The sequence below is a fragment of the Coffea arabica genome, chromosome 4c (genome assembly GCF_036785885.1).
Source record: "Coffea arabica cultivar ET-39 chromosome 4c, Coffea Arabica ET-39 HiFi, whole genome shotgun sequence".
Taxonomy (NCBI): Eukaryota; Viridiplantae; Streptophyta; class Magnoliopsida; order Gentianales; family Rubiaceae; genus Coffea; species Coffea arabica.
In genome coordinates, this window is record NC_092316.1 from 17,829,377 (window position 1) to 17,901,465 (window position 72,089).

At 36.0% G+C, this 72,089-nt stretch overlaps 1 protein-coding gene and 2 long non-coding RNA genes across 8 annotated transcripts; 1 reads left to right on the top strand and 2 right to left on the bottom strand.

Annotated features, from left to right (window-relative positions):
* Positions 1–37,267: 37,267 nt before the first annotated feature.
* LOC113739971 (uncharacterized) lies at positions 37,268–48,840 on the bottom strand. 5 transcript variants are annotated; one of them, XM_027267418.2, is made up of 8 exons: positions 48,668–48,840; positions 48,302–48,503; positions 46,346–46,575; positions 44,118–44,784; positions 43,404–43,773; positions 41,386–41,480; positions 39,219–39,413; positions 37,268–38,056 (listed from the first exon to the last, which is right to left on the bottom strand). In XM_027267418.2, exons 2-8 carry the CDS (start codon positions 48,488–48,490, stop codon positions 37,433–37,435), a joined length of 2,370 nt encoding a protein of 789 aa, XP_027123219.1. In that variant the 5' UTR covers positions 48,491–48,503; positions 48,668–48,840; the 3' UTR covers positions 37,268–37,432. The 5 variants fall into 5 exon arrangements, with proteins under 5 accessions (XP_027123219.1, XP_027123218.1, XP_027123216.1 ...); XM_027267417.2 differs by having other exon boundaries at positions 48,302–48,511; XM_027267415.2 differs by having other exon boundaries at positions 48,302–48,840.
* A 44-nt stretch (positions 48,841–48,884) lies between these two features.
* Positions 48,885–53,343, bottom strand: LOC140005316 (uncharacterized). Of its 2 annotated transcripts, XR_011813128.1 has the most exons (4): positions 53,122–53,343; positions 52,245–52,318; positions 50,257–50,358; positions 48,885–49,617 (listed from the first exon to the last, which is right to left on the bottom strand). It is a non-coding gene; the product is annotated as an uncharacterized lncRNA (long non-coding RNA). The 2 variants fall into 2 exon arrangements; XR_011813127.1 differs by having other exon boundaries at positions 48,885–50,358.
* Positions 53,344–55,226: 1,883 nt separating this feature from the next.
* LOC140004936 (uncharacterized) lies at positions 55,227–58,234 on the top strand. The gene is made up of 3 exons (XR_011812755.1): positions 55,227–55,452; positions 57,246–57,322; positions 57,995–58,234. It is a non-coding gene; the product is annotated as an uncharacterized lncRNA (long non-coding RNA).
* Positions 58,235–72,089: the final 13,855 nt, after the last annotated feature.

A 72,089-nucleotide genomic window follows, 5' to 3' on the forward strand; every position in this document is an offset into this window, starting at 1 on the left:
CAACCTAAAGTTTAAAGCGGAAGATCGAGTGACCCCTCGGATCATGCTACGCACACGTCGTGATACGATCACAAGTCCAAGTGGGTCGCCTAAAATCCTAATAGGGTGGAGTGGCGTGACAAGCCACTAAAAGAAAAATAAATGAGGGGTAAAATAATTAAAGCGTATGCGCGTATGCTAGTGCTCGTTTGGAGGGGAGGGATCAAGAACCAACGCGAGGCTCTAAGGTGACACACCCCCCCAAATGCAATGCGAGCGCGAGGTAAGCAAGTAAACATACATCCAATCAACCAATCATACATTCGTGAGCGAGGGAGTAGTTGGATACGCGTGAAATGCAAAAATCCTAATAAAAGGAAAAATGCAATCCTAAACACCCAAATGTGATATATGAAAAGATTAAAAGAAGAAAAAGATTGATTAAATCAAATGTGCTCGGACTCTCGAATGTCCCCAGTGGAGTCGCCAACTGTCGCGCCCCATTTTTTGATAAATAAATAAATTGTTTGAGGAAGATGTTTTTTGATTCAATTTTGATTGGAAAATGATTTTTTGTGAATTGAAAAAGATATGGGTCTAATATGGGATTTTGAAAAAGCGACGATTTGACCCAAAAAATAGTTTTTTAAAAAGGGTTTTGAATGAGAAATTGGAGTCGCCACTTGGTAATGATTAAGGTGTACCAAGTCACCTAAAAAATAAATTTTTAAAGACAAAGTAGTAAAACCCTTTTAAAAAAACGACTCCTAGTCCACGTAAGCCAAAGAAAAAGGTTCGGGAGTCACGTTTGACAAAGGGGAAGGCAAGGATAGAATCCAAGGCACCCCTTTGACCTAGCCAAGGCTAGTGGCGTGATTTAATCAAAGATTTTCTTGTTTTAACCAAAGAATTTATTACATTTGGATGTGCTACATGAAATGCAAAACCCTAGATTCTAAGATGTCTCTTGTAAGGTTTTTGGTCCCCACCACATGAATTGTGGTGGCCAATGAAAGAAAACCTTATAGAGGTCGATTAATGCAAATGAGAGTTCAAATTCAAGTGTGCAAGTGTATAAAAAGGTGCATGTGTGCAATTGTATGGAAATCCAAGTGTTTGTGTGCAAGTGTATGAAATATAGTGATAAGTGTATATAGATCGTAATTAAGTGCAATTTTTGTGAAGTAGAAACCAAAATTGAACAATAAGGAAAGGAAAAGTAATGAGGAAATGTGAATTGAAAAAGTGAGTAAGTGAAAAATTGAGAATGAATGAATCTAAAGGAATGCATCAGGTCGGGTATGGGAATGACTCCTAACTTTTTCGACTTCGATTTTCCCTTTGATTAGAAGGCAAAACTAGCGTGCTAAGGTTATCGAGTAGCCACACTCGCTCGTTTCCCTTATCGAAGGGGGACACTCAAGCAAAATGAACCCTATAGCTAGCATTAGATGCAAAACCTAAAGTGAGGGGGAAAGGGATTCGAGGAACATGCCCAAATGATAAAACTAAAGAAAAATGCGTGATATGTGGTGATCATGCACTTAATGAAAAAGGGAAAAAAGAACCTATTGGGTCTAGCATTGGACTAGCCCATTCTATGAATTCCGACTAGCGTTGGACTAGTGGAAACGATAAAAGAAGCCACAACTAGCGTTGGACTAGTGTGGTGACGTACATTCATCCATTCCATTCATCTATACTACAAAAAGCAAGTAGACATGCAAATCACCTAAATCATGTAGCACTTATCATGCTCGACTAGATGCAAGATCCTAATAAAGCATTTAACATATAACACATAGGCATGCAACCATTACATTTGCTAACTAAAACAAAGGGGAAAGGGAAAATGGACCAAATTACTTGCTACGCCCTATCTATTACAAGCCAAGAGGTGTACACATACCCCATTAATAAAAATCAAAAGTAAATGAAATAAATGAAAGGAAATAAGGAAAGGCTAGGAAAGCAAGTAGACATGCAAATTTCAATTAGCACATTAGTCCACATAGGAGAGAAACAAAAGGGGTAAAAGAGATTATACCTCCCCGTTGGTGATACTAAGGAAGTAAACAAACTCAACTTGGCTAGAGTCACCCAAGAAAAGACTAACTTAGGCTAAAATCACCAAAAACAAAAGGTTAGTGCACCAATTTAGTGAGAAGATATAAACTAAACAATTTGAATCCACCAAAACATCAAACTTTCCCTCAATTGCAACTCAATGAAGTCAAAACTACTTAAAGACCAAAGCAAAAGGCATGATCATCCAATCCCCAAGCATAACATCTACTAAAGACCCAAAAGCAAGCACTACTCAATCATTTGAACCTAATTGAGGCATTTAAGAACTCAAAGGTCCCCAAGTAAATAATAAAGTCCAAGCAAACATCATATCTCAAGAATCCAAGAGTGAATGAAGGTCCATGAATGGTTCAAACTTGCATTTCTAGGACCCAATAATGACCACTAATCAATCACAATCAACGTCAAAATGAATCATCAAAGAGTTTCAAAGGTCCCAAAAATAATAAAGATCAATTAATGATTCAAATGCAAACACCTTAGAACCTAATTGCAAGAACATGGAATGTAATTGGGCCATAATGCATTGCTGCAAAAATACAAGGGATCCAATTGATTAAATTTCCAAAGTTTTTGGGCCTTAGTGGCTTAAGGGGAGACTTGGGGGGCCAAAAGTAATTTTTATAACATTTACTTCATGCATGCATACGAGAGAAATTTCTGCAACAAGAATTACTATTGAAAAACTTTCTGCAACTAAGAAAACATAGCCGCAAGTCATATTTGCACACCCACCTTCCATCTCAAACACAACTTTTGATCCAAAAGCTTTCAACCAAAACATTTAAACCTTAATCAGATAAACACAATTATCCCAAGCCAAACAAACAAAGAAACTTGAAAAGGCATCATGCAAATCTGAAGAAAAACATAAACTTTGCTGCAATTTTCAGCCACGACATTTCTGTCCATTCCACTATAGCAAATATCAAAGCCTCACACTATCGGCTAAATGAAAAGCATGCTCTTGTTGCCGAATTGAAGTTACACATTTAGATTGTCCGATCAGCAAGGGAAAAGGGAATGCGAGAGTTTTTTTTTTTTGTTTTTACTGCTCCAAAACAAATGCAGCTCATAGTTGTGCAATGAAGACATAGACACAAGTTCCTACAATTCTAATTTTCCTGAGATTCACGCCGCATTTCATGACAAATGGCTGGCAACAAGACTAAATTTCAGGCCCTCATTCAATGTTACAAACTCATGTCATGCAAAGGAAAGGAAAATCTGGGCAGAGAGGGGTCGTATGATCATAAATCTGCTGCAAATTCAAATTCCAAACATAAAGTTCAATCCACAAGCTTAATTTTTGAGGAGAACTTCACCCACCAAACATCAAGACTCTAGGCTAAACAACCAAGTATAGAACCTTATCACTTAAACAAAACAAAACATAGAAGAACCTCACTCAAAAAATGCAAAGAAACTCATGCATTCTGCAATTTTCCAGCCGCAACTTTCTTCACTATCCATCATACAAAACCAGATTTTGATTCAAACAATAGGAGCCGGCATCGCAACAACATTTCAACATTTCTAACAAGACTCTTGTAATCTACGGACAGGGAAATAAAATGAAAGGTACTACCTTTAATCTTCTAAAAGGCGGACTGAAGTGTGCGATGATCAGAAGACAAATTCTTGCCCAGCTTCACTTAATCTTCAGTTTCACGTAGCCAAGCCCCCTGATGCTCTCCTTCTTTCTGTCCAGTTCCTCGGTCCCTCCAGGCTTAGACGCTGCCAAATCCTTCGCTCTCAAACCCCGTAGACCTCCACCCTCTCAGTCTCTTCTTCTTGGATTCTCCTAACTCTCCCCCCAGAAACCCAGGTGCTACCTCCTTCCTTTTAGCCTCTCACTCGTTCTGTCTGCCGCTCCTTTTTTCCTTTTTTTTTTCTTTGTCCCTTAGCCGTCACTCTCCTTTGCCGTTTCTTTCTTCTCTCTTTTTCCCGTCACTCTCTCTTGCGGCTGAATCCTCTTTTTCTATTTATATGGGAGCCCCCCTCCTAAACCCTTAACAACTTCCTCTGTATTTGCAGCTAAGGAGCTGCCTCAAAGTTCCTTTGCAAGCTGCAAAAATGCAGCTTGCATGCACGCAGCTTTTTTTTTTTTTTTTCAAAAGATATTTAACAAAACCAAAATGATAATAATAATAACAATAATAATAACAAAACCCACTTAATTAACATTGGATAAAATAAACAAACTAGAAACAACAAAATGCAATTTTTTTTCATTTTCCATTTTCATCATTTTTTCTTTTTTTCTTTTTCCTTTTTTTTTCTAAATGAACCAAACAAAAACAAAATTTAAATTAAGTAGAAATGACTAAAATAGATAAATAAAAACAAAAATGCTATTTTTCTTTTCCTTTTTCCTCTTTTTTCATGATTTTTCCTTTTTTCATTTTTCATGATTTTCTACGCTAAAACTTAAAAAACTAAAACTAAAAAACTAAAAAGTAAATAAAACTAAAAATAAAATAAAATAACATCTAAAGGGGCAAAACAAAAATGCAAACCATTTAAAACAAAAATCATGAGATAAACAAAAATCAATAGACAAGACTTATCACTAAAACGAAGCATATAAATCAATTCAAAATTTGGTGTCTACACTATAGTTGAAGGAAAAAATTTTGAGGTTTTTCCTAACAAGAAAGGAATCCATGACGAATCTGCTAATAGCTCAAACGATTCAACTACTTCTGTGATAATGCCCATTATGATAACTAACACCACAACTGTGGAAAATCAAATTTCAAATCTTACCAAAATTGTCGAAGGGCTAGCAGGGCACGTGCAAAGTCAAGATACTAAAATAGCCAAACTAATTATTATGGTGAAAAATATGGATGAAAATAGCCTTAGCATGTCCAAACATAAATTCAAAGTGCAAGATGAAGGTGACTCATCATCAAGGGAGAAGGAGAAAAAGAATACCAAGTCACAAACAATGAAAGAGTTTTCAACCTCTCCTGATGGCACTATTTATGTCGATAATCTAAAGGAGTTTATCGAAGGTACGATCAAGGACAAGATTGGTGGAAGTACCAAGTTGTATAACAGTTATACCAAACCTTACACCGCAAGAGTGGAAGATTGTTCCTAGAACTACCAAGAGAGAAGACAAGAAAACCAGTATGCGTCAAGAGCAAAAAAAGAGAAAACCAACTCTCATGAAGATGCAAGACAAGGAGTATCATTTCCTAGATTCTGATGTTTCTAGTATGTTTGATGATTTGTTAAGCATGAACTTGATCATGCTTCCTAAAATGAAACGACCTGATGAGGTTGGGAATATTGATGACCCAAATCATTGCAAGTATCACCACTTTGTTTGGTATCCCATTCAAAAATACTTTGTCTTTAAAGACAAAATGATGGATTTGGCAAGATAAGAAAAAATTCTTCTTGAAAAAGACAAAGTAAGTGTGAATCAAATGTGCATTGATTCACCACAGTCCATGAACATTGAAGAACTTGCCAAGGAAGTTGAAAAGGGCATGATGCCTGTATTGCCAATCATTCAATTTGGATCATATAGAAATTGAGCAAAAAAATCCATCCTTCAACTTTCTAAGAACACAAATGTGAAGATGTGAAGTTATTACAACTAGATGTAGATGATGAAGGATGGACTTTAGTCACGCAAAGAAGAAGGCGAAGCTCTCGTTCATCTGATAAGGCAAAGAAGGCCTTAACAAGAAATAGGATGGCCAGGAAGAGGAAAGAGAAGAACATGAAGAAAAGTAATAACAATCACAATTTTCACGAAAATCAAGTCTTGAAGCAAAAGCCATAAGCTCCTATCACTTTAAAAGAATTCATACCTAAAGAATTCTTTAATGTTGATGTAGTCTCATGTCACACAACGCAAGTTGATGACATTGATTAATAAAAGGATGATGTTCACGAATCTCCTTGTGACAAAACTCACGTATCTATTGGTAATGAATAGGTAAATATCATAAGCATCACCTTCACAAATAAAGACTTGTTACTTGGATCAACGTCACATAACTGTTCTTTGTTTGTGACTGGTTATGCAAAAAAACAAAACGTGAATAGAATTTTGATAGACAGGGGGGTTCTGCTGTCAATATCCTTCCTTTAAAAACTCTAAAGGAACTTGACATCTCTATTGATAAACTCTTCAATAGCGGACTGATGATTCAAAACTTCAATCAAGAGGGCCAAAGAGTTATTGGATCGATAAATTTGAAGATAATTATTGATGATATACCATCCAAAGTACTACCGTATGTAATAGATGCTAAAACTATATATAATATGCTATTGGAGAGGCCCTGGATTCATGAATATAGGGTCGTACCTTCAACTTTTCACCAATGTTTCAAATATTGTCGAAATAGAATAGCAAGAAGTGTGAAAACTGATGATAATCCTTTCACCAAAGCAGAAGTGCATATTGCCAATGCTAAATTTTACATCCAGAAACATAACATAAAGAATGAATCTGAGCAACTTCCATCTGTGGTTAAAATCCAATATCCCGAATCATCAAGTACAAAAGGGAAGAAAATGGTGATTTCAAAATCAAAAGATGTTGCTCACAAAAAAACTGATCTTTCATTGTCAAATAATGAATCAGTTATCTTTCAATACCTTCCCAAGTCAAGATTGGAGCAAGGACAATCATCTCGAGTTTCACATGAAATTTTGAAAGAATTAACTCGTCATATGGCTAACTTGATGCTATGAAGATACCATCACCTTTAATTAAAGGGTCTGATCATCCAAATAAGGGGTTTGAAATCAAGCAAGATGCACTATCGATGTCAAGAACCAATGAAGGTTTCGATCCCGTTACTTATAAGCTTCTTGCTAAAGTTAGGTATAACTTCAAAGAATCTATGGTATTGAATACTCTGCCTTCTCAAGCCACTAGCAACGTGACTCATGGATTGAATTCTACTCAAAAGATGCTGAAGGAGAAAGGATATGTCATCAAGAATTTCAAACCTGGTTTTCGCTATTCTTCACTTGCACCAATTCACATCAAGATCAATAGATCTAATAGCCAATATATTATTATCAGATATAAATCTTCTGAAATAGTCAATAAATTGCAAGTTTTTCATAAAAATAGGGATAAGACTCCACAAGTATCTGTCTTCAAGATACTAGGACTACAAAGGAGACAAAAATCTCAAAATTTTTATAAGAATAAATGGAGAATGGCAAAACCACTGAAAGAATTTAAAAAGTCTTCTGATTGTCCCTAAAACATTTATAGGTTTGGCAACATTATTTCCTCAAGAATGACGAGATTTACAAATTTTATAATAAATTGTGATATTGAATTAAAGGTTAGAGAGTATACCATGGTGAATACAAGATCAAAGGAAGATGATGAAGAAAGTGTTGTTTCATGCAACCATATAACCACATTTGATAACAATTCCCTTGGAGAAGAAGAAGATGTTGAGGATACTCCACCTAAATTTGAAGAAGGAGTTAAGGCCACTGTGGATGATCTAAAAGAAATCAATTTTGATATTTCAAAGGATCCACATCTGATATATGTAAGTTTTATTAAATCCTGATAAAGAAAAGACATATGTTGAACTCTTACAAGAGTATCAAGATATTTTTGTATGAACTTACAAAAAAATTCAGGTCTGAATCTAAAAGTAGCAGTCCACCATTTAGGCCCAATTTGGTTCTTTTGATCGAAACTAAAGTCAATAAACTCATTGAAACTAGGTTTATTCATGAAGTTAAGTATCCCACGAGAATTTCGAGTATTGTGCCTATACAAAAGGTGAATTAACAAATTCGTATCTGCATCGATTTCAGAGATCTTAACAATACTTGTCCCAAAAATGATTTCTCTTTACTTATCACCGACCTCATGGTTGATGCAACTATTAGGCATGAGATTTTATCGTTTATGGATGGCTCTTCTAACTACAATCAAATTTGAATGGCACCTGAGGATGAAGGTCTCATTGCATTTCGTACTCCTAAGGGTATTTATTGTTATAAAGTAATGCCCTTTTGGTCTTAAAAGTGCCAGACCTACATATCAAAGAGTAATACAAAATATTTTTGACAACATGTTTCATAAAAATATTGAATGTTATATGGAAGACTTGGTTGTTAAATCAAAGAAAAAAAATCACTTAGAGAATTTGAGACAAGTCTTTGATCGATTGAAAATGTATCAAATCAAAATGAATCCTCACAAATGTGCATTTGAAGTTACGTTAGGAAAGTTTCTTGACGTCGTGGTCCGTCATCAAGGTAATCAAATTGATCGAACCAAAATTGATGCTTTATTGAGGATGCCTAAATCTCGTAATATTCATGAATTAAAAAACCTTCAAGAGTAGTTATCCTATTTGTGGAGGTTTATCTCAAATTTGATCGAAAGGTATCAACTGTTTAGTCACCTTATGAAGAAAGGTGTTCCATTGCAATGGGATAAGGCATGTAATAATACAGTCAATAGCATTAAATCTTATCTGATGAAGGCGCCTGTCTTGATTGCACCTATTCATAGAAGACCATTAATTTTTTACATTGCTATTTCAGAACGTTCAATGAGGGCATTGTTTTGCACTAGAAAATAATAAAAAGAAAGAAACTGCCCTTTATTATTTAAGCAGAATGATGAGCTATAATGAATTAAACTATTCACTAATTGAAAAATTGTATGTAGCTCTTATTTTTGTAATACAGAAGTCAAAACACTACTTTCAAGCACACAGTGTGTGACTCACCTTTAGGGCGAATCCCATAAAATATGTGATTAGTGGACTAGTATTATCCGATCATCTAACAAGATGGTATTTTCAATTACAACAATTTGAAATTATTTATGTGCCTCATAAGGCCGTGAACGGTCAAGTACTAGCAGATCTTCTTGTTGATCACCCGATACCTATTGAATGGGAGTTGAGTGATGATCTATCAAATGAAGATGTACTCCTTATTAAAATTTGACCATCATGGAAGATGTATTTTGATGGTACTGCTTTTGATACTTAGGGTTTAGATGTTGTGAGGCCATTGTTAAAGTCATCCAATCAACATCTATATATATTGATTGTGACCGACTACTTTTTTAAGTGGAATGAAACTATACCACTCAAACAAGTGAGAAGAAAGATGTGGTGAATTTCATTTTTTTTGTATAAATATTATCTATCATTATGGAGTTCCTCGATACATTATCACTGACAATGAAAAACCCTTCTCCAATAACTTAATGGATCTATGTGAAAAATTCAAATTCAAGTAATGCAAGTCCTCTATGTATAATGCCCCCACCAACTGTTTTGTTGAGACATTCAACAAAATTTTGTGCAACTTTGTTGAAGAAAGTGATAGCTAAATCAAAAAAGGACTGGCATGAAAAGATAGGTGAAACTCTTTGGTCTTATCTTACCACATATCGAATTCCAATGCAAGCCATGCCTTATGCCTCCGTTTATGGTGTAGAAGCTGTCTTGCCTCTTCAGTAGCAAATTCCTTCCCTGAGGATTGCCATCCAAGAAGGGTCCATGGAAGAAGAAATGTATGCTTGCAACTTGAAGAATTAAAAACTTTAGATGAAAAGAGGTTGAATGTTCAACAAAATCTTGAATACTATCAGACTCACCTATCTAAAACTTTCAATAAGAAAGTCGTCGTTGTTCCTTTCAAGTTGGTGACATGGTGCATGTTGTTCAAAGGGTAATAGTTATGACTCATCGTATCAAAGACAAATTGATCTCCAAATGGGATGGGCCATATATTGTGCGAAATGTTTATACAAATGGCGCATATAAGATAATTGACTAAGATGACGTAAATATTGGTCCCATAAATGAAAAATTTTTGAAGTTGTACATGTCATTAAAAAAAATGAAGGGCTTCATGACGCATGAGCCTAAATTCCATGGTACTCTTGGCCCGCATAAACTAAAACTGTGAACGGTAACTACCAATAATGTAGTATGTAGTTAAATTGTTGAAACATTGTACCAAATCTAAGGTGGTAAACAATTAGATATTCCTAACATGCAAGAGGTTAAACTATGTATGGTAGAAATTATGTGTGACTTAATTTCCTTTTGGGATACGTAGGTAGTTTAGAGGGCAGTTTCTAAATTTAGTTACAACCCCATAAAATCAAACTCCTTCCCTAATGATTCAATCTTTGTACAAATGTCATGTAATAAAGGATAAAAAAATTTCTCGTTAGAGCAATTCAAATTATTTTGCAGCATACACATGAAAGTATGCTGTTCAAATTATCAAATTATTTGGACAATTATCCATTCAAATGTGATCAAAATTATGCAAAAATTGAATTGTTTGTTTTGCAGTTGATAGTCTAAAATGTTGGCTACTGAAAGCAACAAAGAAAAATAAGGACTATTTACAAGAGTGTCATGAAATAAAAAAAATCAAGTTGCATTATAAAATAAAAAAATAGTTATGCTTGTGTCTACACACTTTAGGTAATTCACAATAAATGAAATTTGAAACAAAGTAAAAAATTGCAATTAATCATAAAGTGTGACGACCCCACCTCCTCCAACGGCGTTCCCTAGGGTTTAGCGGACTGCCTGTCCAATTCTCGCCAGGTCTCACTCACGCGCAACACGAGAAAGATGCCGCGTCCATAGAGAAGAAATAAAACAACTATCTCAAACTTAACATATACATTGATGTTCAAATCCAGTTACAAGATTTATACACGCCTAAAACGTTAAAGTATTTACAATCCAAGTAAAATCAACCCTAGTCGGGTGTTAGCGCGAGTACAATAACAAAATAAAAAAAAAACTAGACTACGCTAGTCTGTACAAGTCTCACGCCTCGCTCGTACCCCCTGTAAAAAAAATAAATTGAGTGGAATGAGTTAAAAGCCCAGTGAGGCTCCAAATATCAAGTTGACCATTATTCAAAAGTGCAAGTATCAACGTAGTAAAAGAACGAGCATAACACGTTCATAAAAGTGAACAATACACTTGAAGAAGCATATTTCAAAATGAACGAGTGAAAAATTCTTTTCTAAAAGAAACAATAACACTACGAATAACAATCCAGATGTAAGGATACCGATGGCTCTCAGGAGCCACATTTCCATTGCTTCACCAGAGTTTGATCAAGTATTAGTTGACACTCCGTCAACTTTTAAGGAAAGTAACCAGTCCAGTAGTACTTCGTTTAACTCCAACCCGTCCACCATTCAACCCCCTTACCGGGCCCGAACACCAACTAAACACTGGTGGTAATGTTCGAGTATACCGATTAGTTGAGGAGATAACACTCTACTCGACATCACTAACTACCCATGGTTCGTTATCTAATCGACCAAGCCCTTGCCAGCTCAACTCGATTAACTAGCTAGTGGGGTTTGGGTCCCCAAGATGTCAATGAGATAACATCTCCAATCGACTGAATCAAAAGAAAAGTACGGAGACAGGAATGAGAGGCACCTCCCACTCGGATTGAATGTGGTACATACTGCCGCTCCACACTTACAACTCAAGTACAAGTATATCAAGTTAATTGCAACAATAAACAAGTATATACCATATTAGGACAAGTGCGATAAAGTACACTCTTGCCCGATCAAACAAATCACATATCATGTATTTACATTGATCAAGTATTGACAACAAGTGTCCAGTTCAACCAGGTATTTGGAAGCACTCACCAAAATGTAGTGTTTTTCAAAAATCAGATTCAGGTCCAACTCCTTGGTTGGAATCCAAATTTGCAATAAAATATCATTGACGAATGTAAAACTCTCTAGAGTTTAAACATAGGAGTTTCACTTCAAGAAAATCAAGTAAATGCAACTCGTTTAAATAGTATTCAAGATACTTATCAAATCCCGAAAAATTTATGTTCGCTCGTTTAGTTTCGGTAAGGAAGCGTTTAAAACTTTAGAACTCCCGTTGGAGTCGAAAAAAGGAGTAAAATGTATTTCTATTGAGTATTACTTTCATTTTTCAAGGGTACGAGTTTTCGGCAAAATTTTAGCTTATATACCCTAACTAAAGAAAACTCGAATACCATAGACGATCCAAGGCCAACTTGACCTCAAATCCCTATTTAAGTCGCGAGTATATCTACCTAACCCTCAACTGCAAATTTGGGCAGAACGCCCTTTGTATTTACCTATTTTCTAGCCATTTATGGCTTCATTATTTTCCTCAATCAGCCCCCAAAATCACACACAAATAATCTCATTCCAATAGCTGTTCAATAGGCTAAAAGTCATTCAATTACAAAATCAAGCTAGAAAAGTGAGCGGAAATAAGGTTTAAGGCAAAGAACAAAATGACAGGTTTGACATCTTTTAGCGTATTGGTCACAACCGAAGCTACGCTTATCGGATTGCATTACATTTTATACCTCTATGAAGCTAAGACAAAGGGCAACAACTTTCATGAAGACCACTTAATCCTGTTCACAATTTATCTAGGTCAAAAGTACAGATTACAGAACCAAAATGTCCTTGTCAGTACGGTTGTCAGTACTGAATTCAAATGATGATAACTCAGGCTCCAAAAGTCTGATCGAGGCATTTTAGGGGTGTTGGAAAGCTAAAATATAGCACTACAACTTCCATGTTTTGGTCAAATGCTAATTCATTACGAATCAGGGCGAAAAAAATACGGTCAGATTGGCAAAATGTCAAAACTGTCCACAGAGCTCTACCTACGGCAGTCAGGGGTATTTTTATCTTTTCATGTGCTACTGTACTTGGATTGAGCTGAAATTTTATAGAAGCTATAAAACATCATTACCTAAAACTTTTATGTTTTGTGATAAACCTAATTTGGCCCCCATCATGGTCAAACAGAACCGGTCAGAATAGGGTTACATGAATACTCCAATCTAGAATTTCGTGAATTCAAAGGGTAAACTTCACATTTCTAACTTAAACCACTACCACAACCTCCTATACAAGATTATATACACCATATACCATCCAAACAACAAGAATTATAAGTGAACCATTCAAAACCCTAACTCAAAATTCACCACTACAATCATCAAAATCACTTATATTAGGCATCACAAAGCAAGAATACAAGTTATTACGTAACTTAAACAAGGCCAAGGGAAAGGAGGAAGATGAACAGCCATAATACCTCAATAAAAGGATTGCAAGAGATATCCTTCACATCTCCTTGAAAAATTTAGCTCCTCAAGCTTCCTAAGCTCCTAATTGAGAAGTTAATCGGTTTGGTTTCTTGATTTTCTCTCAAACTAGGCTAAAACTCAAGATGGAATTGCAGCTTTCTTCTCTTGTTTTCCTCCCTCAAGGTTCGGCCACCATGCTGGAAAAATAAAGAAGAATGAAGGCCAAAAAAGGTTAAGAAGCTTAGTTTTGCATTTGGTTAAAGATGGTTGGATTGCTTCCACTTGTCACCACAAGGTTTCATCTTGAATTTTTCTTTTTTTCCTTGGTTTTATTGGTCAAAAATTTCGGCCATAGTGAGCTGATAAGGGGCTAATATTTTGCACTAATATCAATGACATTTTATGGTAAGAAAGTAGTGGTCAAGTGGTGTGTTCAATCGGTAGTAAACGATATCCGTCGGTTCAAGCCGATTTTCCTTAAATCGCGTATACTAGGGTTTTAACTTATAATTCACTAACTTATTATTATCACTTCTAATCACACACTTAATATCATCTAAAACTCACTCTTAATCACCAAATTGGATCCATACTCCGTACGGATTAGCCACACTATGAAAAGGTGTAAAAACCCTAATTTATGGTAACAATGAAAGTAAAAAGGAAATCCTTGTTTCTATGATTATTTGTAACTATTGGGGAAGTGAATGTGTATTAAACTTATTGTAAAGTAATAAATTTCAAATTAAAGGGAAATGTAAGAAAAATATAAGGAATTTTATGAGTCGTCACACTCTCTCCCCTTAAAAGAATTTCGCCCTCGAAATTCATGCAGATATCCGTAAATAGCTCATGGTATTTTTCTTGCATGTCATTCTTTAGCTCCCAAATCTCACCATTAACCAAACATGTAGCCAAACAAGGGAAAACATGAATTGTACCTTGGTGGTCTAAAGCATATACTCTAGCTGGCACTCTGGATTTATCCTCTCCTCTATTCGGTTGTTTAGGGTTTGATGTGTCGGTTGGTTGGGTATCACTGATTAGTGGACAAGTGGTGATCTGGTGCTCTATACTTCCACACCGTAAACACCTTCCAGCCTTTCGCCAGCAATTATCTTCTGTGTGGTTGGATTTCCCACAGTATCCACAAGATACTCGTGGGGCTGGGGTCTTACCTCCTTGCGAGGCACCTCTTGAAGTAATTCCCTTAGGTGTCCCCGAAATTTCCTCACCACCATCTTCTCGACCCATCTTAGAGGGTGGCCTATCTAGGTCACCTTGGTCTTGCCCCTGACTTCCACCAGGTGCACCTCTCCTTTTTGCATGAAAAACCCTTACTTGTGCCCTAACAATTTTTATCTTCTGGGCTTTCTCCAAAACCTCCGTAAAAGTATTAATTTGAGTCGCCGCCAAGGCTTCCTGTATCTCTACATTCAGCCCTTGCACAAACCTCCGTACCCTCCTTTTCTCCGTAGCTATCAGTTCGGGAGCAAATTTGGATAGTTTCGTAAACTACGTCTCATACTTGGCTACACTTAAAGTTCCCTGACAGAGCTTTATAAAATCGTCCTTTCTCTTCTCCTGGACGATAGGTGGGAGGTATTTTTCGTTAAACTCCCTCACGAAGTTCAACCAGATCCATATGGTTCCCTCTCTCTCCCACTTAACTCTAACTACATTCCACCAAGTCCTGGCCGGACCTTCAAACTGAAAAACGGCAAATTGCACTTGTCTATCCTCCGCATAGTTTAGAGCGGCAAATATATTAATCATGGTCTCTAACCATCTCTCCGCTCCCTCAGGATCCGGTCCTCCCAAGAACTTAGGAGGAGAGAACTTTTGAAATCTCTCCAAGGCCCTATCTTGTCCCATTTCAGGGTCCCTAGGTTGATTAATAGGGGTTTGACCCTGCTGCTCTACTAGTCGAGCAAGAATATTAGTCATCTGTTAAATCGCCGTTGCTACCTGATCCCCTCCTATGGCCTAGGGTCCAGGTTGCGGTTCAACTGTTTTACCTCTTTCCTCTCTCGGTTCCCGTACTGGTTTTTGTGCTTGTCTAGTCTCACGGCCATGGCTAGAACCGCGTCCTCGAGTAGTTCCACGTCCTTGACTCCGCCTACCCTCCATACTTCTTTTGAACAATAGCCGATATAAGTATAAGAAAAATAAAGTATCTGTAAAGTTCGATAAAAGTATTTTCAAATCATAAACTGGAAAATAATAGAACACATGAAAAATAACATACTTTCTTTCTATACATGTCATAGCAATTCACATTTCCTATGGAACATTAACCCAAGTATTGCTCAAGCACAACACTTAAGCAAAACTCGAAGAAGTATAACCAGGTCTATACACTTGCATACTAAGGGTCCCAATTCTCCCTAATATCATCAATCTATCCCAAGTTCAGACTATTCGCATTCCCTGTGCCTTGGCTTTCGCCATCCTATGACTCGAGATATCGACTTATCATAACGGTATCACTTTATGGTACTCAAGTACAAGAAACCAAAATAAGATAATTCACAACTCGAGTTGGCCAGTCCCCAAGAGTAAATCATTTACTTTTGAGATTCCTACCCAACGTACATATCTAATAGCTCAAACAATGGACATTTCTTCCACACTTAACAAGCCAATCCCCGCAGTCCGGGAACCCTCTCCTAGCACAAGCTCGATAAGAGCTCTAATACCATCTGTGACGACCCCACCTCTTCCTAGGGCGTACCCCAGGATTTAATGGACCGCCTGTCCAACTCTCGTCAGGACTCATTCACACGTAACTCGAGAAAAATACCGCGTCCATAGAGAAGAAATGAAATAACAATCTCAAACTTAACATATACATTGATATTCAAATCCAACTACAAGATTTATACACACCCAAAACGTTAAAGTATTTACAACCCAAGTAAAATCAACCCTAGTCGGGTGTTAGCACGAGTACAATAACAAAATCCAAAAAAAACTAGACTACGCTAGTCTGTACAAATCTCACGCCTCACTCGTACCCCCTGTAAGGAAAACAAATGGAGTGGAATGAGCTAAAAGTCCAGTGAGGTTCCAAATAGCAAGTTGACCATTATTCAAAAGTACAAGTATCAACGTAGTAAAAGAACGAGCATAACACGTTCATAAAAGTGAACAATACACTTCAAGTAGCAAATTTCAAAATGAACGAGTGAAAAATTCTTTTCTAAAAGAAATAATAACACTACGAATAACAATCCAGATGTAAGAATACCGATGACTCTCAGGAACCACATTTCCATTACTTCACCAGAGCTTGATCAAGTATTAGTTGACACTCCGTCAACTTTCAAGGAAAGTAACCAGTCCAGTAGTACTTCGCTTAACTCCAACCCGTCCACCATTCAACCCCCTTACCGGCCCCGAACACCAACTAAACACTGGTGGTTATACTCGAGTATACCGATTAGTCGAGAAGATAACACTCCACTCGATATCACTAACTACCCATGGTTCGTTATCTAATCGACCAAACTCTTGCCGGCTCGACTCGATTAACTAGCGAGTGTGGTTTGGGTCCCCAAGATGTCGATGAGATAACATTTCCAATCGACTGAATAAAAAAAAAAGTACGGAGACGAGAATAAGAGGCACCTCCCACTCGGATTGAGTGTGGTACATACTGCCACTCCACACTTACAACTCAAGTATAAGTATATCAAATTAATTACAACAATAAACAAGCATATACCATATTAGGACAAGTGTGATAAAGTACACTCTTACCCGATCAAACAAATCACATATCATGTATTTACATTGATCAAGTATTGACAACAAGTGTCCAATTCAACCAGGTATTTGGAAGCACTCACCAAAATGTAGTATTTTTCAAAAATCAGGTTCAGGTCCAACTCCTTGATTGGAATCCAAATCTGTAATAAAATATCATTGACGAATGTAAAACTCTCTAGAGTTTAAACATAGGAGTTTCGTTTCAAGAAAATCAAGTAAATACAACTCGTTTAAATAGTATTCAAGATACTTATCAAATCCCGAAAAATTTATGCTCGCTCGTTTGGTTTTGGTAAGGAAGCGGTTAAAACTTTAGAACTCCCATTGGAGTCGAAAGAACGAAAAAAACGTATTTCTATTGAGTATTACTTTCATTTTCCAAGGGTACGAATTTCCGGCAAAATTTTAGCTTATATACCCTGACTAAAGAAAACTCGAATACCATAGGCAATCCAAGGCCAACTTGACCTCAAATCCCTATTTAAGTCGCGAGTATATCTACCTAACTCTCGAGCGCAAATTTGGGCAGCACGCCCTTTGTATTTACATATTTTTCAGCCATTTATGGTTTCATTATTTTCCTCAATCAGCCCCCAAAATCACACACAAATAATTTCATTATAATAGCCGTTCAATTGGCTAAGAGTCATTCAATTACAAAATCAAGCTAGAAAAGTGAGCGGAAATAAGGTTTAAGGCAAAGAACAAAATGACAGGTTTGACATCTTTTAGCGTATTGGTTACAACTGAAGCTACGCTTATCGGATTGCATTACATTTTATACCTCTGCAAAGCTAAGACAAAGGGCAACAACTTTCATGAAGACCATTCAATCTGGTTCACAATTATCTAGGTCAAAAGTACAGATTACAGAACCAGAATGTCCTTGTCAGTATGGTTGTCAGTACTGAATTCAAATGATGATAACTCAGGCTACAAAAGTCCGATCGAGGTGTTTTCAGGGGCGTTGGAAAGTAAAACATAGCACTACAACTTTCATGTTTTGGTCAAATGCTAATTCATTACGGATCAGGGTGAAAAAAACGCGGTCAGATTGGTGAAATGTCAAAACTGTCCACAGAGCTCTACCTTTGGCAGTCAGGGGTATTTTTGTCTTTTCATGTGCTACTATGCTTGGATTGAGTTGAAATTTTACAGGCAACTATAAAACCGCATTACCTACAACTTTCATGTTTTATGCTAAGCCTAATTTGGCCCTCATCATGGTCAAATAGAACCAGTTAGAGCAGGGTCACATGAATACTCCAATCTGGAATTTGGTGAATTCAAAGGGTAAACTTCACATTTCTAGCTTCAACCACTACCACAACCTCCTATACAAGATTATATACACCATATACCATCCAAACAACAAGAATTATAAGTGAACCATTCAAAACCCTAACTCAAAATTCACCACTACAATCATCAAAATCACTTAGATTAGGCATCGCAAAGGAAGAATACAAGTTATTACGTAACTTAAACAAGGCCAAGGGAAAGGAGGAGATGAACAGCCATAATACCTCAATAAAAGGATTGCAAGAGATATCCTTTACGAGTCGTCACATAAAGTTCAAATGATGACAATTCTTTGCGGTTGCTTTCAAGTAGTGCTTGCATCTTGCTCAATGTTTGGCTCTCCTCAGCAAGCAAAGGTGGGGAATCCTCCATTTTTTGAATTTCATTTCATAAGTCGACCATCCTCCCTTGTACTTGGACAAGTTTGTTTTGCTTCTTTCGTAGCAATGAAAGTATTTCTTTCCTGCGAGTATCAAAAAATTCAACCCATTTTTTGAGCTTTACTTCCTCACGGTCAACCTCCTTAAGTTTCAGTATGTGCATTGAGATCTTTTCTATTTGTTATTTCTCCTTGCTTTAAGCATCCCTAAGATGTTGGGTGGTTGTAAAAAGCAACTCATTATATGATTCAATTGAAATTTTATTTGAGAAGAAAGACTTCACTGCTACGTAACGAGTTGCATTTGTTAAAAAAAACCTTTAAAATGTCTTCCAAGTTTGAGATATCTATGGCATTGAAACTTTGCATTTCCTCTATGTTTTCATTTTCTTTTGTCTCAAGAGTAGGCATGTGTTCCAATGCTATTTGGGATATCATCACCTTCAAATTATTTTACAGCATTTGAATGTAGTCTCAGCGACACGTTGAAATCACAGTTTGGAGGCAAAACTCAAACATTTGAGGTTTCTTTAGCCAATGCTGGTGGATAAAAAATTTCAAACTTTTTTTTCTCTGGTGGAGTCACATGTAATTCTGTCTGTAGCACGATTTGTTGAACCGGATTTTCATCTTCTAGAACCTTTTTGAAATTCTCAATGGTATACTTTTGTTTGATAGAATTGACCACTTGTTCTGTCAAAAGTTCGAATATAGTGGGTCCCTCAACGGATTCTTGTCTTGATTCCCCATCATCAATAAATCAAGTTTTGATCATTCAACTACAAGAAAAAAAAATATGAAACAAATCATGAACATGAATTTAGTAAGTAAACTTCAAATGCCAAACTAAAGAAGGTAAGAAGAGTTTTTATAATACTGGCATGACTTATATCAAAAACAGATATGTCCAGAATGTTTTTAAAGAATTCTTTAAGGTCTAAAGTAATATCATCCAAAGGAAGAATCATTACCTTGAATTTCTTGCACTTCCAGTGCTGGTCCGTGCTAGTAGATTGGCCGTCCTCCTCATCAAAAGTGTTGCTCCTCTTCTTCCCATTGAAATTGCGACACTCATGATCGGTGGCATTTACAATTACTGAAGGAAGGTGAAATGAAGTACCCTTTGGAGATTCTTCATTGGAAGCTAGGCTTTCAAGAGTAGCAGCCGTATTGCTTGAACTTTTCAAAATTTTCCCCATACTTCTCACAATCTTGGTGATTTTCTACTTTGTGTTAGGATTATTGCCAACCTTGGAAGGATTATTCAGATTTATAAGTTTCTTTTCTTTTCATTTCTTCTACTCCAAACTTGATTGGACACTCTTAATCAAAACATCATGTTCTTTGGGGGCCCACCATATTTGAAACTCTGGAGATGTATGCTTGTTAGCATTCAAGGGATATTTAGAAAAGAGTACTTTTGACTCTGTTTTATTACGAATGGCAGTGCGCTAAAGTATTCGACTCAAGTTATAATTTGTGGAACGAATATCTGCTCTAAATTCCTGTGGGGTGTCTTGATAAAATTCGAATTGCCATGCAAACCTATATGAATAGTATGACTCAACAAGAAAATTTCCTTCAACATGCAAGACTAAGTAATTTGAGCAGGTGTTGACAAAATAACTCAGTTCTGGGTTCACTAACTTGTCATCATCAACAAAAAATTTATTTTGATTCTTCACAAGAGAAGTGGTCCCCCAAGTTACTTTGTCTTCCTGATGAATGAGGTCAGGAGCATTACTTTCATCAAAATATCGTGTGCCGCCCTCTCTAGAATAATTGGTCATTATCGGTCCAGACATGGTATTCAGAGTTGAGTAATGGGTAGAGAAATAACTCACCAACCAAGCATACACGTAGTGCATTGAAAAATATGCACACGCACACCTTGGGGTAGATGAATTTGAAATTTTGTTAAATCCGTGATAGATACTCAGCAAGATTGGAATAATAAGGCAAGTCTTATGTCCGACGGTCATCATACTAGCCATCTTGAAAGTAGACATTTTAATATAATGAAGGTCCTCATCTGGTAAAGCAAAGACGTAGAGTCAATAAAATATAAATGCTGCAAGATACGTTTCTTCTCACAAGTGAGGTTTCACTCTGATGGTATCAAATATGCCATTATCTTGACTTGACAAATTGCGGGGTTGTCCAATCTCCCCATCGGGGTTTAGGTCGCTTGAGCATGAAATGCCTCTTTATCCTTCTCTGCTTTAGTTTTGAATACCTCATTTTACCTTTAAACCAGAAGTTAATCGATTGGCTAGCAAAAACTCCATATTTGTTGGTCTCTCTATGTTGAAGGCGATATAGGGCCGTGAACAAATACTCACAGTTTTGCGGAAAATGCCTTGATTTCTTTTCATTAACTCCAATTAACTCATCTACACATGGAATCACCTCTTCATAGATGCCTCCAATTATTGGGAGTCCTCTTAACTTGCGCAAATCTCAAAGTGAAAGAAACAATTCTCCTATGGTTCTATGCACGGTATTAGTGTCTGAGCACTATGCCTCGCAACATGCCTTAAATACATGAGGATTCTTGTCGTATATAAAAAGTGAAGCATATAAGGCATTGAACAAGTAATTTTTACAAAGCACTTGTTTGCTTCTTCCAATGATATCTTCCAACCACTCCCAATAATTCTCGATATACCCAAATTCACCTCTAAGTTTGATTCGCCTACCAAGGGTTTGAAAAGTTGTCCTTGCCTCCTTATTACGCATAAGGGACTTCAACGAATGAACTTTCGTGTCATCATCTTCAAAAAGTTCTAATGACTAGTCCTTTAATTCGGGATACTTATGAGAAGGCTATTCACTGGAGTAAGTTCCTTGTATATGGGGATGCACCAATAATTTTTTTCCTTTGTCAGCAGAGTTATCGTGGCTATTGGTGATAAGGAGGTACCTTTTGTTTGGAGATGTAACTTCCATGAACTTCACCATTTTGTTAGGATCAATCTACAATAAAAGCAAGAAAAAAAGAAAATCTAATTACAATGGGGTGATCGAAGACAATGAGAGGGGTATTAAATCGTCAATGAAGTTAAATGAAAGGACTTCTCAATCTTTGGTAAGCTCTCATTGAAGTGGCTATTTGTGCCTCCTTCATTGTACTCCTCAAACCATAATAAAGCTATCATGGGAGTTTGCGGTTGCACCTTCTTCAACTTCTTGATGGCACCTTCTTCATTGTATTCCTCAAACCATGATAAGGCTCTCATGGGAGTTTGTGATTGCACTTTCTTCAACTTCTTGATTACACCTTCATTGTACTCCTTAAGCCATGATATGGCTCTCGTAGGAGTTGGTGGTTTCACTTTCTTCATTATACTCCTCAAGCTATGGTATGGCTCTCGTGAGAGTTGGTGGTTGTACCTTCTTAAAATTGAGTATTCACCATATATGTTGTAACGAGGGATCTTCCTTTCATGTCTTGCAAAAAAAAAAAAAAAGGAAGAGATTGGCATTGACAAGTAAAAACCATGGAGTAGGTGGGTTACCTAAGAACTCCAAGTGATAAAATCCTCGATTATAGAATCATGGGCACGATTGAGTCAAAGATGCAGCTTTGTTTGCAAACTAAAAAATAATTAAAAAATATGAGATATCAATTTGCCTCAAATAATGGATGCCAACACAAGGTGCAACTTGGAAAAAAAATTCGTCAATAACAAAATTTTGTCTTGCTTAGTAAGGAGGGGCATTCAAGAGAAAGATGCAGTGTGTAGCATGTGTTGCTCCAAGCAATTAGCATCAGTGTGAGGACCCGAAAATTATTTCATATTTTATTTTATTTCATTGAATACATTTTCTTTACTTTACTTTATTGCCTTAATTTCCTAGATATTTTTATAAGTGAGTCAAGTTTTTAAATCATTTTTCTTCTATAAGTTAGTACATGTTAAGTTCATAGTACATTATGGAAGTGCGACCCACTAGAGAGGTGTGTGTAATAAATTTTGAAGATTAGGAGAAGTTTTGTGCAAAGAAATATTATTTTATAAGGTGTTAAGGGATAATTAAAGGTTAGTTAGATATTTTAACGTTTGGAAGACAATAGGATGAGGATAAACCCTTGGAAGTCATTTGTCACCAAAGCCTTGGAGCTTTGACTTTGACCAAGACCATTCTTAGCCTTTAATAAAAACAAAATTTGATAAAAAAACCTATCATCTTTCCTTCTCCTTTGGTCGACTCTTTGAGCAAGAAAAAGAGAGAAAAACTTCATCTTCAACCTTCCATTCTTGCTTGAATTCTTGAATTTTCATCTTAAGCTTGCAAACTACTCCATAAAAGGTGACATTTAGGAAGGATTAAGGACTTTAGTGGAGAGATTGGGAGAAAGAAGCTCTTGAGTTCCATTTCTTCATAGGGTTTCAAGGTAACCATATCAAGAAACCATCCTTTCTTTTATTACTTGCATATGAGTAGATTTAAGGCTTGATTTTGGTAAATTTCATAGAAAATTTCATGGTTTGTGTGGTGATTGGAAAATTCCAACTTTGAGTGAGAAATTTCAGCTTTGATATGTTGATTTGAGCTTGGGTTTGATCTAGTAGCTTTGCCATGTGAATTTTCTAGCTTTTATATGCAATTTTGGCTTCATTATAGAAAATTTCAGCTTGTAGTAGTAAATTTCAGCTTAGAGTTACATTTTTCCAGCTTTATTATGGTTGCTTTTGAACTAGATTATTGGCTAATTTGGGTGGCTTTGTGGCCTTAAACAAGTGTCCTTTATAGCCTATAACTTGTGGTTGGAATTGAAGTTGGATTGCTAGGAAGATAAGCATTGAGTTTGGAAGGAAACTTAGAGGAAAACAAGGGGAAATGCTGTCGAATTGGGAATCATCTTGGTTTCCTTTGATTCTAGAGTGATTGTGTGGTATATTTGCCTAAGATACTTGGTAAACTTTTAAACTTTACTTATGTGTTGAATTCTAGATGAAATGGAGGGCTTTCATTGGTAATTTTCTCTAATTTGCTAGCTGCAATTGTTGCTTGTTGGCCGAATGGATAGTGAAGCCTTTTACCTTGTTTTTCTCCAAACTTTTCATGATGAGTTTTAGCCAAAACTTATTCCAAACATTGGTTAGGACTTTTGTGTGGTGAACTTGAGCGAAAACCATAAGTTTTGGAAGGTGAAATCCTCATGTTGTGCATGTTTCTTTTCTAAAAAAATTCTGGTTGGATGGCAGTTTAGTTGCCCTACTATTTTAGCCTTAAAGTCCCCTTATTTGGTGGCCTTTTTAGATTCAATCTTGCTCATATCACTTGCTAAAACCTTGAACTACAAAGGTGTGTTGAATTGGAGTGAATCCAATAACTTTAAAAGGGTGAACAGCCTTGATTTCTTCATTGTTTTGCTACTGGAAATTTCCAGCAATGAAATGAAATGTGGAACTCTTTGGTTGCTCATGTTTCTTGGGTTTAGATGCTCTCTATTCACTCCCAAAACCATACTTGAATCTTTGCCCTAGTAGCTACTTGGATTTTCCTTGACTTGCACTTTCAAATTTGTCTTTGAACTTTGTGTTTTGAGAGGCTAACTTGGATAGGCGTATGGCTCCTAGTTGAGTCTAACATGTGAACTTCGTTCACCAAAGTTTTGGATGGTTGGTCCATGATATTTTATCTTAGTTGCTCTTAGGGTTTGACGGTGAATACGCAAATACCCTGGAGATGAACGTTTAACGTTGCTCTGTTTGAACTGGTGAATGTTCCAACTACATGTTCCATGCTCATTGTTGCTAGAAATTGCTAGACACTTGATTTGTCATTTCATAGGCGAGTGTGTACTTTATCGCACTTGACCTAACTTGACTAAACACTTGATATCTCATTCATGTATGTACAAGCAACTTGATTTACATGTGACTCGTATCTTGACTTGAAATGCTTGAAATGCTTGAAAAAGTGACGTGCTGATCTTACTTGTGACTTGATCATGGCTAGGCAGGTCCTCATGTGCACTCGACCTCTATGAACTTGAAATACTTGATCTTGTATGCAGACTTACATGTACAGGTGCATGATTGTAGATCGGCTGTATATCTTCTTGCAATGGTTGAATTGGGCCCTTGAACTCTTATTCGAGATGTTGGGTAAGTGGAAACTTGGGTTACTCATGTGTATGCGTGAATGTAGGTCAGTAACGGCTGAACTGAGCCCTCGTTGGATCTCTTGCTTGAGACCAGTTTTAGAGCGGTCGGGTAAGTTGGGCAACCTTGGGTAAAGGATGAAGTTCCTAACCTGTTTACTCGTGACTTGGATTCCTGGCTTGAACTCGTGACATGTTTGAATACGGAGCGTTAGGTGACAGCCAACGTCTCCAATCATTACCTGCGTGAGTGTTGGGTCACAGCCAACGACTCCACTCGTGAATACTTGAATACTTGGGGCTTTAAACCCAAATCATGAATATTTGAATACTTGGGGCCCAGATCATGAATATTTGAATACTTAGGGCCATAAGCCCAACCCATGACTAGTTGGTCGAATTGAGCCGACAAGGGCTTGGTCGAGGAGATTGACGAACCCTGGGTACTTGATTGGCGTTCGGACCCGGTAGAGGGATGACCGGTGGATGAAGATTGACGTTTAGTGGGGATCTACGGACATTATAATTCCATGGTTGATGGAGAGTCAACGAACCCCGAATACGCTACTGTGGAACCTGCTACTGAGAGTAGACTACATCCTTTGACATGAACGTGTTCTTTACCGTACACTATTGCATGATCTATCTGGTTACTTGCTTAACTACACACTAGGTCATGATCCATTTGAGTTTGACTTGTTTCTTGATATCCTATGCATGGTATCTTGCCTGCTAATTTACCTGCCTGTTTGCCTAAAAGCTCACTAGATTTTTAGATCATTCCATGAAATTTGTTTTTCTTACAGGGGTAAGAACGTGAGAGTGGGAATTGGAGAAGACGTAGACTTTATTTAAGTTTTGTTAGTTGCTCGCGTAGGCACTCCTTATCTCTCTAGTGGGCTTGTTTGGTTTTATTTTGTAAGTTTAACTCCTTGACTGTATTTAGACATTGTTTGGTCATTTAATGCCCATAATTTTATACATATCTAAGGTTGTAATTGTTATTGCTCTCATTGTTGAGGTTTGTATTTGCTAAATTTCGATTACATGAGTGAGTCCTGGCGAGAGTTGGACAGACAGTCCGCTAAACCCTTGGGTACGCCCTGGGGAGAGGTGGGGTCATTACAATCAGTATGAAATTGCATGCAAATAACTACACTTACAATTTAAATAAAGAAACACTATGAACTTTGCATGAATCGAGAGGGTTATGGTATGAAGCAATGAAATGCAATGAACAGGCGTCACATGCAAAATAACAATCGAAGCTTAAAGTGGTCTTGGCGCTAGGTTCAATAATTAATCTATACCAACTAAGTTTCATTGGAGCTATTTGGCAAGTAATTGAAATACTTGAAGTATGCATGCAATTTTTCAGCAGTAACAAAGTGCACGGGAATCGAATTTGCAGCGACAATGAGAACAAAAGAAGTTAACAAAAGATTTTGACATGCAATATGTCTTTGGAGCTAAAAAGAAAACTTTAGATTCCTTTGTAGTATGTGGTGAAAAACACAGCAAATCTGGCAAGCATTGTGCAAGTGTTAATCTAGAAAAGATTGAAATCAAAACTAAAAGAAGGCTCGACGATTACCTTTGTGGTATATAGAATTTTTCTTGTTCGTTCTTTCCCCATGATGCTGCGATTTGTTCAGCAGTACTTGGAGCTGTAAAGGATCTTATTGGCTTCTTTTATAGAGCTCAAACCGTGCAATAGAAAGAAAAAAAAAGGAATCAATGTTCTTTCAGAAATTGCCGGAATTGGGTATAACGAAATTAGTTTCAAAAGCTGTTAAGTTGATAGTTTCCAGTTGTTCACAAGTTGGTTTTAGCAGATGCCAATTTGCTACAATGGTGCCCGATTGAATGTTCATTGTAGGCAGTGAGCTAATTTTGATTGCCACGTGGTCTTAGAAGTAATTAAAGGTCAGAAGGAAAGTGTGCATATAACCTTTCGTTCTTAGTTATGCTTCAAACCTTCCATTAGATTATTGAGGGTTGGTCATCAATGTCTTATTCGCTAACAAAACTAGTTCAATGTCTAAGGAAATTGCCTACATTCTACACCATCTAGTGGTTGGTTTTGGCAATTATCAATTCATTGCAAGTGCTCGATTTGGGTACCTGCCGAATTGACGCATCATGGAAATGGTTGAAAGTTTCTAATTCTTTTGGAATCAATTGCAAACAAAAAGGAAAGTGGTCTCGAGACTCTTTAAAGAATTGAAACCACTAAAGAATTGAGGCCACAGGCACTACGATCCTATGCATGAATCAATTCGGCTCAGCAACATTATAAGTCTGCAATGCAAAGTTTGGGCTCTCTTATGGATCAAGTATTCTACAAAATCGTGATTTTCATGCATTTCAGTGGATAAAAGTCTTGCAAATTAAGAGTAATACTTCAAGACTCATCTTTGGCAATTGTCAAGCAATGCCTCACCAAGTCTTGAAGTGGGGGTATTTGTAGACAAAGAAAATTTATTTAATTTATTTAGTCAAGATTTATTTAAATTAAATTACATTATAGAATTCCATTATGTTTTGGACTAACAAGTTGGACCAATGTTATATGGGCTATTAAATTAAATCAAATTTGTTATGTTCATTTAAATTGAAGTGAATTAATTGATTTATTAATTTACAATGGACTATTTGGACCGACCTGCTATTTAAGCCTAAATTAAATGGATTCTTGAGTTACAAGTCACCTAAAATACAGAAAGGTTTTGAGGATTTTCTTGAAGACTTAGCCTACAAATTTTAGCTATAAATAGATGTCTTCTCTCAAGGCAAAAGACAAATTAAAATCCCTAAATTTCGTAAAAACTCTATCAAATTCTCAAGAGCTTTTTCCCTCATGTCCAAATCCAATTCAAGTTAAACAAATCCTCCTTCCATTCGTGTTGAAAACTTAAATATTCGAGTATTCAATGCCATCATCAAATCATCTATTTTCTAGGCCTAAATCATAGGAAACACCCTCTTGATCGGAGAACAAACCTTTTTGGCCCTTCAATTGAAGTCATTTGAAGAGAAAAATCAGGGAATTAATTTCTTTGATTCAAGAATTTTCAGATGTTGTAACATTCTTATTATTTGATTTAATATATTTGATCTTTTGTACAAGTTTTCTTATCTTTTATTTTAGCCAACGAAATTTGTGCTTACAGCTAGTCAATAACCTTTGTGTGTCTTTTAATGCTCTTAATCTTGAAGCCAGGGACTAGCCTATAATTTCACTATTGGAGGCTATTAGAGAATATATTATGGGCAAGATTCAACAAAGAAAGTCAGTCACAAAGAAGTGTAAAGGCCCTATTGGACCACTGCCTAGTGAAATTGTTGATGAAAGGGTGAAGCATTCAACTCAATAGAATCCTATATAGAATTATAATGTTGGTTATCAAGTGAAAGGCCCAAGAGGTCACCAATATGCTGTAAACCTAAAGAAAAGGCAGTGTACATATAACTTGTGGGCTATGAGTGGAATTCCTTGCTGTCATGCACTAGCTGCAATGTCTAGGAATAATGGAAACCCTTACAATGAACTTGAAGGTTGCTACAGTAAAGATCTATTCCTGAAGATATATTGTAATATCCTCGAGTCAATTAGTGGTGAAATTCTATGGCCCCCATCCACCATGCATCTATTGGACCCACTAGTCATAGTTGCTCAATCTAGGACAGGAAGAAAGGCTCAAAAATTAGACATCACAGAAGGGAAAAATCATGGAAAAAACTGGGAAGAGGAATTGTTATATATTGTAGAAAGTGTGGGAAGGCAGGTAACAATGCAGCTACATGCAAAGAAGGATCCAGCCAATCTAATCAAGCAGAATAGGCTACTAATGATGGTGTATATACTTCACAGGGTGCATTACCTCCTGAAATTCAAGGGTCCTCTACAAGGCCATCTAAAAAACAGCAAGTGTTTAGAAATTGTGCTACACTTGCAAATGAAGTTTAAAATCTTACTTTTTTAAGTTCGCTGCCTTTGACAGGTTAGAAAGGACCAGCAAAGTAAGCAAAGGAGAAATGTGCAGCAGCAATCTCCTCGAGTCCAGGATCATAATGAGCATCAATAGTCTCTATTTGAATCTATACACCAGCATGACCATAAGAATGAGCACCGCCAACAGCAAGTGTCACAGCAGTAGGACCACCGGTCTTCATTCCAGCATGTTAATCTTCAAGAACAATAGGCCTCTACTAGCACTCCCCCAACACAGCAACCAGCTCCTAAGAGGTAGAACTGGAAAAGTACTTCAAAACATCCTTTGACAGATGCTAATAAAGGGTTTATCAATTTGAACTATAAATATTTGGGCAAGCAATCTCCTTTCTGTGAGGCCTCGAAATTTTAAAAATTTTACTTGCCTTTATCGTTCTTATTTAAACTTACTTGCATTGAATCCTTGGTTGCTTTAATGGCTCAATTTGGACCAACCTATGAGCTGAATCTCTTTGAGATGTCTTCTAAAGATTATTTATGTTTCAAGTCTAGTTTTTAACAAGCTAATTTGTATGAATTTTTGACATTTATAACTCAAGTTATGATTTTTCTAAGGGAATGGTGTAACTTAGGGTTTTTGAGCATTTTGGTAATGTGACCAACTATTGGGGTGTGTAGTATAAATTGTGAGAAAATTTGGGAGTTATGTGCAAAGGATTTTTTGTAAAAACAAATATCTATTAGGAGATATTTGAGGAAAGGAAAGAAATTTTGGTGAAAATACTTATGATTTTGCCATTTGTTCAACATCTATGGAAGGCTTTGACCAAGGTCAAATTTTTCAAGCCAACCAAGTGTTATTTCACTAGAATCTTCCACTTGCTTCTTTAGGTCTCTTCTTGAACGAAATTTAGAGAGAAAAAAAGTGATCAAAACACAACTCCTAGTCTTAAGTCTCTTGTCTAACTTAGTGAAAAACAAGAGAGAGAGAGAGAGAGAAACATCTTGCACTCCATAAATCCTTGAATCAAGTTTGGAGGGTTTCCTTCAATTTTCAGGTTGGTTGTTAAATCTCTAGTTTGTGTTGCTAATTTCCAGCTTTGTATTATATTTTCAGCCATGATATGTTGGTATCTAACCTTGATATGGACTTGTATGAAGATTTATAGCTTTAATTATGACTTTTAGCTTCCAATAAGGATTTCCAGTCTTGTTTCCTAAATTCCAGCCTAGGTAGTGAAAATTTCAGCTAGGGTTTCTATTTTCCAGCCTTGCTTATTGTTGTCTAACTAGTAAATGATGTCTCTAATCTTGTATAGGAAGTTGAAGTAGTGGTTTAAGCTAGAAATGTGAAGATTAGCACTTGAATGCATGAATTCCAGTTTTTCGGTTTTGTATTACCCTGTTCTGCCCAGTTTCATTCGGCCATTATGGAGGATGAATTAGACTTAGCTCAAAACATAAAAGTTGTAGGAAATGATGTTTTATAGCTGCCTGTAAAATTTCAGCTCAATCAGAGTACTGTATCATGTGAAATGACTGAAATACCCTTGACTGCCCATGAGCCCTGTTTCGTGAACAGATTTCTATTTTCGTGGAGATTTCCATTTTTTACCATGAAAATGCATGATTTGGTTTTGGAGGTCTTCATAAGAAATGTAGGTATATGTTTTGGCGTCAAAACCCCATAAGATTTGTTTCAATCTGATAAGTATAGCTTCAGCTGTGGTTGTTATGCTGAAAGGTGTATTTTATCGCCTATGTGAAATTGTGGTTGATTGTTATGTGATTTGGTGTTTGATTGTAGGATGGAAAGTGAAGAAATTAAGAGGAAATGCTGTCTGTTTATTTTCTTGAAGTTTGAATAAGTAAAAGTGATATTTGAAATATGATTTGGGGATGCGTTGGACTTACTTTGCTTAGACATACTTAGGTCCACTTTAATGGTGTTATTTGAGCTACATTTCATTTGACCTTTTCGCCTGGTGTATGAGACAACCATTTTAAGCATGATACTTAGATACAAATGTCAAGTTTTGAACTTCAAATATTTACTCATTTTCTTTTCGAAACAAAGAAGAATTGCCTAGGGTTTCTCGGCCGCAAAACCTATTTTATCAAGCGAGGCTTTAGGTGTGAATTTAGGGTTTATTTATTTTCCTTTTCTCGGCCGTAAAATCTAAATGTAGACTTTTTACTTTAAAACTCACATTTATATATTGTACTAGTAAGTATTCGGATTTTCTTTGAATCACTTAAACCTTTGATGGTTGAAGTATAATGTGTTCTTTTGATTATATTAGGTTTTCTTGGTGATTGAGGGTGTTATCCGGAAGGATACTTTGGACATTATTTTGCGTAAATAGGTGAGTGTTCCTTGTTTGTTATATTTTCCTTGACTATATGGCTTGTTGTGAATGTTGGATAATGTGTTAAGTGCTCTCAATGATTGCCAAAATGAGTTTTATTCGGCGAGTGTATACTTTATCGCACTTAGCCTAAAGAAATGTGAAATTTTCAACGATTCAATGATTTAAACGCTACTTGTGCATGAATGTAAGCCTTTTGGCTGAACTGGGCCCTGCCCTTCGTTACTGATCGACTCGAACCAGAAGCGGATTCGGTCGGGCGATTTGGTGACCCTGGGTGAATGTTTGGTATACTCGAGTATTACCTTGTTGTCGGGTGGAGTCCGGCCAACGTTCGGAAGGGGGTGAAATGAAATGAATGAACGAGTGGTATTGGAAATGAAGGGTTTTTACTTACGAAAGAAAAATACATTTTCAAATGATTGGAGGAATAAGGAAATGAAAGGAGAATGAATGAATGAATGGCTCCATGTGAGCACGTATCCTTTTAATGAAAGTGTTATTATCACTGTGTATTGTAAATGTTTCTTGCATTATTGGTTCTCTATGGTTAATGCATTGGACTTATTGTTTAATTATATGTTTGGAACCTCACTGAGTTTTTAACTCATTCCTTTAGTTTTGTTTTCCTTAACAGGGGAAGGCGAGCAAGGACGAGAGCTCTGTATAGACTAGCCTAGTCTAGTTCTTTGAATTTTTGTAATGGTTCTCGGCCTAGCGTTTGACATGGGTTGGATGTATGAAGAATTGAGAACCTTCGTATATATTGAGTTTATACTCTCTTTTGAGATAGAAATGTATATAAGTTTTGCTTTAAGTTTGGAATTGTTGTTATGCTTGTTCTTGTGGGTTTATTCCGGTTTTACTTGAGGTATGTCTGAATCCCGGCGAGAGTTGGGCAGGCAATTCGCCGAACCCTTTGGTTCGCCTTAGGGGAAGGTGGGGCTATCACACTTTCACTATCGGGAATTGGAAGGGAAAATGGAATGGGAGAGGCAGAGGAAGATCAGGTAGAGAAAGGGGAACTGTAGGTAGAAGAGAATAGGGTGTAGCTTAAAAGTCCAGACAAGGCCACTAAATCAGTCTCCTTTTGCCATACTCAGCAGTACTTTATTGAACCATGGTTGGATCTCTTTTGACTAGGAAACATCTTTTGTAATTCTGAATAGACAGCTTTTGACCAAATAATTAGCTTTTCGTTTGGCTAATTAGCATTTTGTCTAAGTGATTAGTTTTTTTTTTCTATTGATGGTTAATTGGTCAAGCTTGATTGTTGTATCCCTTTTACTGCCATGTTCGCTTTTATCCACTTGTGAGTAAATGAATATAACAAGGCCTTTTGGTTACATGTTTCTGCTGTTTTTAACATTTATTAAATTGTTCCCATTCTACTGTCTTCATGTGGTTGCCAAACAATTTCAAAGCCAAACAAGTTGCAAGTTAAATTTCATCCCATTATTTCCATTCTTCCACAAGTACGGTGTACAATTCAACTTCATATTGGTTAGTCTAGCCAACACTAAAAAAGGCCTACACAATACGGCAGGATTACAACACAATAAACCAAATTACTCCATCATCATCTCGATGGACACATTTTTCACATGAACACAATTTTTATAAGGCTCCTTCGATCTACAGCATTCCAGAAGTCCATCTTTCAACTCGATGCCAAACCATCATTAATAAGAATAAACCCCAAGAGAGTTCCAATAGCCTTACAAGCCACTTCCTAGTATGCTTTTGCCTCGACAATTCTTGTTCCATCTCCTTCACGTTCACCTTCAACTTTGTAGCTTTTGACTCCAATTTTGTTAATAAATCTTGCAATCATCCCTTTGTTGCTCAGTTGCATTTACCCTTCTTAGAAGACTAGATATCACCTCAGTTGATCAACGACGCATCTCCCCATCGATCCAATCCCAAAACTCGCAACCCCCATCAATGCATACCTCCGGCTAGGATTTCGAAATGTCCACGAAGTCACCATCTTCGTCAATTTACGGCAAGGGCACATGGTGAGAGTTGGACTATTGAATCTTCTCATTTTTAATTCAATTGAGGGCCTCTCGATCTGCTGCTACCAGTCTTCAAAGCTTCTTTCCCAATTGGAGTGAAGAAGGAGATTTGAGGAAAGCCCCTCTGCTGTGCTGACAAAAGTTCCGCCTAAAAATATCATGTGAGTAGTTCGTGACATGTTTCCCGTCCATCTTAACATTAGAATTGGACGGAAGAACTACGACTACACATTTTTTATTAATTAGAGAACTACATTTATGCACTTATTAGTTGGAGGACTAAAAGTGTGCCAAGTTGAAAGTTTAGGGACCACTGCGGTTTTTTGCCCTTAAAAAGAAGGTTCAAAGTAATTTCCTTCTTATCATAAAACCTAATCGGAGATTCGGAAGGCTATCTTGTATCTTCCAATTGGGTTTAATAACAAGGTAGGAAGTTACTTGTAACAGTTTTGGCATAGTTTGCAGCAGAAAAATTTGTGCCAAAGTTTTAAGGAATGTTTTGCTTCTAGAAACTTAAGCATGCTAGTCAAGTATATTGAATCAGACAAATAACCATAAAAATTGCACTCTTACGAGTTCAATAATCTTTTCAGTAAAAAAATATATATATATAGTTTGATAACCAAAAGATAAATTTTAGAAACTTTAATGACTTTCCATGCCATACAGTTTTACTTTTATTCTAAAAGTACATACATTTTTTGCACACATACCCACACATACACACACACAGAGACATATATATATATATATATATATATATATATTAAATGGTGAAAGTTAGGATAGTTAATTGCATATGCCCGAATCTGAAAAAAAAAAAGTACCAGTAAGCTATGCTAAAAAAAAGGTAAAATACAATAAACCCTCTATGGTTTATCTATTGTACACAAAACTTCATTATTTTTAAAAATCCCCACATAACTTCCCTATACTTTGGACTTGCTTGGAACTTGGATGAAGAGCATCCAAAATAATGGAGTTTGAGTTACACTCGCATATTAGGCGAGTTTCAACTGAAATTGTCAAGGACAATTCAGTATTTTCCAGTTTCTTTGTCCTTTGCCTTTTTATTTCCTTTCCTTTTCTTTTTTGTTTTTTTTGTTTTTTTCCTTCTCTGTTTCTTCCCTGCTCACAACCAAACTCGTCAATAACACCAGAATGGTCAACAACACCAGTGAACACCTACCACCACTGATCACCAGTGGCTCCACCATTGCCACCAATCACCAGTAAGTAGCTCCACTACCAATCATCACTAATTTCAATGCTCAATGATCCCGAAATAACACCAAAAAATTTCCAATCAGATAGAGCGCAAAATAACAACAAAATTTCTCAATCTAATAGTCTCAAAATATTAGCAAAAAATCCTCAATCAATGATCCGATCGTAACACCAAAAGCCTCCAATATATCAATCACATAGTGGCTTTATTTTCAACTTCAAATTAATCCCAAATTGAATAGAAACATGGATAGCAAAATTATATCTGATGATGGCCATTTGTTGGTGGTATCAGTTGAAGGACGGATGGGAGGAAAGGAGAAAAGAAGCAAAAAACAAAAAAAGAAAAAGAAAAATCAACCATTGGATAAGGAGGAGAAATCGATGTCCACTGCCTTCATGTAATTGGAGACCCTCTTAGCTTGCTTGGAGTACTGAGAGGATAGACCCTCCTAATCAACTGAGACGAGGCCAAACTTCGAACGACTGGTGATGAAGATGTAGGTGTAAGAGGCGGTTCTATTGCCTAAGAAAACAATGATTAGAGGAGAAAGAGACTAAGCAGCTCAAGTCTCCGAAGAAAGTTGCTGCTTAGATTTGGGTTCTTAATTTTATGAACACATGAAAAAATCATGAATTTAGACTGACGGTGATAGAGATGCCATTGAAAATGAAGACGGTGATAGCGAGATAATGGCAGCAGTGAAAGGGTGGTGTTAGCTGGATTGATGGGGAAAGAAAAAGAAAGGAAAATCAAAGGGGAAAGGAAAATCAGAAAAAAATGTTAAAAAAAAAGGAAGAAACAAGAAGCTCGGAACGTTTTGATGTTTTACCTTGAGTGAAGAAGATGATACATCTTATAAAATTTCAAATGAGCCTCCTTAGTTTTACCTTCATTTTAAATGAAGGAAGAAAGTTTTTAAAACTTTAATTGAATCCTGAGTTAACTTTTGATTCAATTTGGAAAAATAATTAATATAGGAAATTTACATCTTCCATCAATTTGGATGATTTCTATCCATTTTTCAAATTAGTCCAAAGCACAAGGGGGTAATGTAAGAGTTTTTAAACAATGATGAAAAAGTTTTATTTATAATAGGCAAACCACATGGGGTTTTATGTATTTTATCCAAAAAAATTATCACCCATAGTTTTCTCTTTCTTTTTTCACTCCATATCCAATGGAAAGTAATGAGAAAATGTTATACGAAACGCTAGTAAGAGTGATAGGGTAAAATTCGTTAATTATATTGATTCTACAAAATTACAAATAGCGATTGCCAATATATTTAATGACCTTTGTCAAGTCATGTTTGCATTCTCTTTTTTTTTCGGTGGAAAGCAATGCTTGCATTCTCTGAGATGCTGGGAGTCATGCAGCAGAAATTATTCATTATATTTACTCCTAGAAAATTACCAAAAGTTAGATTCAATATACCTTAGGGATTTAATACACTTTAGGGCTTTGTCAAGTGATTTTTCGCATTTGCAAATGGAGGTTCTCCATATTTTGTTTATCCCATATACTATTAGGAAACATTAAGGTAAAACACACTGGGCAAATTTGAAAAACTCATAATTTAAACTCAGTTTGCATCTTTAGAATGACCAGAAACTCCACTAAATGAGCAAAAATAAGAGAATGATAGTTACCACCAGAACTCTATATAACACACTTATTTGAATCCTAATTCAATTTGCAGCCAAAGGGTTGAAGCTAGAGCTGTTAAACGAACCGAGCTGTTCGTTAGCTCGGTTCGTTTCGACTCGTTCGTGTTCGTGAAAGGCTCGTTCAAAATTTTAAACGAACCGAATTCGAACGAATTTTTTTGTTCGATTAATAATCGAGCGAACACGAACATGTTCGCGAGTTTTAACGAACGTTCGCGAGCATGCTAAACGAACGTTCGCGAACACGAGTATGTTCGCGAGTTTTAACGAACGTTCGTGAACATAGACATAATTATCATTTGACAAATTTTAGGGTTAATTTTATGGCTGGACTTTTATATTTGGAGAGCAAATTTCTTTGTTTTATTTGTTGTTTTTATGTTAATGTTAGTTATATAGTTAATGAATAATAGAATTTAGTCACTTAGTGCTTTAATTATTTTTAAGAATGATTAATAATTTGCATGGCATATTTAAAGCATAAAATAATTTGGATTCGAGCATTTCGAACATGTTTGCGAACGGCTCGTTTATGTTAAACTAGGCGAACACGAACTCGAACTCGAACACGAATTTTACTTAACGAACCGAACACGAACACAAGTTTGGAGTTCGAAAATTAACGAACGAACACGAACGTTGTTCGAACTGCTTAACGAACAGAGCTCAAACATGAGATACTCGGTTCGATTCGGTTCGTTTACAGCTCTAGTTGAAGCAAGTAATCTACTTCCCAGATAGCGAAGTATACGACACTTTGAACCTTGGTTCAATGTACAACCAAACCACACAAGTTCAGCAGAAATAAGAGAATGATAGTTACCACCAGAACTCTATATAGCACACTTATTTGAATCCTAATTCAATTTGCAGCCAAAAGTTTCGAAGCAAATAATCTGCTTCCCAGACAGCGAAGTATACGACACTTTGAACCCTGGTTCAATGTACAACCAAACCACACAAGTAAAGATTTTTCTGTGTTCGTTTTTTATTGATTATTTTAACTTATTATACATTTTAATTTTAAATAACATCCTTTTTCTGTTTTCTCGTTTGCTTTCATCTTTAGATTATAGATTTTTTATTAGCCAGATAAGTTAAAATTCATAATTTATCAAAGAGTAGCTTTTGATGATTTTGATTATTTTCCATAATCACTCTGCATAATCAGTTTTTGTAAAATCTAAAGCAACCAAGAACGAGCCACCAAGCAGTGAAAATAAAAGTCTAAAAAACTTTTAACTGACAAGTCCGAATGAATCTATATGACTCAGGATCTCCGGTAAATAGGAATGAATTATCAATTGTTCAGCAGTAGTTACAAATTAACCGTATCAAAATGTACAGGACTACATGAGAATGAAAAAAGTATACACTAGCTAAACTTGGTACACGGACTTTCATGATGCTGCAACTTTCTAAAAATCAATTAAATCGACATTGCTAAGATAATTGTGGTCCTTTCATCTTCTCAACAATGTGCCTTCCCCGCTCTTCAATGTGTTTCCTCTTTTCTTCAAATTTTTCTCCCATCTTCTTCCCGAAACCAAGCATTCGTGCTCTAGTGCCAATTCTCTTGTGTTTTGCATCTTCTTCTTCTGAGTTATAGCTATTTTGCCCTGTTAAGATCAGTGATGGAGATGGCACGTTGCACTGTGGATTCTCCTCTACACTCCTGCGGGCAATCTCTCCCTGTTCATCAATGTTTAACAAAGGAGTTGTCAATTCATGCAGAGATCTGCCAGTTGAATGCTCAGTTGGAGCCGATGAAGCATAGTGTTCTGACAATCCATTTTCAGGATGTTTTTCAGGCCCTACTTCATTAGATTTGCTTAGCCTTCCCTCTGAACAAGTATTTGGGATTCGCTTATTAGCTTCAGCGGTCAAGTTTTCTTCCAATGATTGAGCAGTCTGTTCTGGTTTTGTGGTAGAATTACCAGCAGCTTCTTGTCTATTCCACAGAAAAGGAGCAGCTATTCGTGGAACCCAATCATCCTTCTCAGCTAACATCCAAGGGATGCATATATTTTCACAATTTGGAAGCACAAGTGTGTCACGAATTGCCACCTGCATTAATGTACTACATCAGCAAATAGGTAACAACTCCCTCTCCCTCTCCGAATGCAAACAACTGCTTGACCTGTCTAAATGTAATCCATTTGTTAAAACTGGCTTCAGAATTCAAACTTGCAAATGATTCAGCTGATTGTCCTATTGTTTACTTTAGGCCAAATAAATGAAACCATAGTTATGAGAAAAGGAAAGAGACTGTGATCCGACTCATGGATTGATCCATGAAACAATAGTGCTTCCAAGAAAAGGAGTCAATGGCAATCAAGGAAGCATCTGACAACATTTAGAAGCTAATAAAGGAGAATCGCGCACCACCCAATCCTGTAAACTTCTTAATGTTGGACAACTTTCTTTCTTTGCTCAAGTCTCTCAGTACCTAATCTAGTAAATACCACATATAGACACATTTCCCAGGAAAAAATGAACTTTCAGAGGATTTCTTTATCATTCTCTTAATCTTATGTAGCATACATGCTAAAAAGATAAAAGACAGTAAGGTATATCAGCAGAGAAGGATATAAAAAAGGTGGAGAGCAGAATTAAATTGGGCCAAAAAGTTCAAAGGGGAAGAATAAATTATGTTTCCTATTTTGGTGATAGGGGTAGGGGGCTGTGTGGAGGTGCAAGCGCAGACTTGAGAGAGAAGGCGACTGTTAATACAGCAGACATCCAATCTGAGGAAAGCAGCAGCATAAGATGATCATGTTTCTGTCTTTCTACAACAAAATAATTTGTTTATTAGATGAATAGATGATGAACTATATGTGCTTCACCAGAAACAACATAATGATTTCTATGTTTTCCTACTTAAGAACACCAATCTGAGGAAGGCGACTGTTAATACAGCAGACATCCAATCTGAGGAAAGCAGCATAAGATGATCATGTTTCTGTCTTTCTACAACAAAATAATTTGTTTATTTGATGACTAGATGATGAACTATATGTGCTTCACCAGAAACAACATAAAGATTTCTATGTTTTCCTACTTAAGAACAACGGTAGAAAAGGTTCATATCTGCAAAACACATGTTAAACCACTAAGCTAATTTTTAAAGTACCCAGTATTTTAATTCTTTTCTAGTTCTTAGCATGCACAACTTAATAAACAAAATCACCAAAGGGTGTGTGCAGTAATGCATCTCATCAAACCTGACCTTAATTCTGCTGATCAAAAGTAAAGCAAGATGTCCATTTGTAATTTTGTGGTCCCCAACAGAAGACTCCAAGTTGAAATCTATATCTGGCATACATGTGAACCCAAACCATATTTGATCTGAAGGAGGTGGCTTTATGTATAAACGCATAGTTCCTCGAAGCCATGATACCCGTATTCCCAGTGAGAGCGGAACCTTCAATGTCAAGAGACATAAAGTTTAAGGAAGCAATACAAGCTTTTGTTATGCATACAGATTCTAGAAAAATTAAATCTTTTGGTAAGTTACCATTTCTTGTATTAGCAAGAGAAAAGATTACTGGAGGCCCTCCCATATCAAGATATCACTAGCTCATCTACTCAGGCACACAACCAACAGCATGTTTTGGTTTAGTTAATCTGTTGTAATTATGTGATATAGCTCAAGGGACTCTCAAATTGCAAACAGTTTCAGTTAGTTTTTTCGTGTTGCCCCAAGTAGAACAAAAAGATTATTTCTCGTTAACTTGAATATTATCTTGACCCTTAATCTTTTATAGCATTTCAGACAATAGTCATGCAGAACAAGATTAGAAAATGTTATTTCACGATCTAAAATTGTCAATTATAATAATAATTAGCAGACAGATTGACCACCAGAGCTCAGATACAAGACTATAAGATAATGTAAATCCAGAAATTATATTACGTGTTTGGATAGCAAATTATTTATACAAATTTATCTACTTGCACTATAAACACATTTTTCAATAACCTTTTTATCTCACATACGTCACATCAAAAAAAGTGCTACAGTATTTTTTTTCAAAAAAATTATCCCAAATAATCTCCTATCCAAACACACTTGCAACTAAGAACTTCATCAAAGCTCCTAATTGAAAAGGACAACCTTTTGGTAAAAGGATAACAATAATTTGAGTCAAAAGACGTAGAAATCAAATATCCATCTATGGTTATAGACATATATCTGTTCTTTCCTTTTGATGTCACTTGCGCGCGCGCGCACACACACACATACACACACACACACACACACACACATATATATATATATATATATATATCTGTTTCTTCCTTTTAACTCCAAATGCATATCCATTTCAGCATCCCAACTACCTCAAGCATATTTCTGGTGCAATGCTTAGTTGCAAAGATGGGATATTACTTATGCAGCAATAATAAGTGAGTTTGGAGAAGACACCATTTTAAAAGTCTTATCTGCAGGACTTTAAGAATCTAATCATAGGATAAAACAGAAAAATAGGTTCTAGGAGAAGAAGAGAAAAATGAGAGGGAAAGTAGGTCATATGAGAAATTCTAGAAATTCCACTGAGATTTCCATCGGCAAGACCTCCCAAAGAAAAGGTTACATTAATTCTCCAAAAAAAGAAAAAAAAAACAATCAATTCGATTGGTTCACTCTTAACCAGATGCTATCAATAACTGATACGTATAGGAGATTAAACTTGGATGCCAAGAATTCTTAATTAATAAGTGAGCTTACTAATTAGGACTTGAACAACTAAGAAACAACCAGCTAGGAAGCAAGCATTCACTTCAACACCTAAATCTAAAATTGACCATATGTAAATGCAGCTATGGAGGACAAGAACCAAAAAGTCAAGATGGACTTGAAGCTTAAACTTGGAACTAGCTGAATTAAAAACATACCCATCAAACCCAAATATTCTGATAGAACATAAACCTACTACACTACAGCAAGAAGCTTATAAACGTCTTACTGATCACCAAAGCACAAAGAAAGTTCATGTATCCACAATTGGTGGAATTCCCAGCAATGACCTTTTTCTTCTTCCCCTTAAATCAATCACAATAGATAGCTCGTCCTAATTTTGCCCCAACAGATTCATTTTTAGATTGCACTCATATTAAATCAAGTGGTCAAGAAATATGCATCCAGTGAAAATGAGAAATAAAATAATTTAATGCATGTTTGATAGAAGGATCTAGGAAATTTTGTTCATTACTGGTTCTAGTCTAAAATAGTTAGGGCTATTAGCTTTATAACTTTGTGCAGTTGGACTGCTTGTATGCATCTATGTCTCTATTAACAAATTTTCCAAAGTTAAATTTAAAAAAATAAATAAAAAATAAAAGTTGCATTCTGAACAGTTATCTAAGTACAGATAAGACTCGTTTTTTCACACCTGCGAAACCTGCTTTGCAATAGAATGCAACACAGACTTCCACCTAGAGACTTGAGATGATCCACGCAAAGCATTCTTTTGATTTCTGCTCCCGTCTGCAAAGTTCAGTTAAAAAGATTTACAGCAGCATACCAACTTCCTTAAACCAATTGAAAATAGATATTGATCATTTTATTGTTTGAAAGAAAATTTGAAGCCTGTACTTCTTCATTAATTGTTAAAATCCTATTAGTTCCACAAAAAGATATTACACATATGATATGTGTTTTAAGCGTGGATCAGAGTAACAATAGGTAATTTGATCCATGTATAGGAGCTTACAGTGCAAAATATCAAGTAACAGTGTTTTACCCAGGTTGATAAGGACAGTGTGCAAATGCAAATATAAAGATTCTTGTATGCCCTAACAATTTAATCTTTTAAATGAGGTGACGATTATAGAGTTAGGAGAAATTTGAATTTTTAGGGAAACTGGAGGAGAAAGGAATTGGAATCTTTGAAGATTCCTGAAAGAGAGCTTGGGACTCTAGTAGAGCGGCAGTATGCATGCTTGATCTGAGGAAACTATTGAAGGATTGAACTAGGTTAATACGTATTTCCAGGGGGCAAAAGTGGTTGTAAAGAGAGTCATAGTCCAAGCATGAGTTGAATGGAGAAATAGGAGTGGTGCAGTCAGTTCATTTAAGCTGGTGGCACTAAGTGCAGCATTTGCAGCTGAAAGCAGGAGATTAATTACTATTGCCCAATAAGTCTTCTTCACCATTGTGGATCATCTAATGCCACACACAATTTCATCATCAATTCGAAATTCAAGATTCAAGAGTATACACTGGTTTGCAACCTACCATTCTGACCCCATTCTGACCCCAGTGAACATTTGAACTAGTAGCAATGAATGAAGCTTTTCCCAAAAAGGGTGTGTGGAATGATTAATCAGTTGAATTGTTCAAGTGATTTAACTGATGATAACACAAAAAGTGAAATCCTGCACTAGCAGAAAAGCATGAAGCCTCCAACTCCACCAGTACAAACAAAATACAAATTTAAAAAAGCTTGTGATGAAACTGCAGCAGAAAAAAGAAAAAAAAAAAGCACCATGAAAGTTGTACCAATGATCATGAAAAAGAAAACAATGACAACTGCAAGGCTTCTAAATTTAAGGACAGCTCAAATGATGTCAGAATATTCAATTATCAGAGCAGTCCACTTAACTTTAGCAAGCTTTACATACCCACCAGTAAAGAACACCCATTCCTAAAACATTTTGTATCCTCTCAATAATGTCTTCCACACAATTCATCAAACGAGAGTTGCATTTACTTCAAAATGTTGGAACCTACAAATGCTTTAATTAAGCAATAATCAAATTTAAACCCAAATTTAAACAACAAGCCGTACCAAAGCAACTCGAGTTTCAACAGATTATAACAGCAAATAGAGTTGGGACACCCTTTACCATGTTTTCAATTTGGCAAAAAAACCTATATTGCCACTACACTATGTGCATTGTGTACTTTCAAAGACTAGATTATATTTGTTTCCAAATCACCAACTAAGCTTGTAAAATGGATCACTTTTGATCATTCCGACCAATATCTAGGTTCAAATGTGTTGACCTAAATTCATGCATATGGTTGTGTGATGCGTCCATGAATCGACCCTGAAATATAATGGAATGCCCAAAAGTATAGAACTTTAAAAGTTGAGCTCACGATTAAGAATGAAAATAGTTTAATCACCAAAATTAAACTATATGCTACTTTAGTGACAGGTTAGATAATTTTGCCCCTACACATACTGCTGAGTAACCAACTTTAAGCAGAAGGCCATGTTATCCATTCTTATAATCAATACAATGTTAAAGAACCATAACACATGGATCTTATTACATATTCTTGGGCTTTCTAGCCAATAAGAAGTGAATGTCAGTAGATAACAACAGTAGTGAACTTGATGACTATGGCTTGTATATGTAGGTATATAAAAAATTAATGCAAAATTGAAAGAACTTATGTTACCTACACCAGCTTCTCCTTCATCTCTTTTATTCAGTTGGTCAGCTTTCTCTTTCTCTTCAGAAACCTTCAAATTTTTCCCCAAGTGCTCAAAGCTTTCCAGCAAATCTGAAGTAACCTGACCTACAGCACTTGATTCAAATAATTTGTCCTCTCCCTCCTGGACATGCAGTTCCCGAACTTCAATTCTTGTTTCAACATTTAGGATTGCGCCACCACAATACTCGATATCAACCTCAAAGGCCCATAACTCATTCATATGTGAGGGAAGGACCCTCATTGCGTGGATATATGGAGGAAGATTACCAGGATCTACAGCAGTACATATCACTTGACCTATGTAACTGGGAGATCGCATATTAGATAGCAGTTTCTGTTCAAAGCAAAGTGTCAAATTAGAAGAGTCGTATGAGCATTCTAAAAAGAATATGCAGTCCATACCAGAGGCTTCAATATAAATGATTTATAAAATCTGTCCCCTGAGTATGTCCCCAAAACTGTAAAGCAAGGAGAAAATCTTAAACATAGTTGACATGCATTGCAAAAGTTTACCTTGCAGGTTAACATGCAGGAAACAGATACCTTGAGCATTTTATGTGTGTGGCTTACATTAATAAGATTCTAAACCAAATGCTACACTATAATAACAGTACTCAAATATGTGGAACTCTTCAGAAGAAACCATTAACCAAGCTCTCAGCTAACAGAATTATCTACCTGAATCCTTTCTTGAACAGAACTTCTCAGCCGTGCATTACTTTTGGCATCAAAGAACAAACGTGAAAACAATAGATTCCAACAAAGTGTTCCTTCATCACCAAAGGTCTTTTCATCAGAATCTCCATCAGAGGAAACAGAAATGTGACTTCTGCTCCCTAAATCACGGCTGGTGGATAATGATGATGACACTATCACATCCTCTGGAAGCTTTCCCCCTATGACCATATTTGCTACACCAGAATCATAATATGAACGAGATTTCTCACCAAACTTTCTTTCTTCTTGAGCTGATATTGGAGTCCAACTTGCCTTATTATCTAAACCACTTTTTGACCCCTTCTTTGCAAGTTTCTTTAGAAATTGGCGAACCTTTGATGAAGAGCCATCAAGCTTAATTAACTTATCATTTAAGTCATTAGATAAACCCACTGATGGCTTCATAAATGAAGGATATTCTGCACCTAATGATGCCACATAGCGTTGAAATTCAAGATTTAACTTGGCAAACCACTTAAGTTTTTCTTTGTCATCAGAGGAAGCAAGGCGGAGGGCTTTACACCATGACTCCTTCTCCCAAGACGTTTCTAGATAAATGTAGAATGTTGAACTTCCTTTGTATAATGTTGTCTCTTTATTCTCCACTTTAATAGGATACTTTTTGGCCCTGTAACATTATAAGAAACATAAAACTGGGCAAGATCCAGCTAATATTATTCCTTCAGAACTAAAGTCCCATAAATTCAGGTCAAAACATAATGCAACAAGTCAGGAAAACGATGTGGAGAAGATAACATTAAGTCATCTTGCTATCTGGAAATAAGTAACATTCACATTGACAAAATGAAATCGTTATATTAAAGCCTAATACTTTCACGTTTAATGTAACCTTTGCATAGCTTTGGCAACCTTGCTTATAGTGGAGAAGCTAGCTTAATTCATCGAAGCAAAAACATCGAACAATATTTCATGATTTGGCCAATTTTTGAAAATGTGAGGTTGATTACACAGTTTGTACAAATAATAAGACTCTCAACAAAGAGGAAAAATATAGTGAATCATAGCATAAATTTACTTTAAATCTCTTCTTTCAAAATAAAATTCTAGATTGGTTAGAATCCAGTTTTTGGCAGGCTAACAACATAATCTTTTGGAGCTTATCTACTTCCAGAAACTTTGTTTGAGTCTGATATTATAGCTAGTCCACTCTTTATAAATATATCCTTCCCAAGTAATAGGAGTAGCGCTTGAAAATAACTGAGTTTCTTATTTTGTAGAATTATGAGAATTTCCAAAAGTTCTCTTTCTTTTCCCCTTCCAACTGTTTTGTTCCTAATAAATTGGTACCAAAGTAAAACCGAAAGTTGCAATCATAATCAAAATGACAACAACAAAAGATTCCAGACATTCTACACAAAAAGGTGAAACCCAAAAATCCCAAGCGAATGTTATTTTATAAAATTATGCATTGACTTAATCAGCAAATCATGTTATTGTCCACCTCAGTTTCATTGCACTGCCTAAAACACAGGATCAACTGCAGCAAAAGATACAAATGAACCATTCAAAGATTTGATTTAATTTGATCTTAAGTTCCAAAACTCTTCCTCCTTTTGGCGTATCGCCTTTATAATGCACCTAATAAACCAGGAGAGATAAAGCAGTTCTAGCATGTTCTGCATCAGCTCTAAATGGATGGATAAGAGTTACACCATGCATACTTATCAGTGAGAAAGGAACACTATTTCTATTACAGTTCAAACACTCTCCCACCTTGACAAGCTAAGAAGAAACATAAGATAAGACTATTAAAACTTAGACAAACTATTGCAGAAAGAAAGACAACTTCATGTAACAAACTTAAAGCACTTGATAGTTCTCTAATGAAATGATATAAAGATGCTAAATGTAAAGAGCAGATAACAAGGTATTCCTGATCAAAAGAGAATGCTTACCTGCTGGCAATTCACTATATTCTTTCCTCTCAAATTTCTACATATTCCATACAAAGGTTTTCCTTTTTCAAACATATGTATGGCATTAGAAGCATCTTCCTAATTGACTTCTAGTACAGTGCATAAGAAACTCTAGTCATGTTATAAATTAGGTTAAGCAACAAGAAGATGCTAAGAAGTAGATGAGAAGCATTTATTGTAGTGTGATACACAAATTAGTCAGTTTAAGTTGTACAAAGTTCAAAGAAATAATATCATTCAAATTTAACAAACCATTTTCTTGATGGCAAGCTTGTTGCTGAAACAGCTGCTACCATGCAACCCTTAAGATGAACTTCAATACAAGAACCATCTAATTCCGATATGAACAGAGAATGATCTTTAATCATGGCATGCTTTTTGACAGGTAAAACTTCGAAGACCTCTTTTTTACGCTTTTGCTCCTTTAAGTTATCATCCAAACTTTTCAGTATAGCCTCTGACTCTAGAAGCCAGACTACCCCCTGGGACAAAAAGATAGTTCAAATGAAAATTACACAAAGAGGAATCATGAAGGATGATAACTGAAAGCAAATCTAAACCTGTCTGATACAAAACAATCAAAGCATACAGTACAAAAGGCATAATTATCAGGACTTGTGTATTTCAGGGTGGTTATGCCTAGAAGATGGAAATACCTCACGATATGTTAAACAAGCTTTAAGTAATTGCCTTAAAGATAATATTCAAATACATGTCACCTTGTCTAACATGAAGTATGTAGTGCTCAATTTGTAATTACAAACCAAGCCACAGATCTAATTTGTCATATACTTTAGGGCAACAACTCTCCAACCATATTCTGTGAAACCATAAAGAAACACAGATCTCATGCATGGAGCCAGGCTGTTTTGTTGAAAACATAATATGCAGCAGGTGTTTTGTTTCTATATATAATTTTTTTGAGGACGGGGGCCCACCGAGTGGGCCATGGAAATTTGAATTGAATTCTAATTTCGAATTCTAATTTTCCCTCCTCACCAGATCCAATCTGAATCGTCCATCCTTCGGATGGATGACATGTGGAGGCCTTCCGACCGTCCACGTGTCCACCCCCGAGCGTCTTTGTAATATTATAAGACGCTCAGGAAAAGGGCCCTTAAAGGGGCCCATTACGGACCAATGTACCAATGCCACTGTAATATTCAAAGCACTTGCTGCATATTATGTTTTCAACAAAATAGCCTGGCCCCATGCAGCCAGAAAAGCTATAAAATTCCAAATGCCCAGGGTTCACAGCAACAGGACACATGACAAATTATTAAGAAAATGTCATTTGCTTTCTAGAACCAGAACAGCCTTCCACAGTTTAATCCCAATCTCCTACATCACCAGGCTTTGAATCTGAAAGCCAGAGGTCATCTAAGACAGGCAACAAGAAATTTCCTACTAGAAAATGATAGAATAAGGATGTTTGCCTGAAAAAGTGTGATCTCCCCAGCTTCAGATTCCTATATTGCATAACAAGTTGTGCTGGCTGCTTAAAACCACAATCAGGCAAAGGTCTGCATGGCGACTAATTCTAGCAGTTCCTTCGTCATGAAACGGAAAAGGGATCCTCCAAAACCAGACCACAGTGGCCTAGAAAATCCCTCAACTATCTTCATAAAGTCCTAAAACTACATAAGGAGAAGTAAAGCATGCATTCATGTCCAGATGAATCGCTTGCTCCAATGTGATACTTTTTCTATGTAAACTACCATAGGCCTCAAATTCCAATCCAGATAGCACCTTCATATCCCACTACTAAAATTTCAATTCTTAACGAGGCACCCAGAATCCAAAAACTTTTGAAAGCATAATCCAGTTTCAACTATATAAATACTAACAACACAGAAAACAGGGCTTCCTCAGCTGCCTAAATAATAAAGAAAGCAGGGCATTTCTGCAGATTTTTGCACCAAATTTAACACCCAGCGGGAACCAAAAACTGTACATTTTGTACAAATGTAAATAAAAATGCCTTTTTATGCTAACTAATCCATAACTTACGTATTAACCATTCAAGTGAGCCATTTCAAGCCAAGGAAATATCTCTAATTCAGTAACCAAAATTCATTAATCGTTGTGGTACCAAATCAATTCCAACTATCCAGTACAATGCAATTAATCGTAAAACAGAACAAATTGAAAAGAAAATGGAAGAAAAAAGGCAGTACTCAAAAAAGCTGGTAAAATGAGCAGAATTGCCTGCTTATTGTGAAAAGAGGGATCGTAGTGGATAGGTGAAGACTCTGGTGCCTTTCCCTCGTTTGCTTTCTGCTGTTGCTGGGCTACCCGCCGATTGACGCGGTGGATCAAGAGTAGCAATACCACAGCTTCCAACACAAGAACTGCCAGTGCCCCTGCCACAAAACCTACTCCCACCGAAACCAACATCGTCTTCTATTGCCTATTCTTCTTCACAGGTTATCAAGGATCATCAAACCCAGAAATGGGAAAAAAAAAAAAAAAAAACTGTTTCTAGTCCGTTCTAACGGACCTCAGTACAACGTAGTGATTATCAATAGACACAGTAAGGGAAGCATAATTCAAATGATATCGTGCACTCATTACTTGTGTAGCCCTGTAGATAGTCGTGGGAAGGGATCTGATTCTGATGGCGCCAGGACAAAGACAAAGACCAGATACGTCATTTCCGGCAGGAGCTGAAGAAAATGTCCACTGACTCCCTACCAGGTGGGGTGGTGGAGTTGGGGCTACGAGCAAGGAATATTTGACTCTAGGAACTGCTAAGAAGATTAAAAGTATTCTTACCAAAAAAAAAAAAAAAAAAAGAAGATTAAAAGTATTTTTATATTATTAAAATAGGAGCTAGGCTCGGGGACTTTTGGAAAGAATTACGAGAGGGAAAAAGAAAAGTAGAGGGGCAATATTGTAAACTCAAATTAGATCGGAGAGTGAACCAAATTTTTTTATTCTCGATTTTTTTGGTTCAATTGGATTGATCTTTAGTTAAATTCGATTCATTGATTTTATTATTTTTAAATTTCTGTCACTCTTAAATTCCTAAAAATAAACTTGAACTGATCTCCATACATTAATAAGAGATTAAAATATTGCGAAAGTTCTTAGTATTTTATTAAGTTAAAGAAAAAATGTTTCTATACATTTTTACAAGCGAATTTTTTAGCAAAAATATCATTTAAAAAAAGTAAAATTGAAAACCAAATAAAGCAACAATTATCCATTGATCACAATAAACACAAACTTCATAATGAACTTATTTACCCGCATAATACAAGCACAAGACAGAGATTTGACTACCACAAAACATAGCTATTACCCATTAAAAGATAAGAAGCAGATCAGAATACTAAACCTGGAATAAATATTTGACATTTACGAAAAAAGTTAGTTCTTGTAACATTTTTAGAAGAATACCCTAAAGAAATAGATAGTAGTGAAAAGATTAGATTTTCAGTTTAAAAAAAAAGGAAAACAAAGAAAAGAACTCGACTTTCGTATTGCAGAGCCTTGGCCCATGGAGGAGTAGCCACCAGTACCTACACGGTTGACAAGCATAAACGGAGAGGAAAAAAAGAAGAAGAAGAAAAAAAATGTGGGAAACCAAAAAGAAAGTCTATGTGCAAAATTATTTTATTGCCTTTATGTATTATGTTTCAAACTTTACCATTCTAATTTACAAAAACAAAGATGAAAGCTGGCACACCGCACACGTCCTAATATAATGACTCCTGAACTTTGTTCATACCATGTGAAAAGCAAATAGCAAAGTAAAAAGAAAAGGAAAAAAATACCCCACATGGGTTGAAGAGAACGAAAAATATAAAACTCGATTTAAACGAGTCATCCGAGTGAACAATTTGATGATTGAACTAGTTCAACTAGTCAGTATGGTCTGAGTTTGAAAACGTTGAAGAAATGAAGGGAAAGAGGTTCTTAAATTGTGTGGGAGTTTTTAAAAAAAAATAATTTTGAATTTTATTACAATTAAATGCACTCTACCCGTAAACTTTATCTCTACTTACATTTTTACCCTTCATATCATGCCAAAAGGTGTAAGATTAGCAATGCAACTAGACAACATAAAAGGTAAATAGATATTCTTCATGAAAGTTCAAAATGCATCATTGCATTTTTTCTTCAAGGGGCTTTCTAGCACAGGATCAATCAGAACTGACATGGTTGCTGTAGTGGCAGGAAGTGAGATAGGTGCAATAGTGTCAACAGTCACTAAATCAGCTCCAACAAACGTGTCTTCAAAAACCAAGGTCCTCTTTGTTCTGGCCACCAAAGGAGATGTTTCAATTGTAGCAGTAGAAGGCTCAGTAATGAAATCAAACATCTTTTTTTTTTGTCGATAGAGTGAATAATCATCTTTGGTAGCAGGCTCTTGAACATGAGAATCAACGAATGCAATTTTTTCACTAGTTTTTGTAGCTGTGATTGTTAGTGGAATCTGGGCCAATTCTTAAGCAATGTTTGCTTTGAGGATATTGTACTTGCCTTCCTTGTGGTCTTGGTAATATGTTTCATAGTAGCTTATGAAACAAACTATCAAGTGTTATTCAATAGCAAATGCTAGTTCCAGAGAAAATTCAGCTTCTTGCGTTTTTCTTGTTGTTTTAAGTGTATAATAGAAGTGTATGTGAAAATGACCATTTAGTGCAATAGTTAGTATATGATATGTGATTATTGTTATCTTTATTATCATTGAAACTGGAATTCATTATTAGTTTACCTCATTATCAAATTCCCAGATTTGTAGATTTGTAGAGCTGTGATAGGTATTAGCTGCTCGGCCTCGATACCAAATATGACAGTATTTATGGAATTTGTCCTATCATTAACAGTAATTCCAATTCAATTCCTAGCATACATTGACAATATATTATTGTATCATAATTTTTCAGCATAGGTGTGAGGCCCCAATCCCATATTGAAAGTAGGAGAAGGAAAGGAATGGTTTAATAGCTTGGGCCCATGGGCTATTGAATAAGTTGGATTAACCATTTTGAATCCGTAGTTTCACCTCAAAAGTTATTCGTGTCAACCCTTGGTTTTGGCTCGTGACAGTTGGTATTAGAGTAAATCTTACGTGTCTCTATGCAAAATGACATGCCACGCATGGAGGCCATCTCCAGTGTGGCGATCCCACCTTCCCCTAAGACGAACCAAGGGGTTTAGCAGGCCGCCTCCTCAACTCTCGTCAGGATTCAAGCACTAACTTATAACAACCCTTTTAAAAACAAGAGTCATATTTCCAACGATAAAATAAAATGATTCTTGGCCGAAATACATAGGTATGTGAGCAATATAGTCTTAAAATTCACTACGAGATCCATTTACAACAATCGAATTCCCAACTTACAAAAAAAAAACTAAAAGTTAGTACAACTGTGCAAAGGCAAAAGATTCCGACAAAACCCAACCCTTTCTATTCACTCGCCCAAGCGCTCGCCCCCGTAAGGAAAACAAAACTAGAAGGATGAGCTTTCGCCCCATGAGGTTCCAAGAAAGTCATGCAACAATAATATCATACTCAAGCCACAAAATCATAATACACCACAATATAGAGCAAGTACACTTCAATTAAGAATTCACATATCATTTAAAAGGATACAGGGCTTTCATGAGCTCGTTCAAGTAATTTGATCAAGAACCAAGATTCCGTTGACACTCCGTCAACATTATACCAAAATACTATCAAGTATTTCACCACTTCACGTCATTCTCTAACCACCTTTCAACCCCCATCCGGGCCCGCACGTCAAAATCAAGAAGGGTAATACTCAAGTATACCGGTTTAAGTTTAAGAGCTCAAGTGCAAGTTCAAGTCCAAATCCACTTAACAAGACCCATGGTTCATTGATCTCATCGACCAACCCCTTGCTGGCTCGATTCGACTAACTAGCCAATGGGGTTTAGGGTCTCAAGCACGCAAGAAAGTCAATGGGATAACCACCCGAGCGACTAACAAGTCAAGCACAAGTAAAGCAGTTCATTTAATACAAATATCAAGAATCTAGCCATGAAGGATCGAGTATATTAAAGTACATCCACGTCGCGATATTATCAAGTCAAGAATAAGTATCTCAACCAAGCAAGCATGTCATTCAAGAAAAACAACATTGCACGTAGTCATTTCACATGCACTTAGAACACTCACCACAACAACAAAGCTTAAGTGTTCGCCTCTGGAGCAACTTCGGCTTCACTTCCAAACCGGCTTCACTTCCAAACCTTAGAATCAAGTATATGGAGTGCATTAGGATCTACTACTCCAAGTCACAATATTTAAACAAAACTACGCCCTAGTTCCAACTAAGAAATCTCATCCCAAATCACATGATTTCTAAATCAATTCAAGGAGAAACATCCATGGATACGTTCGGTCAAAGATTTAACCAAATGATAGTGCAATCATTTTCTCATTTTCATCCACCAAATTGAGTTTAAACTATCCAAATCAATTTTCTCCTAGGCTGGAAATTTATTACTTGAAACTTGAATCATGTAAGAGTGAAGTTTTCACCTTTTAAAACCTTCTATTTTTCACTCCAATTCACTACTCATACTAGGGTTAATGTCTAATCATGGGTTTTAGGGCATTAATGTGACAAGTTCACCACACAAAATCAAGAACAAAGCTATATAAGGTTACTTTCTCTTTTGGTCAGTTTTGAACAAAATTTCCAACCATGAAAATAGTGAAAGAAATGGTGTTCTTACCACTTATAGAGTTCCTTGAGCAAAACTAAGTTTAAAATCATCATGAAAATTTATAATTCAAAACTGAAATTCCAACCCTAAAGTTCGACCATCAAGCAGAAATTTCTTTCCAATTTTTCCAACATCACATTAGATATATAAAGCCACAATCTCAACAAGAAAACACCATAATCATATCTACATACAAACCCTAAAGTTCAAGAATCATCAACTTGAGAAACTACCAAGATTCACCACCAAATCATGTCTTTATTCCAACAATCCAACTTGTTTTCAACATAAAGTGAAGAAAGAAGAATTATCTAGCATTTTACCTCTTTTGCTTTGCAACCAAGATGAAATTCAACCCAATCCTCCAAATCTTCTTCCTTTCCAAGCTTAAGCCAAGGTTGATGGAAATCCCAAGTTATCTCCTTCCTTTCCGCTCAAAATCCAAGCAAGATTGGTTGAAGCTTTTTCTCCCTTTTCCTCCTAAAGATCTCGGCCTCTCTCTCTCTCTCTCACTTCCTCTTGTGGTTTGTTTGTTATTTTTAAGACTTGAATGAAAGGAAAATTAGTTAGAAAGCTTGGTCAAAAAGTCTTAAAGGATTAAAACTTGGTTCCTATGGTGCCAAGTGTCACTTTCTTGTAGTTTCTTACTCCAAATATCCCATTTCTCTCTTATTGCACTAAACTCCCTCTTTCTCCAAAATTTCTCTTTTAAGCCCACAAAAGAAAGTCGCATTAATTCCAGTCTCTAACTCTCACACATATAAAAATTAATAAAATCATTAAGACTAAAATCATTATCAAATCTATAACAAATAAATAAATAACTAAATGAATGAAATGCAATGGAGTTAAAATGGTTAACATGACAAAAATCTTTAGGTCCTCACATCTAGAGTTTGCAAGGAAACTGCATACCACTTATGGGAGCCACCTCCAAAATCCAAGCACGACCAAATGGATAGTTTGAATTGTGATTGGATTTTATAAGGTTACAAAATCCTTAAGTGGGGGTAAATGCGAGACCCCAACTTTTGTCCCATATCAAAAGAAAAGAAAGGAAAGAAACAATTTATAAGTTGGGTTCATAGGCTACTAAACAACTTAGGTTAATCATTTTGGCCCTATAGATTTCGCCCAAAAGTTGATTGGGTCAGCCCTTGGATTTGGGTCATGACAATAGGAATGCAAAAATATTTTTGTAATTACCTGGCTTCAAATCAGCTCGCCTCTCTGCACATACTAAAAACAACTATTTTTGCTGTTCAAGTGCAAATTTTGTTTTTCCTCTTATCCATGCTATTTTGACTTGGTAGATTTTATTTTTTAAAAAACATAAAGCATTACAATTAAGGTCACAATCATTTTGTATGACTAAAATATATAGATCAATTGTTAAATTAAAACGTAGATCTTTTAGTGTGCTAAGTGCATTGGCAACACTAATGATGTCATCAGTTGCTAGAGGTGGAAGAAGCCTAGCTGAGTCTTTGTATGCCATTTATTGAATCGATTGTGCAATTTTTTATTCATTAGCATTATAAATATTAAAAAGATCAATGTGGTATCCCTCAAAGTAGAATAATAAATTCAATTGGATGAATGAAAAGTTTGATGACATACCAAAGCTGAATGAATTTAAGGCACAAAACTAGAAACTAAAAGCCTAAAACCACTAAAGGAAGAATATTCAGTGGAAAAAAAACTACAAGAAGTAATACTCCTAGGTTATAGGAGTTGTACTCCTAGGTTATAGGAGTTGTTCTCCCTTTTGCTGTCTTTGTATCAAATAATTAACTTCTCAATCCTCTAAATGTGAGGACTCGCAAAAACTATTATTTTATGCCTAATTTATGGCTTAATAAATTATTTAATTGGGTTTTAATTCCAAGGAATATTTTCTAGTCTTATTAGACCTAAATAAGTGGTAGTATATCTTCGTTATATTTTTAGAATGATTCGTTTCGAAAATTAATTTCCTAGAGCGCGTTTAGTAAAAATAGTGAATAGTACTTGGAGATTTTATCCGCGTAGTAGCACGATAAGCTTGGAATATTGGAGACTTGTACTATGGTCCTAAAATAGGTAATTTTATGAATAAATATTCAAGTGATAGTTAGTAGTGCAATCGTTATAAGAATTTTCCGAAAGTTTCGCGTTATAGCGTTAAATTTGACGGTACGCGTTTTCACGCGCGCGACTTCAATTGAGGGACTTTAGACCCTTATTTCGGGACAATTAAGAGTGAATAATATTTACATGAATATATATGCCTTGGAGGTTTAGTGCACTAGTGAACCAAAAGCGCGAGAAAATCGAGCCGTAATCACACCAAACGGCCCCTAATGAGAGTTGATTTTTGGGTGATTTTGCACCACACATTGCACCTTCTCTTGGAAGCTAACTTAGATCAAACACACTCTCTCCTCTCTCTCCTCATGGCCGGCCAAAACACTCCCTCTCTCTAACTCCTTGTTCTAAAATTTCTGCACACTAATCTCACCCAAAACCACCCCAAATCACCTCCAAATTTAACCAAACTTGCACCACACCTAGCTTGACACTTGAGGATCATTTTGAGCTGCAAAAGAGAGCTAAAACTCACGGTTTTTCTGGGGCAAAAAGGACCGAAATTCTGCTTGAACATCAACCCCAAAGTAAGTGATGATCTACCCTTGAAAACTTGAAGATTGGAAGCTATCTTGCCTTGTTAAGTTCATGCATGCATTTGGTTAGCTTTTGTATGGTGTAAAAATGTGATTGTGGGCTCTTGGAATTCCCACACTTGGGTTGTTGTTGCTGATGTGATGATTGATGGTGATTATATTGTTGGTTTAGTGGTTATAATGATGCATTAGTGGTGGGTAATTAGTAGGAACTTCATTGGGTGTAAGAAGTAAAAACTTCCGATTCTACCCCTGTTTTATTCGGCCATTTTAAGGCCAGTTTTTAATGAACTAATGGCTTGAATTGGATGCTTATATGATGTATTAGAGGTGTGAAAAATTTCATTGAAAAATAATGAGGTTTGAATGGGCAAATGAATTTTTTTTAGAAACCAGCAAATCTGGAAAAACTGATTCGCGTATGCTCTGACCAGCAGTAGTATTTTGGCTATAACTCTGTCCTCGGATGTCGAAATCATATGCCGTCGGTGGCGTTTGAAACTAGACATTCCTAGCTTTAATTTGGTGTAAAATGCACGTTCTGATGCTTTGTGAGAAAGCCGAACCAAATGTTTTAAGTTCGCTGTCCTGTTGCTCTGTTCGTCTGGAATGAAGTGGTCAGGCAGCAACTTGATGCCCGAATTTGAACCAGTTGGGTGCCGAATTTGGAAATGATTTCTTCTGTGATATTTTAGTCCTATGAATGTATTTTCCAACGGCGTAAGCCATGCTCGATTTCGAGCTATATTGACTGATTTGTGACTGAAACAAGTGGACTGCTCTGTTTTGGAAAACCCTAATGTTTGGACTGGTTTGGAACCAAATCTTGGAGTGAACTTGTTAGTTGATGTTTTTGATATTAAACACTTACCAAAGATAATATGGATGTATCTTAGACCCTTATTTCACAAATGAACCATGGTTGGATAACTTTCTTGATTAAACGATTGGAAATTTGGAAAATGAAAGTCAATGGCAGATTGCCTTAGGATTTTTCTTGAACTTTGGTGGGCTAATTAACTACCTTGCCGAAGGTATTTTTCCCCGAAATTCGACAGAGGGATACTTTCCAGATAGTATTGAAATACTGCCAATTTTGGTGCCAATTCAAGTTCGTTGCCACACCCAATTGAATTACTAAAGTTAGAGGTTCAAGTCTGGAAAATTCTCATCCAGTCTTGAATTTGCTTAACTTCGGGCTACCGTATCTCGGTGCTCGAAACTCCGATTCTTGATCCGCTTGTTTTGTCATACACTTCACTTGCAACACTAATTGAGCTGAAAATTTCAGAGGCCGGTTTGCAACGTGTGAATCGTGCCGAATTTCCAAAGTTGGCCGAAATCCAACTTAATTCTGCCATGAAAACCAACCCTGCGTCTTCAAGCCCATTTTTGACCACTTTTCACTTCGATTCATGGAAAAGTGTCTTCTACGAACTTATAGTACTCTCTAAGAGGTTTCCAACGGTATAAAGTTTTCCAATTCTCGACTTATACCGAGCAAGTTACGATTTTTCAAAGATTAGGATAAAACTGAAATTCTCACATTTCAAGGCAAAGGAGTTTTTCCAAAACTCTTAATTCTCGTAGTATTATTCAAACGTTTTACCCTCGATTTTCATGATAAAAACTCAAATAATATTGTACCTAATAAAAGGCAAGTTGAACCTCGATTTACGTGTAATTGAGGTTCCTTTTTGCAAAATAATTCTTAAATTGTACTAGTGTACAATCTTTCTTGATAAGTGGGTTAATTGTATGATTATTCGCTATTAAATTGCCAGGCGCGCAAGGAGACCTTCAAGAGGATCTCACCGCGGACACTTGAACTTCCGGAAAATAATTCTTATTGAATTGCTCGGTGAGTGTCAAGTGTGTGAATTTTGATACTTGCTTATTTGTGGGATTTGTTGAAAGTTTTAAAAATAAGGGCGGGTGCGTACTTTATCGCACTCGTTCTAATTTCAAATGAATGAATGAAACGTATTGAATGAATGAATGAAATGCAATGTTATGTCATGAATGCTTATGTCGTTGGAGTGAACCTCCTCGACTTTCAAATGAATGGGGGACGCCCAAACTCATAGGCCGTCCTTAGACTCGAGCCAGCAATGGGCTTGGTCGGGGATTTGGACGAGCCATGAGATACAAATAAGCTCGACCTAATAAGAGGTCTTGCTTGGCATACTCGTTGAGTATCGCCCAATATTGGCCATTGTGGGCCCTTGGGGTGTACGGTGGACGGAGGGAAGTAAGTGGTGATCTACGGAAATGGAAATACCGACCCGGTTGACAGGAGGGTCAATGCGGGAAGGTATACGAATGACAACGGCAGATCGAGTGGAACTTAGCTCCTGAGAGCTACTATATCCTTGAATTGTTTCTGATTACTTTTCCTGTTTGATTGATTGATTATTGAAAAGACATGGCTTTATTTATTAAATTTGGGATTGTTATTTGACTAAGTGCTTGCATGTGTGTTCTTGGCCTCACGAGCGTTTAGCTCACCCTATAGTTTTGTTTTCCTTAACAGGACCGACTCTTGGAGAGATATGGAGAAACCATCCGTTGTAATTTTGTTAAGACTCCTGTTATATATTTTGACTAGGCCCTGGTTTGGGTTGTACTTGTGGAAATTGTAAACTTGAAAAGTTTGGGCCCTGATGTGTACTTTGAATTTAAGTCGTTTCATGACTACCCGATGTACTGGTGATACATTAAGTGACTTGTTAAGCTTGAACGCTTCCGCATTATTGTATTCGTGTTGATCTCATCGAAGTGTTTAGTTCGATTTTAAATTGAATGGAATTGCTTGAGTCCTAGCGTGAGCTGGGCAGGCGTCCGCGGATACCCTTTGGTCCGCCTTAGGGAGATGTGGGGCGTCACACTAAAGCGTAAACTCCAAGCCTATTCATATGTCCAACCATGTGCAAAGGACAAAAAATAGCTTTCAAAATCTGTTAAATCTACTGATACGAACTCGATACGCCAAAATGAATCAAGAACGTGAACTACAAGCCCTGGAACTAGATTAAGATCAATGTTTGGGATGAATTCAGAATCAATCAATGACAGCTCGAAATTGATTAGAATAGGTAGAATGACGCCACAATCAAGGTGAATACTCGATTGATAAGTCGACAAAGCACTTTAGATCTATTTTAAGATCTTCAAAGACGGCTTTCTCAAGTCAAGAAGAGCTCTTTCTCATAAGAAAGAAATCTGGAATTTTTGTCTCAAAATATTATTCACTATCAAAAATGATAAAACTAAGGCATATTTATAGCCTTTACATGACTCTACTCCTAATCAAACTTGAGCTCACTTAACTAAACAGTAACCCTTAAGAAAAGACTCTAATTCGGCTACTAACTAAAGCAACTACTCAAACTCAGCTCCAACCATAGTCAACATAACTTTAGCTGATTATTCTTCTATAAGTAACAACTCACTAACATGAAACCATCATTAATCAATCCAACCTTAACAATCGGCAGGAAAAATTGAATAAAACAAATGACAACTATAACTAATAACAAGACCATTCACTTAAGACTCAAATTGTCCAAACGAATTTGATAAGATTCAAAGCCAACTAGATATCGTGTCATCTACCGTAAGTAAAGCATGAGCTATACACCAAAATATTGGTTAAGATTCCCATAATAATGAAAAGAAAGTAAAAGTAATGGAAAAGAAGTCAGCATAATTTAGAGCTTAAAATTTAAAAATCTTGTAGAACCAAACACAAAATAGAAGAAGGGAAAACAAAAGGAATCTCACTAATATATTTCTACAATAACATGTATTGGGCAAGAGTAGATAGCATAGAAGAAGAATCATGAGAGAGAAGCCCTCCATAAATCTTTAAAAATTGATAAGGGGGAAATAAACAAAACTATAAGAAATAACACTCTAAGTCAAACACTTGAGAAGGGATATATCAAGTAAGAGTCATGTTCTCCAGCAACATCCTATAGGTTTATCATATAAACAATTCAAATTTACAACTAAAATTTTCTATTTAAAATCACTAAGAAAGGTTCTTTATTTCTTAGTTTGTAGGTATCGCTCTCTTTCCTCCTTTATTATTTGAAACACTTATAGTGCATAGCAAGGTTTCTACTTCGACCAAATGCCTAAATCAATTACTAAGGTGTAAAAATCACAAAAAAATATGCATGCACCCTCCAGCTTAGAAATTGGGTATCTTAAAACTGTATTTATGAAGGTTTTAGAGAGATAAATTTCACTTTATATTTTATTGGGTAAACAATAACCTCTACAAAAAGTCTTCCTGCAAGAAAATGTTCATTATCAAGATTGACAAAAGCTCTCCAAAAGTGTATTCTAAATTCCTCAACTACTAAGGATTTTCTCAAAGATCGAAATGCTAATGAAGAAATAAATGTACTTAACATTTAATCAAACAACAAAAGCATATGGGAAATTGACTTTTCTATATGGAAAGAAACCATAATATGAATTGAATATGTCATGTTTTATTACTGAAAACGGGGTTAACTTGGTTTGGCTCCTTAATATGTTTCCAGTGCTCAATTAAAGAAATTTTTGTATCTAACATCAAAATTTCTCAATGATAAAGGAAATAAACTCATGGTAGATTTGTTATGTGGATGCTCCTCCTTATACTCCTCCCAAACTCCTCCATATCAAATTAATTCAACAAAAGATCATATAAAAAAACAAAAAAAGAATAAAGAGCTATATGAATACTTAGCTACTCATCAAACTACACATAATGATTCACAATGAACTGTAAAAGTTTAACATAAAATAACCATGTCAATGTGTAATAAAGAGCTAATTATGCAATTTATTGGTAAATATTCTGTCTCAATTTTGGTCAAATTTGGTGTGAAGTATTGCGTTCTACTCATGTTTGGTGTTTGACAATGTTTTATAGGACTTTTGAGAGAAAAGGTGCATTAAAAGTGAAATTTTTAGAAGACTATATTCTACAAGGTGCGGTCACATCTTAATTTACTATGAGGTTCGAATGTTTGGGATTTAAATGGGCCTTATTCGATATTTACACTAATCATTTGGAAAGGAATTTGACTTCCTTATAGAGATAGATTCTGTGATTAATTTTTAGGAATATTATCATTTGATTTATTTAGTAGGGTTACTATTTATTAGTATTATAATTGAAAAAGGATTCTTAATCCTTTTAGTTATAGGAAACTCATAAGTACTAAGAGGTAGTGAGTAGTCAATTAGAAATGAATAAAGTTAGACATAAGGAAATGATCCTCTAGCCTTTGTTTTTCTTTTATTCAAACAATGTTTCTTTTATTCCTTTTCTTTCTTTTTCTCTTTAAGCATAAACCTAGTATTTCTTTTGGCTGCGTTCTGCCATGAGGAGTGGCTAAATGCTTGTTCTAGTCAGAGGATAATCAAAACTTTGGTTCATTGAATACTATGAGATCTAATTTGGTTTATTTGTTTAATTTTTTTATAAGTATTTATATATTCCCTATTCGTTCTTGAGATGATTATTTTGCATGATTAAATAACTAGCCACTATTTAATTGTTGAAATAATCTAATGCCATCTAAAACTTCAAATCCATAATTGTTTGGTAGTTTTAGAATTTGTCGCAAGTGATATAATTTGATTGTAATAATCTAATGCCATCTAAAACTTATGAGTTTGTTGGTTAGAACTAGTAGCTGCTTTAATAATTAATGTTGTCAATACATTAATCTCTAAAAGATTGTTTAGGATTGTCTGATTGACAAGGAAAATAATCACAGATTTTGTTGTGGTTATCAAGGCAGCAAAAAGAGAAAGGTTGTCAGAGCTTGTTATAAACATGTGAATTTTATTTTTGCATCAATGATCAATTTAATAAATCAAAGTGGAGATTAATTCTTTGACTAGAGATTTGTCTTTTGTTGATTTAGATTTATTTCATTTTTTGTTATTATCTTCATTTGAGTGAATTACTTAAGTTTTTTTTAATAATGCAGATTTTTATTTTATTAAACAAAAACAAAAGTACAAAGAGGGGGGCTCAACCTTACCTCCAGAGTACATGATTAAATAAAAACCAAACCATCGTTCCCTATTTCCTATATCTACGTGGACTGGGGAAACCTTTTTCGATCCAATGCAACATCTCCCCTAATTGATCGGGAAAGATCTAAAATCGATTCATACGTTACAATTGCCCTCTACTCAACTCCAACGTTGGATAATCTATCTGCAGGCTTATTCACTTCTTGAAAATAGTATGATACCTGCATAAAATATCTTCTAGCCTGGATCAACTCCTACAGCTCCCTATGCAATCTCCATGGACACCCGACTCTCCCTTGAATAATATGAATAAGGACCAATGAATCGAACTCCAAATGCAAGTTAAAATACCCACGAACAAGCCCTGACCTAACTCCATGAAGCAGAGCTTCCATCTCTGCTTGTCAGCTAGTCCACACTCCAAAATAACATGAAAACCCTACCCTCACAATCGCGAAAAAGCCCACTGTCACCACTTCTCCTCAGGAGCAGCCATCCGTATTCAACTTCATCACATCCAGCGCCAGACACTCCATCTAACTGCAATCACTTCAAATTTCTTTCTCCATCCAGCTACCATATCAAAAAAGCTAGGCCATGACATAGGAATCTTGGAAATGTCCCGAAACTTCAAAGAAATACTAAGCATTAGCTCCTCATAAATCTTCTCACAAACTTTTAGCACAAGTATTAACTATGCCTCAAAAACAAATTTGGTCCTCATTTTTCACAAGTTCCAACATATCAGAGATGGTAAAAGTTGGACGATATACCTGAGGTAAGGATCAGTAACTGGTTTCAACCACCAATTAATTAGCTTATGTCTTACTATCAATGCAGTACTAAAAACACCAACCATCACTTCAAAAAGACCCCATACTAGCTTAGCAATGTCACCAGTACAAAAGACATGATTGACACACTTTGGACTGGGGGTAAGACAACCAAAACATCGAGAAGGACTACAAATCCCAACCTTATGTAATCTATCCATAATCAGTAACCAACCACCCAACAACCTTAACATAAAGAAGGAAATCTTGATGGGCAAATCTTGACACCAGAAGGAAGACAAGAGACGAGAAACATTACCACTATGGAGCACTATTGATAGGCTGATGAAATGGAGAACTTACCTGAATCATTCAGAGCCCACACCATTAAATCCACTTGGTCAGAAGAGAGAGGTACAATTTCCAAAATCTACCTCACCCACTGCGCAGGCAAAATGCTCTGTAACAATTGCAAATTCCACCTGTCTTGCTCAACAAAATCTGCAACTTTGTGCTCTTCAAACGCCTCCACTTGTCTATGTAATGGCCTAGTTCCCAACTAATTATCATGTCAAAAATTCGAGCAACCATAAGATAGAATCCACCCGATATGAGTCTCAGCAACCACCTGGATAGATAACATCCTTTCCAAATCCATGAATGCCCGGGAGCGACATCCGCAAAGCAAGGATGAGAATTCAGATAGTACTTGTGATGCATGAAATCTACCCATAAAGACTATCATAACCTAAACACTCATCACAGCTTTAATAAGAAAGCTTCAAAAACATGCTACAAAGATCTCATCCCCACACCACCTTCCTCATAAGGTTGACATAACTACTCCTAGCTAATCTAGTGGAGCCGCGGTCCGAAGTCCTCAGAATCCCATAAGAAACCCTCAAACATCTTCTCCAAGGTACTAAACATAGCCTTGGGAGGATTTGACGCAGCAAAGATAAGGCTATGCATAGAAACCAACACACTCTTTATCAACACCAACTTACCTCCATGCGAGAGTAGCCTTCCCTTCCATGACAAAATCCAACTTGCAACCAACTCACAAATTCCTGAAAAATAAAACATTTTTCGCCTCCCAAAATATAATAGACACCCCAAATATTTTACTGGTAGACTCCTATGTTGAAATCCAGTTGCTTGTTCAATAATACATCTCCTCCTCTAATGCAGATCAGTGTGAGACATAAAACAGCTCTTATTACAATTAACCTTCTATCCCGACACCACTGCAAAATCCTCAAGCACCTTCATAACCAACTTCAACGATCTCTTCATTCCACTCCAAAAAATCATGATATCATCTGCATATGCCAAGTGTGTAATAATCGGACATCCTTGTGCAACCCTAAAAGGCATAAAATCCCTTTGAGAAATCATGGAATTTAGAAAACGAGAGAGGACTTCTGCACTAATAACAAAAAGTGCAGGTGAAATCGGGTCACCTTGATGAAGTCCTTGGCTAGATTTAAAGAAACCTTGGGGCGTCCCCAATTAATAATTACTGAAGACCAGACATTCGAAATAAGACTCCATACCATATTAATCTATACATCACAAAATCCAAACCCACGTAAAACCTGTAATAAGAAAGGCCAAGAAACCCTATCATAAGTTTTGGCCATGTTAAGTTTCAATACAACATTACCTCCTCCATTCAACTGATGAATGTCTATCACAAGCTCTTAAGCCAACAAGAAATTATTCGAAATTTGCTGACCCTTAACAAAGTCACTCTGTTGATAGGAGATGATATCCGACAACACTTTCAATAATATGACTGCCAAAATGTTTAAAATCACCTTATCAACAAAGATGCACAAGTCTATTGGGCGAAACTGATCAAAATCTTGCGGTCCGTTTACCTTCGGAATAAGCACAACCAGGGTCGACGTTATGGTCTTAGGCAATTCATGCCCATAAAAAAAAACTCACCATACTTTTATACAGATCCTCCACTACCACATCCAATGCAAAAGTAAAGAACCTTCCAATAAACCCATCCGGCCCAATCGTATTTTCCCCATCCATTGCGAATACAATTTTTCTAACCTCCTCCAAAGTAGGAATTTGCACCAACTCAACATTTTGCTCATCTAAAAATAGTTTAGAGACCATATCTAGCGTCTCCAATAACCCCGAGCTAGAGTCATCCGAGAACAATAACTTAAAGTAACACACCGCCTCTATCGAAATTTGATCCTCATCCAATAACCACTCCTCATTACTATTCTTAATTTGATGAATAACTGACTTGGATCTTCGCTCCGCTACAACTGAATGGAAAAACTTTGAGTTGTTGTCCCCATCCTGAAGCCATTTAACTCTCGCCTTTTGCTTCCAGTATCCCTCCTCTATCAACAGAGAGTTACGTAACACATCTCGAGTTTTGTGAAGATCTATTGACTTTTGTTGTGACAGGTCATTATCAAAATCAATTTCTGCCAACAATACTACCTCTTGCACCTTCTTAACCACATCAAAAATATTTCCAAAATTATCATAAGACCAAGCTTTGATATATAGTTTAGTTTGGCGTAATTTTATTGCCAATCTCTACAAAGGTGTTCCAAAATAATCACCAGCCCAACTTCATCTAATGGCATGAATCAACTTTGGTTTTGAAATCCAAACATTTAAAAACGCCAAAAGGTTTTGTTTTATTATCAAATCTAGTCACTACCGATAAAAGTAGGGGGCATGATCTGAAGGATCCCTTCTTAAATGTTGAACCATAAAATTAAGGCCCAGCAGAGAAGCAAAATGATTAGAAAGCAATCAATCTAATCGCTTCCAAATACAAGCCCCACCCCCTCTATTATTACACCAAGTATACTGTGAACCCGTAAAACCAACATCCACAACACTAGCCATAGACATGAAAGATTGAAACTCCATTCCTTCACCCACCCTAAAAAGGAGACCACATCTCTTCTCCTCCGCACTCATAACAACATTGAAATCCCCCACTAACATTCAAGGAGAGTCCAATGGATTGTCCTTTAAGCCAAAGACTAGCCCTTTCAATCTCCGTGCACTTTGCATGCACGAAGGAAAAAACTGCTGGACACAAAAAAACTGAGATTAAATTTTAATGGACAAATGTTGATCAGATTCGCCAACTCGATCATACACTAGTGAACTATGAAAAACGGCCAAAGGGATCCCTCCCTATTGAACATGCAATTCTCCATCCTTAAACATGCACAAATCAATTGGATTTCAGCCAAAGACAATTTAGATTCAGAAACAGCAACTAATTGAATAGAGAAATCAGCAATAAGTTTTTTTTATCTGCCTAAAATTGGAAGCATGAGAAATGCCCATATGTTCCAAAACAGGAAATTAATCATTAGATAAAACTGAAAAAGAGTTAGAGGACAACTTTATCTTAGAGCGTAAAGTTTGATCAGAAGGCACCTGAGTCCGAGTATCCTTTTTCCTCCTTGGCTGATTGACCAATTGGAACTCTTCCATTAGTTGCATTCTCTCCTAAGCTTGTTGAAAATGAGCGGATCCAAGTGAAAGATGTCCACAACCAGATTAGTTGCAGCAATAGTTTTTGGATGATAGCTTATGCGATTCTCCTTCCTTTCACCCTTTTCTACTTACAATTCTGGATGAGAACATGACACAACTCCTTATCAGGCCCTTGTTGAAAGCAGTGGCTGCAGTACTTGGGAGTGCTTTTTGGAAAGAAATTCTGCCCAAAACCCTTATGGTCACCATACCAATCCAAATCATTGCAGGAAGTGTTTGGAGAATATTAACATCTACAAACATCCTAGCCACACTCAGACGACCACTGGAGGCAGTTGCTGCATCCACAAATAACTGTTTGCTCAAACAACTCATAATCTGGAAAAGGCATTTCTTGTTAAAGAGATGCACAGACAGTTTCGGTAATTGAAACCAAACCAGAACTACAGAAGGCTCCCGGTCTACATGGAGTGCAGGGGACCATTGAAAAACCCTTATTAGTACACCCTAAACATACCAAATGCCCTGTGACCAGATTCTATGGAAATCCATCTCATTCCCCAACCAAATCAACACATGTCTAGTATCCAATAAACCACCGAAGCTGTCTCCTGTAGCTCCAAAGAGAGAAAAAACTTCCGCACAACATCCATGGCAGGCCTTCCTTTCGAAAACTTCCCAACCAAGGCAAACTTAAAAGGAGCAAACAACAATTCCAGATCAGATTGCACCAAGAAAATCGCAGGCTCTCCTCGATGAAGAGATTTCACGACTTGGACTGCAATTCCATGTTGCGCCGAATCCATCCTGGCAAACAACTCAGAGAACGATTTTTTTTGTGAAAAGTGCGGGAAACGGGAAATGATTGCTCCCCAACTAGAGGCCTGAGGGCAGCTGGCGCTACCATATTGTTCAAGTGGCTAGTATGCAAGGGCAAGGGCTAGGGTTTTCTAAGAAAAAAAAAACTCATAGGTACAACATGGAAAATTCTTCACGATGATTTCACTTTCGATGCCAGACCATCTATGTGCATATCCCTTCGAAAGTGTATGAGCAAATTACTTAAGTTAATTTCCCACAATCCCTCATTTCATTTATTATCATTTTATAAGAAAGCAAATTATCCAATTCTTGTAGATACAACCCTACTTATCACTATATTTGAAATTATATATTTAGAGTAAGAATTTTTATTTTTGCTAGTCTGACACCTAAGAATGTGTTATACAGCTGCATTATCATATTACTCCTTTATAAAGTACAAAGCAAATAAGGGAACACAAAAAAACTATAAAACAAAGCAAACATTATTTATTTATGCATCAATATAATTGGCTTATAGTTCATGTTAGTTTATATAGACTAATATAAACAGTAAAAACCAAAAAACTGAATAGAAAACAACTAAAGAACCAAACTAAAATGAAAAGCATGCATGGTTTAAACATTAGGTCAAAAGAAACTAAGACACAAAAAGCATTCAACCAAGGGAAAAAAAACATAAAAATCTTGAATTAAGTGCAAAATACATCTAATAAGTAGCCAAATTAAAAGAACTAAAAGTTTTGACAAATAAAAGGTACATTGAGTCCCAGCGCATATGTGGTAATTGTAGAACCAACCTGAAGGGAGCAAATTGATTGAGACATAATTATGTGTGTATTTGTGAATGTTCCCTCATAAATTTGGCAAAATATGGCGTTAATTGATAAATTCTACTTATATTTTATACTTGGTGTTATTTACAGGCAGTTTAGGTTAAAAGGAGTTTAAACGGAGAATTTTTTAGAAGACTACTACAATTTTGGCATGGACATGCTTGCCTACTTGCAAAGTCCGAAATTTATGGGATTTGAAGAGATGGTTTATCGCGAGATAAGAAATTTTGAAGCCAAATATTTTCTTTGTCAACAGTGGGTTTTGAGTTCAACTTTGTTTAGGAAACTTTTAATTTTATATAGGAACCAATTAGTCTTGCATATTTATAATTTAATTCCTTTTTAGAAGAGATTTTAGTTAGGTAGGATTCTATAAATAAGAGTGATACCTTTTTAGTAGGAAATTAATTTTGGGGGAAGAGCCTTATATCAAGGGACAGGCGACAGACATAAGGACATTCTTTTTGGGGAGTGGCTATCTCTCTCTCTCTCTCTCTCTTGCTCTCTCTTGTGAACCCTTACTTTCTTTTTTTTTTTTCACGTTCTTCTCTTGTTACTTTCATCTCTAGTTGAAAGATAATCAAGATTTTTGGTTTTACAATAACAAAGAGATCTAATTTGACTTTTATGTTGCATTAGTTCATGGGTATTTATATATTCTTTGTGCTTTCTCGAGGTGATTACTTACATGATTAAATAATTGGTCAATATTTAATTATCGAAAATAACTTATTGTCATCTAAAATGTCAAATTCGTAATTGTTTAACAGTTTTAGTGTTTGTGGCAAGTGTTGTAATTTGATTGTATTAGAAATTTTGTTATATGTTACAGGAATATATATTCTAACCTAAATGAACCAAGCCTATGAGTTTATTGGTTAGAGAGTTTTTCTAATTCTTAATACTATTGAAAGATTAAATTTTAAGAGTTTGTTAACGATTGTCTTTTGATTAGGGAAATAACAAATGGTCATACTTTGGTAACTGAAAAAGTAAGGAAAGGTTGGTTCTCAGAGATTGTTGGCAACTATAACCAATTCATATATGTGTGAGTTTATCTCTGCATGGATGATCAGTTGAAAGAACCAAAACTAAGATTAATCTTTTGACTAGCAGTTTGTAGATTATTAATTTAGTTTTATTTTATTGTTGTATCATTATTTTCTTTTAATTAAGTTGTTTAGTTAAGTTTCTCAATTCCCCCAATTTTAGTTGTTGACTTTGAAAAGAAATACATTAGCCAATCCCCATGAATACGACCCTACTTACCACTATATTCAAAAGTATATATTTTTTAGTAGGAATTTTATTTTTCATGATTTCGACACCCATCACAAATACATGAAAGTTCTATGCCTCAGAGGAGGTTAATTCCTTAAAATATAGATAAAAAAAATTGCACAATATGGTTAACAACGTTGGTTTCTATATCTATGCCTACCATGCTAACTGTGCATGGCAGGCCAACAACATTTAAAAAAAATTAAACTGCTGCCATGTTGACTACTACCATGCTGACAGGTGGGAATTTTTTTTTAAAATCTTAGCTTGCCATGCTGAATCAGCATGACAACAGTAGTCTTTTTTTTTTTTAAATTCTAAACCCTATTATGCACAGTCAGCACGGTAGGGTAGTTTTTTTTTTTTTTTTAATTTGAAATGCTCAACATAATTAGAAAAAAATTGGCCATTGGGTGTAGAGCAATTAATAATCTTCATATTCTTTTAGAGTGTGAATTGTGTGACATTATACCATGTAAACTATATAATTAGGACCAATTAAAACCTTTTGGTGCAGAAATTAATGGACTGGATCAAATTATGTAACATTATATTATATAAGTTATATAATTATAATAATCCATCTAATCACTTACACTTTTATATTTTGAAATATATAATGTTATTCCACTTTAAAATCATTAGGTTCAATAAAAAATAGAAAAATAAACTAAATACCATGTAATCAAAGGATGAACTTTAAAAACATGTACAAGAAATGATAATATCAATGATTCGTGCCTCTTGCCATTGCCTTTATTACAAGGTGTTGTAATCGAGCAGCAAAATCTATTCCACTGCCATCACTAATGTTGATAAAGAACATGTTGGTCCACAAGCAACCTAGGTGTTTTCAAAGCATTAATTGGTGGTGCATCATCAGGTATTACATCGTTCTCGCTATATGATTATGTAATCCTACTAAATAGTAGGTGCTAAAATCTTCTTGCTAAGCTTGTTTCAAAGTAGACACAGGGTGGTTCGTGATAGACACGACCATAGGTTGCCCGAAACTCAAATAGGTGGAAAGGTCTAGAGCAAGAGATATACCTCCTGTGCCACTGAGGAAACTAAATATTTGATGCAATTTAGCACCTAAAGAAGAGGCCAATGTAGTGGTATTATACCTAAAAGAAGGTAAATGCGGTTACAGTGGGAACTATGCACCAGATACAGGTATATGTGGCACCGGTGTGAGTTGTTGTAAAATGGATAATTGTGTACTTAATTTGTGAATATTTTTTCCTTTATTTTGTTAAAATATGGTGTTAATTATTAGATTCTACTCATACTTGATTTTTGATGTTGTTTCTAGCAATTTTTGTGAAAAGAGAAAAAAATGTGCAATAGATGAGGAATTTCCAGAAAACTATGCTTTACAAGGTGTGACCACGTCTTATTTTGCTTTGAAATTTGAATGTCATGAGACTGGATGTGGATCTCGTAGTTGGGATTCTTGCTGATCAACAGGAATGAACTATTTATTTCCTTATAGGAATAAGAGGTTTTGATTATTTAAGATGATATTTCTCATCTAGTAGTATTACTAATTATTAGAATTATATTAAAAAAAAAGATTCTTATTCTTTTAAAGTAGGAAGTCCGAGAGTAGTAGGATATATATTAGTCCATTAGAAACAAAATAAGCGAGAAGGGAACATCGATTCTCTGCCCTTGGCATTCCTTTTCTCCTTTTTCTCTTTAGTAATAAATTTTAGTTTCTCTTGTGGCTACAAATCTACTACGAGGAGTGGCTAAACTTTCTCTCCAGTTGATAGATAATTAAAGTTTTGGTTCAATAATATTGTGAGATCTAATTTGGTCTAATTGTTTCATTTATTTATACATATTTATATATTCTCTGTTTGTTATTGAGATGATTGTTTTGATTGAATTCAATAAAGGGCCCTTATGTGATTTGACAAAATTACCTACTACCATCTGAAATACCAAATTCGTAATTGTTGGTCATTTTAGTATTTGTGATGAATGGTATAATTTGATTGTGGTAGAGATTTTTGAATTTATGTCATGGAATATATAATCTAGTCTAAATGAACTGAGATTGTATGTTTGTTGGTTAGAATTGGTAGCTTCTCTAATTATTAATGCTATCAATAGGTTAAATCCTAAGACCTTGTGTAGGGTTGCTTAATTGGCAAGAGAAATAATCATAGATTTGTTGTGATTATCGAAACAATAAGGAGAGGCAGGTTGTCAAAACTTGTTGACAACCATATCCAGTTTATTTATAAATAATTGATTTTATCCTTGCATCGATGATCAGTTAAATGAACCGAAGTAGAGATTAGACCTTTGACTTGAGAGTTGTCTATTGCTAATTTAGTTTTATTTAATTTTTGAATTATTGTTTTTTATTAAGTAAATTACTTGGGTCAATTTCCCACAATCCCCTTTTTTGTTTATTGTTTCTCTAAGAAAATAAATCACTCAATCCCTGTGAATACGACCCTACTCACCATTACACTTGAATTTATATTATTAGAGTAGGAATTCTTATTATTCCTTCGTTGATTGACCAAACCGTGAAAATATACTGTATTGGCATCACCCTCTTTCAACCATTTGATTCCTGATTTTTGCTTCCAATAAGCACATTCTAATGCTAATTCTCATGTAAAGATGGCCCTAGCTTCATGTAAACAAGACTTAGATATATCATCTCGATACAAGCCATACTTTGTCTCTCTCTGACGATAGACCTCTTCAGCAGCCTTTACCCGATTGAAGATGTTCCCAGAGATGACCTTATGCCAAACCATTAAACATTTACTCCAACTTTTGGAAAAAACCAACCATACCTGTCAATGTTACCGGCTGACACCAACCCTTAGCTACTATTTCCAAAAATATGGGATGATCTCACCAAAAATTCAGAAAATGGAATGAACCACCTCTTCGAACACCTAAGTCACACTTAATAAGCAATGGAGCATGATCAAAGTGGCCCGTGCCATTTGAGAAACTCGAGTGATTGGATAGATATTCATCCACCTGGCATTAACCAAAGCTCTATCAAGTCTTTGCCACACCATACCGCTAGTCCAAGTAAAGGTCTGGCCATCAAAATCTACCGATGGAAGGCCACAATTGAGCATGGCATTGTTAAATTCCTCCATGTTCGTGACATTTGCCGAAGACACCCTTCCCCCCATTTGTCCTCTATTGAAGATATTATATTAAAATCCCCCACATCCATCCAAGGCTGATTTATTGTGCTATTGACAAGTTCCATACTTTGCCAAAGAGCTCGCCCACCTACTCTTGTACATTTAGCATAAACACCAGAGAATGCAAAACAAACACCAGAATGAAACGTAACTAGGGCATAAACTATCCGCTCAACAAATAC

What these genes read in the sequence shown, in the direction of transcription:
- LOC113739971 (XM_027267418.2), bottom strand. Translation starts at nt 48,490, where the DNA reads ATGTTGGTTTCGGTGGGAGTAGGTTTTGTGGCAGGGGCACTGGCAGTT. An exon ending in AGCTTGCCATCAAGAAAATG is followed by an intron (nt 44,785 to 46,345) that starts GTTTGTTAAATT and finishes ATAATGTTACAG; the next exon opens with GGCCAAAAAGTATCCTATTA. An exon ending in TGAAGGAGAAGCTGGTGTAG is followed by an intron (nt 41,481 to 43,403) that starts GTAACATAAGTT and finishes TGAACTTTGCAG; the next exon opens with ACGGGAGCAGAAATCAAAAG.